The sequence below is a fragment of the Pipistrellus hanaki genome (assembly GCF_964339955.1).
Source record: "Pipistrellus hanaki genome assembly, chromosome: 16".
NCBI lineage: Eukaryota > Metazoa > Chordata > Mammalia > Chiroptera > Vespertilionidae > Pipistrellus > Pipistrellus hanaki.
Genome location: NC_140518.1, coordinates 47,798,753 through 47,868,125, shown reverse-complemented (window position 1 = coordinate 47,868,125; position 69,373 = coordinate 47,798,753). Strand labels below are relative to the sequence as shown.

The window sequence follows — 69,373 nt, the reverse complement described above, 5'->3', positions numbered from 1 at the left end:
CGTGGGCGCTCTGCGGAGGAGACAGGGTGCCAGGCACCAGGGCACACTCCCTGGCCTGGCCGGAGGCCATACTGCAGCTGGAGAGGATGGGCTGGTGAGTCCTCAGGGCCGGCAGTGGGCGGAGCGGCGGGGGGAGGGGGCGTGTGGGGGGTTCCAGGGGTGAGAGGAGAGGGTGGGCTCTGGACGCAGCGCTGGCTGAAGGGCCAGGCACACCCAGCCTCAGGCTCCATCGGCCCTGGTGGGCCGCGTGGAGGAGGCGACAGAGGGGCCATGCATGTCTCTCACATCCCTGTTTCTCTCTGTCTCGCCCTATTTCCCACTTTCTCTAAAAATCAATGAGAAATAGCCTTGGGTGAGGGTTAAAAAATGAAATGAAATGAAATGAAGTGAAATGAAATGAAATGAAATGAAGTGAAATGAAATGAAATGAAATGAAATGAAATGAAATGAAATGAAATAAAATAAAATAAAATAAAATAAAATAAAATAAAATAAAATAAAATAAAATAGAGTGACTCACTGTGGGCACGACGGGAGGGGCCAGTGAAGCCAGGACCCTGCAGGAGACTCCTGGCAGAGGCACAGCTCAGCTCCTGGCATCCAGGAGCCCTCCCTCCTCCGCATCCCAACGTGAGCCCCGCAGCGTCCGCCCGCCCGCCCACAGCGCTGCGGGCTCCTCGCAGTCACTGAGGCCCGGGTCCCAGTGAGGCCCTTCAGCTCCCCTCACGAAGACAGTCTGATTCCCTCCCCTGGCAGGCAGGCGGCCACTGTGCAGGGAGGGGCTGGGCTGCTGGGTCACAGGAGGTGAACCAGGTCCCCCTAAGCTTCCGGCCTGCTTTCACCGCCAGTGTCCCTCAAAGCTGCTCATTCAGGTGGATTAAGGGAACCTGAGGCTAAGATCCATGAGGACCTGATTCCCAGGGACTCTGACGCCATGCTCACTGACTCCATCCCTCCTCTCCACCCTCCTGGCCCCGTGAGGGCCTCATGGGGCTGCCAGGATGTGGCAGCAGCCTCTGCCGCCAACCCCCCCCCCCCCCCCCCAGCACAGCCAGGGGTCCTGTGACTGCTGAGCCAGGGCTGCTGCTCCTGCCTCTTTGCGCGGCAAGGAGAATCGGAATTCCAGGGTCTTCCCCTTCCATCCCGCCTCGCCTCGCTGTTCCTCTCTCTGAGGGCCACCCGCCTTTCATCTCCTGCACAGAACTTTCCTTTTGGAAACTGTCCCCTTTATTCCTTCACACATTCACTTCCCACTTCCCTGCTGGACGGCTTGCCTCTTTCACTGCTGCATCCCAGGGCGTGCACACAGTGGGTGCACAGTAGCAGGTGCTGGGAGAGAATGGTTCATCATGAAGGTCCTGAGGCTGCGCCCACCGACCCCAGGCCTGGAGCTGAGGGGCGGACTGACCACTGACGGGGCACGGCTGCTCCTGAGATGATGCCTTCCCTGAGGGGCAGAGAGCAGCTGCTGTTGTGCAAAGGCACAGAGGAGCCTTGTGCTGAGCCAATGCCCATGGGCACTCCTGCCTGCCTGCCCTCCCCTCCGCTGCGGGGGGGGGGGTGGCTGGCACAGCCCCCACACTCTGACAGCACAAGCTGGTGGGCCTTGACCACAGTGGGGTCCCCGGAGTCTAGTGAGGGGGGGGAGGGGTGGCAGGGGCTTGAGGGGAGAAGCTCCACCAGGAAGTACCAGGCGAGTCCTCGTGTAAAGGGGGGTTCGGGGGGGCGGCTAATGGGGTATGAATGGCCTCACAGCTGCAGCCTGGTGACCCCTGGTTCCCAGGGGCTCTGAGCAGGGCTGATGGAGCTGTGCAGCCCTCCTCCCCGCCCAGGCCCTCAGGACTGTGAGTGGGTAAGTGACCCGGAGGAAAGGGAAGCACAGGCCGCCCCTCCTCCACCCTGACAGCTCAGGGACCCACCTTAGCATAGGAAGCCCTCATTTCAGGTGGGGAAACTGAGGCCTCGGGTGCCAACCTGCTCTAGGTGCCCCTCCCTTCCAGCTCTTGAGGTAGGGCTCACCTCTCGGCCACATATGCTCAGGCACAGCTCCCAACCCCCAGAGGAGGGAGGCACAGTGCCTGGAGCCCACTGACTGCTGGGTCAGCAGTAGGGGAAGGGAGAAAGGGGATGACAGGGCCTTGAAGTCCCACTATGTTTAAAGTTTGAGTTGGATAGATCAGCAGTGGGAGGCAGAGAGGGAATTTTTGCTAAGCAAGTTGGAGTCAGATGCTAGAAGAATCTTGCAGATATATGAATTTAGAGACTGCTGCAATACATGATGAAGAAAGAAAATGGACATGTGGACAGATGGAGAAGTGAACAACAGATGAGTGTATGTATGGGGAAAATGAACAATTGGATAGAATGAGCAGGTTAATTGAGATGAATGAACAGATGGTGGATGAATAATTGATGGATGGATAAGTGAGTGAATGGATGTTTGGCTATATAGGTGGGTGGATAAATGGATGGACTGGTGGGTGGGTGGGTGGGTGGGTGGGTGGGTGGATGGATAGATGGATGGATGGATGGATGGATGGGTGAGTGGATGGTTGAATGGATGGATGGATGGATGGATGGATGGATGGATGGATGGATGGATAGGTGAGTGGATGGATGGATGAGTGGATGGATGGATGGATGGATGGATGGATGGATGGATGGATGGATGGATAGGTGAGTGGATGGATGGATGGATGGATGGATGGATGGATGGATGGGTGGATGGATGGATGGATAGATGGATGGATGGATGGATAGGTGAGTGGATGGATGGATGGATGGATGGATGGATGGATGGATGAGTAAATGGATGGATGGATGGATGGATGAGTGGATGGATGGATGAGTGGATGGATGGATGGATGGATGGATGGATGGATGGATGGATAGGTGAGTGGATGGATGGATGGATGGATGGATGGATGGATGGATAGATGGATGGATGGATGGATAGGTGAGTGGATGGATGGATGGATGGATGGATGGATGGGTGGATGGATGGATGGATAGATGGATGGATGGATGGATGGATGAGTGGATGGATGGATGGATAGATGGATGGATGGATGGATGGATGGATGGATGGATGGATGGATGGATAGGTGAGTGGATGGATGGATGGATGGATGGATGGATGGATGGATGGATGGATGGATAGATGGATGGATGGATGGATGGATAGGTGAGTGGATGGATGGATGGATGGATGGATGGATGGATGGATGGATAGGTGAGTGGATGGATGGATGGATGGATGGATGAGTGGATGAGTGGATGGATGGATGGATGGATGGATGGATGGATGGATGGATAGGTGAGTGGATGGATGGATGGATGGATGGATGGATGAGTGGATGGATGGATGGATGGATGAGTGGATGGATGGATGGATAGATGGATGGATGGATGGATAGGTGAGTGGATGGATGGATGGATGGATGGATGGATGGATGGATGAGTGGATGGATGGATGGATAGATGGATGGATGGATGGATAGGTGAGTGGATGGATGGATGGATGGATGGATGGATGGATGGATTGATGAGTGGATGGATGGATGGATGGATGGATGGATGGATAGGTGAGTGGATGGATGGATGGATGGATGGATGGGTGAGTGAATGGTTGAATGGATGGATAGATGGATGTTTGGATGAACTAAAATGCTTTCATCACCCCAAAAGAAAATCCATTAAGCAGTCATACTCCACTCCCCTCCTCCCAGCCCCCGGTCTACTTTTTGTCTTTGTGAATTTGCTTATTCTGGATATTCAATATCAATGGAATCATACAATATGTGATCTTTTTCTTTTAAATTCTCACTTGAGGATATATTTATTGATTTGAGGAGGGGGAGAGAGAGAGCGAGAGAGAGAGCGAGATCAATGTGAGAGAGAAACATTGATCGGTTGCCTCCCATTCATGCCCAGACTGGGTATCGAACCCGCCACCTAAGTATGTGCTTTGACTGGAAATCTAACCTGCAACTTTTTGGTGTACGGGACAATGCTCCAACCAGCTGAGCCATCCATCCTAGGCTAATATGTGATCTTTTATTGCTTAGCATAATGTCTTCAAGACACAGCTATGCAGTGACATGCTTCATTCGTGTTTGTGGCTGAACAATACACCACATTTTGTTGATCCGTGCATCTAGTGGGGTCATTAGGGCTATTGTCAACTTGTGGCAATTGTGAATATTGATGCATGAATATGTGAGTTGATCTGAAGTTGCAGGTTATCACGAAGCTGATGTGTGAGTGGGTGGCTGTGCACTTGTATTTGTTTGGGTGCCTCTTCTCATTTCTCTTGAGGTTATACCAGGAGGGGAATTGCGGAGCCTGCAGTGACTCCTGGTGCAATCATCAGCTCTGCTCCCCAGCTGCCATGCGGAGAGGAGGTAGATGGGTGATGTGGCCCCCGCGGTCTGAGGCAGCCCTGCTCGCACCCAGCGGAGCGTGCTGGGGACAGCGGAGATGGGCAGTGGTGCGGTTTGGATGCAGCTGGAAAGCTGCGGGTTCCTGAGGGGCTGAGTGCGAGGTGAGGGGAGCGAGGCGTGGCTACTTCCTCGGGAACACCGCCAGGAGCAGCGCACCTCTGGGCTTGGCATTTGCTGCTTCTTCCCCGGCAACATCTTCCTCAGACAGATTCCTGTTTCATCCTCCGCCATGTTGAGTCTGTTTGGCTGCTGCTTCTCCGGGGCCTTCCCGGACGGCTGGGTTTGTAGCCAGCTCTCCCACCATGGCACAGGCTCTTCTCCCTGCCTGACTTTCCCAAGGCACCGATTGCCACCTGCTGTTCACCAGCCCCCCAACTTGAAGGTCATCTCCACAGGGTCAGGGCCATTGTTCTGTCACAACTGGAGCCCTAGCCCCTGGCGCAGGGCCTCACTGATACACAGGAGGTGCCCAATACGCGTCATAGAACAGGGAAGACAGACAGAAAATGGATTGGGGGCCCAAGGTGAACAGGGACCCGACAATCATTCCCTCATCATATTCATTCCCACCATTTCTATCAACACCTACTGTGTGCCAGGCGCTGCTCCAGGCCCTGGGGAGGTGAGCAAGTCAGATGGCACCCCTGTGCTCCTTGAGGCAACATTTCATGAGGGAAGATGCCAGTGTGTCCCTGGAGAATGAGACGACTCAGCCAGGAAGGAAGGAGCAGGACCTGAGGCCCAGGCCTGGCACACTCTACCCCCCAGCACTGGCACTGACCTCCTGGTCTGGCCCTGGCAACTTCCCTACCCTTCCTGGACATGGCGGTGGAGACCAGGAGCCCCAGTGGCAGGCATGGTTGGTCACCGAGCAGGCCTTGCAGGGCGTGAGGGCACAGCGCTGCATGGGCTCTTGGGGGCCAGGGGCCACTTCCCAGAGGCAGCTGGGAGAGCATGCCCCTGGGAGAGGCAGTGGCAGCGGGACCAGCTCCAGCCTGAGCCGGCCGTGACTCAGCGTGGATCCGGCAGTCACTGGCACTGTGTCCCTCACACCTCTCTGTCAATGAGCATGAGGCCCCTGCCTGCCTCCAGGAAGTCTGAGGGATGGAGGTCCTGTCCTCCTCAGGGGGGGGCCTAGTCAGGCCACTCCATCTTCCTGCTGATCCGCGGGAACAGACCTGTGGCTTCCGGCCTATCCCTCGGCGGCAGAACAGGCACCCCCTCGCCAGGGGAGAGGGGCTGGGTGGCAGGGAGAGGAGCCCAAGCCCCGGCCCAAAATAGCCCGGCCTGGCAGGGTGATGGAGGCGCTGCCAGGCCGTGGCGGAGCCAGTGACTGATGCTCTGCATGGCCATGAATAAAACATGGACCTCCACTCTGTTCTGGCTTCATTATTTGCTGAGTCGTCTGTTAGGGTCGCCCCTGATCAGTTCCTCCCCGTCCTCCGTCCTCCTTCACATGCCCAGAGGACACTGAGGCTCCAACAGAATGGCCCTTCTTTGTCCCTCCGCCCAGGCCAGTGGCCCTCACTGCCCCCTGAGGCGCCCTGACCCCACCCCTCCCCGCCTCTGCCCGCGCTGCCTCCTGGCCCAGAGCGCCTTTCCTTCTCCTGCTCACCTGGGGGCCTCACCCCTCCCAGGCCCCACCGAAGTCCATCTTCAGGAAGCTCTGCCTGCCCTCGGCCTCCCCTGGGACAGCGGGGCCCCTGTCCAGCCCGAGCCGGTCAGCGCTGTCCTACTGTGTGAGGCACTGTCCAGCCCAGGGTCCCTGCCACCAGCCCCACCGCCACCCACCCCTACCAGCTCCAAAAAGTGCACCAGGTGTCCCCTACCCGGAGGTGCCATGTTCCCCATCAGATTGTCAGCCGATTCCCACAGTCCCAGCACAGCCAGGCCCTGCACCTCGCCGCTGGCAGGCGGCACACGGAGGGCGGAGGGCGCGAGTCAGGCCTGTCAGGGAGGCAGTGACCCCGCAGCGGAGGGAGGAGGGGCGGGGGGGAGAGGGGGGCGGGGGGAGGGCGGCACTTCCAGGACAAATGGGCTTTTAAAAAGCAAGTGACCGAGCTGCGCTCACACGCGCTCGTTGCTGTGGTTCAAAATAACCATAAGAACGCATTTGGTGCCAATGCCTGCGGGCGCCGCCTCGGGGGCGAGGCTGAAGGACACGGGGTCTGTCACACATTCACAGAAAAAGGAAGCCTGCCAATGTCCCCCAACACATTTGATAAAAGGGAAGAAGGGGAGCCTGTGCCCGAGCCCCCGGAAACGAGGGCGGGGGCTGGCCGTGGGCCGGCGGCTCTGGCTCTCCGTCAGTGCCGAGCCGGAGGCAGGCTCGGTGGCCACGAAGGGCCAGACGCCGCCCACAGGACGGCCGCAGGAGGTGCGCGCGGGCCCTGGCCCAGGGCCCAGGCTGCAGGGGTCAGCAGCGCTGTGTGCTGTCCTGAGCCGTCTCCCCTGCCTGCTCCTCCAGGACAAGGTCCCGTCTGATCGGCACTGGCCCCGCCTGGGCTTGGCACCCAAAGGAAGCACTGAGTCCTGGCTATGCCTCTGCCCGCCCCCCACTCCTCCCCCGCCCCGGTGACAACTGGAGCCGTCCTCTCTGAGCTCAGACAGGGCCCCACCTCCCCACACACAACCACTGGCTCCGAGCACCAGGCTCTCAGCTCACACCCACAGCCAGAGGCTGATGAGACAGAAGGGGGGACTCACAAGAGCCTTGAAAGGCTTGCACCCCCACCTGCCCTGCACCCCTTCTGCCACAGACAGGGCCTCAGGGAGCCACTGGCCAGGCACTCACCGCTGTGCGATCCTGGGCAGAAGGGAGCTCACACTTCGGCCTTCAGACCCATGCAGCCCTGAGTTCCAAGCTTCTGGGGAGAAGGAGGAGAGGGGAGAGAGGAGCGAGGCCTGCAGGGTCTGGAGACGGTGCTCAGCCGCGTGGTGAGGGGGGGGGGGGCGGTGGCTCCGCCCCTCAGCGGCCTTTCTCAGAGTGGGGAGCAGGCCCCCACTCACTCATAGCTGGGACCTCTCAGGCTCACCCACAGGCCCTGAGATGCAGAACCGAGGCCACACAGGCCCGTTGAACCCCGCCCCCCAAAAACACCTGGCCCTAAGGCAGCTGGTTCAGGGAATAAGTCAGGCCTGAGGGACAGGAGGGCTCAGAGTCTCTCAGAACAAGAGTGAAGAGGAGTCCTAGGCCTGGGGCTAGAGGGACCGAGGGGCAGGCGGGAGAGATGGAGCAAGCCCTGGCGGCGGGCCGGGCCTCACAGCGGGCCGGCCAGCCCCAGTGCGGACACAGGGGCATGCTGGGCCTCAGGCAGGCGGCCCGCCTCCGGGCACGATGCAGCCGTCACACGGTCTTCATGGCAGCCTGAGCATGGGCACGCCACGCCACCCGCTCCCGGCTCCCAGGGTGGAGCCCCAGCAGCAGTCTCCTCGGAGCCCAACCCGCACCCACTACCTGTCCCCTCCAAGAGCCAGGTGTCCCCGGACCTGGGTTCCCTGCTCTCTGAGGGAGTCACCCTTCAAATGGCAAGATGGCCCCGGGCCTCTCCTCTGTCAGGCAGGGTGCGGGGGCTGAGAGGCCACCAGATGGGAGATGCCAACAGACAGGAAAGAAAACCCAACCCAACACCACCGAGTTCTCACCGCACATTGCACAGCCACCCGCCCGCCCCCCCCCCCCCCCCCCCGCTCCCGGGCCCCGCACCCATCCCCGCACCCACCGCCCGGCCCCGCCCTGGAGCCGGCGGGGGGCCTGGGGCCTCGCCCAGCTGCTGGCGGCTGGGCACGCAGAGGCTGTGTGTGTTGCACCAGAGGACTGGACGGCCTCCTGCGTGTGAGCACCTGCCTGGCCAGGCGGCCGCGAACAAGGACACCTGCGGTGCCCGCGCCAGGAAGTGCCTGGAGGATCACCCCCGCGGAGGAGAGTGCTGGGCGCCCAGCCTGAGTGCCTGGCACCGCGGTCGGGGTTGGGGATGGGGATGCGGAGGGCTCCTGGAGGAGGTCATGTCTTCCCGATCCGAAGCTGAGCGGCCTGGGAGAGGGGCGCCGGACGGGGAGGAGCCAGGCGCTCCTGCTGCGGAGGCAGGCCGGGCGGGAGGACTGAGGTGAGTCCAGGAGGATGCAGCCCTGAGCTGGCACAGAGGCAGCCTCTTCCCAGCAGGCGGGTGGGGAGGAGAGGGGGCCAGGCCTCCGTCACCATCTCACTGTGGGGCCTGCTCTTGCTCACCTCTGGGCCCAGCTGCCCCGGGGGCGGGGGGCGGGTGGGGGGCATGAGGACATGCCCCTGCCCAGCACGGCTCTCCAGTTGCTCTGGCCTCACAGGGGCTGAGCAGGGGGCTTTGCCATGGATCAGGGGCCAGACAATGGAGGGCAAATGCCCAGCCAGCCCAGGACCCGGCTAGCTCCCCCTCCTGGCCCGCACCAGCCCTGCTTCTCCGGAGCAGTCAGTTAACCCAAAGGGACGGAGGCAGGCAGGGCCCAGCCGTGCCCCTGCCCCTCCCCCCGCCCCCCAGCTTCCAGAGAACCGCTGGAGCGGGGAGTGACGAGGCCGGCTCCCTGATCGGCAGCAGCAGGAGCCCCTCACGCGCCCCCGCTGGAGAAGAGCAGCCCCCTCGCCCCCTGGGCTCCGGGCAGAGGGGGGCACAGCCAGACTTCCCTCAGGCCTGACCCCCCGCCACGGGCGACGGGGCACAGTGACTAAAGGCCATGTGGCCCCAGATCTCTCTCCGCCCAAATTGTCCGACGTTTTAGCCGAGAGCATCAAAAACCGAATTCTCCCATTTCTACCTGAATAGACGAGTCAGCGTTTCTTTCCCCCCATTTTCCAGACAAGGAAGCGGAGGCACCAGAGAAGTGGAGTGACATTGGGAGCAGGCAGCCCCCGGGGCTCTCCCGACAGCCCGGGGCGGAGGCCGAGGCGGCGGCTGGGACCTGGAGAGAAGGACGCCGCTGAGGGCCGAGGGGGCACCCGCCCCGCCTGGCCTCTGCACCGGCTGCTCCCCGGCCTCCGCGCGCCTCGTGGCCCCCCCCTAGTCAGGTGTCTGCGCAAAGGCCTTCCTCCATGAGCCCCTTCTTCCCTCCCCTCCCTCATTCCTTCTCCTCGCCGCACGCACCTCCACTGGGGCCTCAGGCCTGTGCTTTGCTCTGAGGACACGTGCCCTGAGGTCAGGCCCGGGGCTTCTGGTACAGGGAGACCTGTCTGCTCTGACCCCTTCACTACCCGCAATGCCCGAGGGCAGAGCAGCCCACTGTCCGTCAGGGACGCTGGGTGAACAGTGGGATCCGCCACACGGGGGGTGCTCCTCAGCCATAAAGAAGGGGTCGAGCACAGCTGCCCATGGCCGCACCTCGAGGCATGATGCTCAGAGGAGGCAGAGGAGGAGGCACCGAGCCCAGCGGCGGGGAGGGCTGCCGCCGTGAGCACGCTCTGCAGGGAGCACAGGTGCTCATGCCTGCACACACACCCACACGCTGCATGCGCACTTTCACATGGACACTCTGTGTGATGTAAATGTCACCTCTGTCACGGGATCCTCCAGGCACACGGGAACAGAGGGGGAGTGGGCCGGCCTGAGCCCTGGCCCGAAGGACCGGCAGCTCCACTCCAGCTCCATCCTCCCACCCCGTGGCTTCCGCTGGTGCCCGCGCTCCACGGGAGAGGCAGGTGGCAACGGCAGCTTCTCTGGGGCCACGCGAGGCCTGAATGAGCCCCGTAGAGCAGTGCTCAGCTCTACAGTGTGTTTCTCGCGGTGTTCAGCTCCGACCGCAGCCCTCTCTCCGGGGCGGGGGGGGGGGGGGGGGCGGGCAGAAAGGGGGGAGAGCAAGTCCTGAGTGAGCGAGTCGATGCCACATTGGCTCCAGGAGGAAGAGAGGACACAGACGCACACACACACACGCTCGCACAGACACACGCGCACATACACACACCTGCATACACCACACTCGCGCACTCACACGCACACACATGCACACTCGCTCGTGCACACGCACAGCAGTAGCTGTGCCAGGGGCGGGTTCAGCCTTGCCAGCCACACTTTATAAATTTTGCATCATCTTGGCTATGAATAGCTTCCTCCACAGCAAGACAGATAGTTCAGAGGGAAGAGGGGCCTGAAGTGGAGCAGAGTCCGGAGTCAAGGGCACAGGAAGGTGGGAAGGGCCTCCCGCCACATCCATGGGGCCAAGCGAGTTTCCAGCCCAGGGCAGCTGTGCTGGGTCCTCACAGAGCCCTCGTGACCCCTGAAGGCCTCTGCCGTCAGGCCCGGGAGCCTGCAGTGGCAGGGGAGCCACCTGGAGAGCGGGGCTGTGGGGCCATTGCTTGGGTGGGCACCCCGAGGCCGGGAAGCTCCCCCTCCACCAGGTGCAGCAGCTGGCAGAGCTGGTCAGAGTGGGGAGGGGCCAGGCCGGGAGTCAGAGGGCTGGAGCACTGTCCCATAGGCCGTAAGGTTGTGGGTTTGATTCCTGATCTCTCTCTCTCCCCTTTCCTCTCTCTAAAAAAAAATAAATAAAAAAAATTAAAAAATTAAAAAAACAATAAAAGCATATCCTCAGGTGAGGATTTAAAACAGGGGGGTGAGTGGACCAATTAGAGAGGGGCTGGCTGGCCCAGGGGGTGGGGTCCGCAGGGCCGGGTGCCAGCGGGGTCTGCAGGGAGGTCGTGATGGACGAACGGTGTCAGGGACTTCCGGAGTCTGTGACCGGAGAGCCTGCTCAAGTCTCTGGCCCATCCCTCCTGGCTGGATGGACACACTCGCGTACACACGTGTACACACACACACACACGCACCTCTTTGTGCCTCAGTATCTCCAACAATAGACACATAATAAAATAATACTTCCCTCCACTCAGTCTCCCCGTCTGCAGAATGGGCTGCGCTCTGCGGGCGCGTGTGGCTGAGAGGCAGGGCATGTGTGCAGCATAGGATGAATCTGGCACGACATACGACCATGTGCGTGTCTATCCGCTGTAAACAGAGGACGTCACTGCGGGGCAGCCCCCTGCCCAGGGGCACCCGAGAGTGTCTGAGGCCTTGTCCGGTCCCCGAGGCCCCGGGCTGTGACGGAGGCTCAGAGCTGGTGACACCCACTGGGCGAGGCCCAGCAAGCCAGCGGCCCTCACGGAGGACTCTGCGCTCAGAGGGGGCCTCGGGCGGCCTGCGCGCAGAGGCGGCTGCAGAGGGAGCCGCACGCCAGGCCTCCCGCCCTTCCTCCCCGGGGCCGCTGGCTGCCTGCGGCTGCTCACCTCATCCCCACGCGGCCCGCGGGTGGGCTGTACCTCTCATTTCCTAGACGGGACGAGGCCGGGGGAAGGACCTGCATGGGACTCGGCCTTCGTGGTCATGGCAGCTGGGATTTAAAGCCTGTCTCCTGATCAAGTGCCAGGAGGCCAAGGCGGGCTTCGCCCCTCCCAGCCTCAGTTTACCCATCGGCGACAGGTCTGAGATGGAGAGCCCTCCGCAGCCCCCGGGGAGACGGGCCTCGACCCGCCCTGCCCGTGAGGCTCTGTGGAGGGCTCTCAGACAGGATCGCGTTGACGCTGCTGCTGTAAACCGGGTCCTCCAGAGCCCAGGCCGAGGCCAGGCTCGGGCCGCCATGCCAGGCGCGGTGGGCCCGAAGCCCCATCAGGCTCCTCTGTCCTGCCCTCCTCCGCCCAGGCCCTGCATCCGGGGCCTCTTCCCTCAGGCCTGTCAGGGGCCCCCAGGAAGCAGAGATTGGAGAGTGACTCCAGAGGGAGAGGCCTCAGCGGCTCCGGGAGCCCCCCCTCGGCTGTCCAGGCCAGCGTCCCAGCTTGCTGTCGGGGAGGGACACCTCCCTGGGCCACAGCTGCCTTGTCCCAACGACGACGGGGGGGGGGGGGGGGGGGGGGGCGGGGAGCCCCACATCGGACGTGGCTGGAGGCCTTGCCGCGGCCTGAACAGGAGGGGCCCCTGGGCCGGGCCCCTGGCATCGAGGCCAGTCCGCCTCCAGGGAAGGGAAGGGCTGCTGGGCCAGACTGCCCAGGGCCACACCTCCACGCACTGTGCGAGCGGGTCAGCTGCTCACTTTTCTGGGCCTCAGTTTCCTCATCTGAAGAATAGGGTCCATCAGACCTGCCCGGCAACACCAGCGTGAGGATGAGGGGTGAGCCGGGGCCCTCAGCAGAGGATGCCATCCCTGTCACTGTCCCTGCTGCTGCGCCACTGCCGCCATCACGCCGCCTGGGAGAGGCCACGCCGCCTGGGAGAGGCCACGCCGCCTGGGAGAGGCCACGCCGCCTGGGAGAGGCCACGCCGCCTGGGAGAGGTCAGCAGAGCCCGGGGCCGGGCGGGCCCAGAGGAAGCCCGGGCCGCGGTGCTCCTCACACTGAGCAGGTGCAGAACAGGGAGAGGGGCTTGGAGCCAGTGGCTCCCACAAAGCAGGGCAGGCTGGCAGGGCTCCTCTCTCCACGGCCACGGACCACGGACCGGCACAGCTCCTCTCTCCACGGCCACGGACCACTGACCAGCACAGTTCCTCTCTCCACGGCCACGGACCACTGACCAGCACAGCTCCTCTCTCCACGGACCACGGGCCGGCACAGCTCCTCTCTACGGACCACGGACCAGCACAGCTCCTCTCTCCACGGCCACGGACCACGGACCAGCACAGCTCCTCTCTCCACGGACCACGGACCGGCACAGCTCCTCTCTCCATGGACCACGGGCGGGCACAGCTCCTCTCTCCACGGACCACGGACCACAGGCCGGCACAGCTCCTCTCTCCACGGACCACGGGCCGGCACAGCTCCTCTCTCCACGGACCACGGACCGGCACAGCTCCTCTCTCCACGGCCACGGACCACGGACCAGCACAGCTCCTCTCTCCACGGCCACGGACCACTGACCAGCACAGCTCCTCTCTCCACGGCCACGGACCACAGACCAGCACAGCTCCTCTCTCCACGGCCACAGACCACTGACCAGCACAGCTCCTCTCTCCACGGCCACGGACCACGGACCGGCACAGCTCCTCTCGCCACGGACCACGGACCAGCACAGCTCCTCTCTCCACGGCCACGGACCAGCACAGCTCCTCTCTCCACGGACCACGGGCCGGCACAGCTCCTCTGCACGGCCACGTACCATGGGCCATCACAGCTCCTCTCTGCACGGACCACGGACCACGGGCTGGCACAGCTCCTCTCTCCACGGCCACGGACCAGCACAGCTCCTCTCTCCACGGACCACGGGCCGGCACAGCTCCTCTGCACGGCCACGTACCATGGGCCATCACAGCTCCTCTCTGCACGGACCACGGACCACGGGCTGGCACAGCTCCTCTCTCCACGGACCACGGGCCACAGGCCAGCACAGCTCCTCTCTCCACGGACCACGGGCCGGCACAGCTCCTCCCGTGTCTGAGGCTGGCGGTGCTCCCGCTCCAGCACAGCGGAGGCTGCAGCGCAGGGAGGTGGCGCCGCTGCTGTGACTGCACTTCCTCCCGCCTGGCACGCCCTTCCTTCTCCAGCCGGAGCAGCCAGCGCGTGTGCAGCCACCACGTCCTCGACAAGTTCATTTTGTTTGGCCTTGGCCTCCGTCCCCTGACTCCAGGCGGGACTCCTCTCTGTGGTGCTGTCTCCTCCAGGCCCGGCCCACAGCCGTCTGCTCTGCACCGTCCCTCTGGCACCGGGCCCGAGGCAGGACCTGCTCCCACCCCGCCTCCGGCCACGAAGGGCTGAGCCCAGCAGGGCTTGGCCGTGGGGGCCTGGCCTTGACCCAGGCTCAGACAGGCCAGGGGGAAGGAAAATGCAGGCGGCATCTGACCACACGCCCGAGGAGACGGATTTCCGAGGACCGTGTCCGTTCCCATCGGCTCCAACCCGTGCTGGGCCTGAGCGCGGGTGGAGCCCGGGGAGGGGGTTGTGAAAGAGAGGGCTAACAGGCCCCCTCACACCGCACCCACCCGCACAGTGTGTGTGTTCACGGCCTCGCCCTCTGCCCACGACCATTCCTGCAGCACACGGCCAGCGCTGGGATTCACTGGGCTGGGTCAGGGGTTTTCAAACTGGGTCCCAGAGCACCCTCGGATCTGCGGGCGCACAGGGTGGGATGCAGGCTCCTCTCTGCTTTGAGCCTGGCACCCAGCTTCCTACCTGCTTTGTATTTTGGGGCTCACAAGAAGTGCTCCCCCATCTCAATGGCTGTTACGTCTGCGGTGTGGGTGAGAGGAGGACGAGGCCAGCCATTGGGGAAGCAGCCAGTGCTGCTCCGAATCAGCTGCAACCTCCCTCTCTGACGTCCTGACAGAGCCTGTCTTCATGTCCTGAGGGCATGGGCCAGGGAAGAGCCTGCAACTGAGGTGCGTGCCCTTGACCGGAATCGGTCCCAGAACCCTTTGGTCCACGGGCCAACTCTCTAGCCACTGAGCTACACCAGCCAAGGCCAGCCATTTTAATGCCTCAAAGAATTGGGTGACACCAAAGCAGCTTCATAAATTGATCCATTTATCTAAATACTTTCTCTCACTCTTTTTTTAAAATCCTTTCAGTTTTATTTTAACTTACTGGGAAATGCCTATTTAAATTCTGAGATAGTCTTTAATAGTTTCTTTTCATTCGTTATGCCTAATTTTACTCCTAGATTTTTCTAGTTGTCCACACAAAAGATTAAAGTAGAAGCATCCAGTGCTACAGAAGGCTCCCTTTCGGGGGCCTTGCCCAGGGGGAGACATGGTTCTGTGTCAGTTCTGAGACCTGGAGAGTCTACACACACTTCTAGGGAGAGCCAGCCTCACATGCACATCTCCGGACGAGCCCACAGATTCTCCGTCACCGGGGCCCGGGCAGGGCCACCAGCGTGCCTGCTGCCCGGGCCTCAGTGCTTCCCAAGGCCCAGCTCCTCTCCGTGTGGCCCCATCCCAGGGCTTCCTGGCCTTCCCAGCTCCTCCCGGCTCCTCTGGGGCCGCCAGACACCTCCTGGCCCAGGGCCACACCCCAGAAGCAGGGCCCCAGCACTGTCACCACCCCCGTGGGTCCTCTGCCGGGGTCCTCTCTCTCGGAGCTAAAGAGAGCTCACTCTCGCCGAAACCAGTTTGGCTCAGTGGTAGAGCGTCAGCCTGCGGACTGGAAGGTCCCGGGTTCGATTCCGGTCAAGGGCATGTACCTTGGTTCATCCCCAGTAGGGGGTGTGCAAGAGGCAGCTGATCGATGATTCTCTCTCATCGATGTTTCTAACTCTCTGTCCCTCTCTTCCTCTCTGTAAAAAATCAATAAAATATATTAAGAAGAGAGAGAGAGCTCACTCTCTCGTGAACCAGCACAGATGTCGCTCACCTCGCTCTTGGTGAGCGCTCTAGTTAAAGAGCATCCGTTTACAGCAGCCGCCATTTCCCCTCCCCCGGTTATCTCAGCCCTCATCTCTGGAGGATTTTCTAAGAACAGCTCAGATAAAGCCACGGCCTGCAGTTTTGCAGTTTCTTTTATGCATTTAAAATTAAGAAGAAAATGTAAGGAAGATTGCACGGAGGTGGAAAAGCACGGCAGGGTTGGATTAAAGCTTAGTGGACAATATTGTGTGCTCTCTTCAGGGCAGCCCCGGCTTCTCTTGAAGGTGTGTTCGCACCAAGAACAATGGGCTGGGCTGGCTTCAAACCGATCTCTTCCGTTTGACCCAGTGACCCCACTTCTAGGAAAATATCCCAAGAAACCCAAAACACTAGTCAGAAAGAATGTATGAGTCCCTGTGTTCACAGCAGCACAATTCACCATAGCTAAGATCTGGAAACAGCCCAAGTGCCCATCAGCAGACGAGTGGATAAAGCTATGGTACATCTACACCGTGGAACACTGTGCAGCTGTGAAAAAGAAGGATCTCATCCTTTGAGACAGCATGGAGGGACCTAGAGGGTATCATGCTAAGTGAAATAAGCTAGTTGGAGAAAGACAAGTATCACATGACCTCACTCATATGTGAAATCTAATGAACAAAATAAACTGATGATCAAAAATAGAACTAGCCAAAACCGGTTTGGCTCAGTGGATAGAGCATCCACCTGCGAACTGAAAAGTCTCGAGTTCGATTCCGGTCAAGGGCATGTACCTTGGCTGCGGGCACATCCTCAGTGGGGGGTGTGCGGGAGGCAGCTGGTCGATGTTTCTCTCTCATCGATGTTTCTAACTCTCTATCCCTCTCAATTCCTCTCTGTGTAAAATCAATAAAATATATATATTTTTAAAATAGACCTAGTCCTGGCCGGCCTGGCTCAGTGGATAGGCGTTGACTTGTGGACCAAAGGGTCCGAGTTTGATTCCGGTCAGGGGCATGTACATTGGTTGCAGGCTCCTCCCCAGCCCAGGCCCTAGTCAGGGCGCACGCAGGAGGCAACCAATCGCTGTGTTTCTCTCACATCAGTGTTTCTGCCTGTCTGCCACTCTTCCTCTCTCTTTCACTCTCCCTAAGCATCAATGGAAATGTCCTTGGCATAGAAGCTTGAGCAGACTGCTGAACCTCAGGGGAAGGCAGGGAGGGTGGGTCAGAAGAATTAACCAATGAACTTAAGTGCATATATGCGTCACCATGGACATAGTCAAGGGGTGGTGAGGGCCTGGGAATGGGGGGGATATGAGGAAGGGGGGCTGGAAGAGGTTAATGGGAGCAAAAGGAGGACCTATGTAATACTTTCAACAATGAAGATTGAAAGAAAAACCAAACCCAAAAAACTATCATTTGTGATTTATTTTCCCCTGATTACTTTTAGTACAGACATTATTATTATTATTATTATCTGTTGAAATTGCATAGTTAACAAATAGAGGAATGGTGGCGTGAGAGATCCCCAATGGTCTCTCCCCTTGAAGTTTCAACAATTCAACAGCTATGACACAACAAAGAATTCCCTGCTCAATGCACAAGCATGAATGAGTGATCACTACACCAAACATGTAAAGGTGGGCAAGTGAGAGCAAAAGGTGGAGACGAGAAGGAAGAAGGGTCGAGACAAGCCACGGACCCAGCCCTGCAGCCAGGAGCTCAGAGCAGGCTCAGTGCAGAGAGGTTCGGGGCGTTCCTGCAGGAGCCACGAGTATGAGCTGCAGTGAGCCCGGAGCCCTGGGAAGGACACAGCAGGGGGTGCTGCCTTGGTTGTCAGGTGGTCTACACTCCAGGCAGAGAAACAAAGCCACGGGGCCCTCACCCCAGAGTCTCCCAGGCGCACTTCCCATCATCCATGGCATTGGGTGCAGAGCACATTCTCTGCAGATCTGAGAACTGGTACCCAGAATCACTTCTTCCCTGAGCAGAGGGTGCACTCTGACCAGCCCTGAGGTGGGGGAGGGGTGGGGGACCACCTCCATTACCTGGAGGCCAAAACAACGCAGAAGTTGGCTGGTTCCCCATTCCATCCTCTCCCCCCATCCCTCTACACATACACACACACACACACACACACACACACACACACACTCCTCAGCTACAGGGACAATAGCATCTGGCTGCCAGAGACAGCACTGAGATGTCTAAAAACAAAAACAAAACAAAAAAATTATGATGCAGCACCACCTACTGGAAAGAACTAGAAAGACTTCTTCCTATTAATCTGCTAGAGAAGTACCACTCATACATCAAATACCATGAATAATCAAGGTAGTGAGGCAGTTCAGAAACAAAATGAAAAATCACCAGAAAACAAACTTAAACAAATGGAAATATGTGAGATATATGACAGAATTCAAGATTGCTGTTCTGGCCAAGACTGATTTGGCTCAGTGGATAGAGCTTCGGCCTGCGGACTGAAGGGACCCAGGTTCGATTCCGGTCAAGGGCATGTACCATGGTTGCAGCCACATCCCCAGTGGGGGCTGTGCAGGAGGCAACTGATTGATGTTTCTCTCTCATCGATGTTTCTAACTCTCTATCCCTCTCTCTTCCTCTCTGTAAAAAAATCAATAAAATATATTTTTTAAAAGATTGCTGTTCTGAAAATACTCAATGAGTTCTAAGGAAATACAGACAATTTAATACACTCAGAAAACAAATTAACAAACAAAATGAGTACTTCAACAAAGAGAGAGAGTGAAACTTTATAAAAGAACCAAACAGACATTCTGGAGGTCAAGAGCTCAATAAAAGAGATCAAGAATGAACTTGCGCCGAAACCGGTTTGGCTCAATGGATAGAGCATCAGCTTGGGGACCGAAAGGTCCTGGGTTCGATTCCGATCAAGGGCATGTACCTTGGTTGTGGGCATATCCCCAGTGAGGGGTGTGCAAGAGGCAGCTGATTGATGACTCTCTCTCATCGATGTTTCTAACTCTATCTCCCTTCCTCTCTGTATAAAATCAATAAAATATATATTTTTTTTAAAAAAAGAATGAACTTGCAAGCATAGGAAATACAATGGACCAGATGGAGAAAATGATTAGTCATATGAAAGATACAAATCTAGAAATGACACAGAGTGAAAAAGAGACTTGAGCAAAAAACATATGAAAGAGTTCTATGAGAATTGACACCCCTCCCCCCAGAAATAGAAATATAAAAACTAAGCATCCAAGAAGAGAAGGAGAAGGGAATGGAGAGTTTATTCAAAGGAGTAGATGAGAACTTTGCAACCTCTAGAAAGAGCTAGATCCTTGAATCCTAAAGCAAACAGAACACTTAATTACCTCAATCCAAAGAGGTCCTCTCCAAGGCACATGGTATTAAAACTGTCACACAAAAAAAATAGCCGAAACCAGCTATTGGCTCAATGGATAGAGCGTTGGCCTGTGAACTGAAAGGTCCCGGGTTCAATTCCAGTCAAGGGCATGTACCTTGGTTATGGGTACATCCCCAGTAGGGGGTGTGCAAGGGGCAGCTGATCAATGATTCTCTCTCATCGATGTTTCTAACTCTCTATCCCTCTCTCTTCCTCTCTGTAAAAAAAATCAATAAAATATTTTTTTAAACTGTCAAAAAATAATGACAAAGACTTCTCAAGGCAGCCAGGGGAAAGAAGTAAAGGAAAGACCATTATGTTATCTCCAGACTTCTCAGCAGAAACTCTACAAACCAGAAGAAAGTGGAACCAATTATTCAAACTACTGAAAAAGGTGAATTACCAGCCAAGAATAATATATCCAGCAAACTTATCCTTTAAATATGAAAAAGAAATAAGGACATTCCTTTTTAAAAATTACTTTATTGATTAAGGTATCACATATTTGTCATGAGCAATAAGGACATTTCCAGACATACACAAGCTGAGGGAATTTATCATCAGAAAACCTCCATTGAAGGAAATACTCAAGAGGGCTATTCTACCTGAAACAAAGAAGGAAAGGTCACCAAACTACCAGTGACATTACCACCAAAATTACAGCATAAACAGGGATAATTTGTGACAACAAAAACATAATTGAAGAAGGGGTAAAGATCTGAACTTTCAAAGGAGGATGGAAATCAGATGCATTAAAAAGAAAAAGGACTAGTGAAATTAATGTGAAACCTTCTTTTTCACAAACCTAATGGTACACAGAGAGAGAGAGAACAAAGCACAAAACAAAACTGAGACAAAGAACTTAAAAAAAGTGGAAAAAATGATGGAATACCACCAAACAAGAAAACAGACAGAAACAAAGGAGCTACCATAAAATAAATAAAATAAATATGCTAAGTGTCTAGTCGTCCAGTTGGCCATTCAACCAATCAAAGCATAATATGCTAATGATATGCTTAGGCCACTCAACTGCTCGTTATGATGTTCACTGACCACCAGGGGGCAGACGCTGCTGGGGTCTGGCCTATAGGGATTGCGTTAGACTGGCCAGAAATGCCCTGGAGTCCTCCTGCAGTCCCAACCTGGCTGGCCAACCTCCCACATCCCTCCCCAGCACTGACTGTGCACAGGTGGGGTCCCTTGGCCTTGGCCTGTGCCATCTTGCAATCCATGACCCCTCAGAGGATGTCAGAGAGCTGATTTCGGCCCAGTCCCACAGGCCAGGCTCAGTGGTGTACAAATTCATTCACTGAGCCTTTAGTTCATCAATAATTACCTTAAATGTAAATGAACTAAATCTTTAAAAATAAAAGTGCAATATTCAAATCCACCAAATGGCCAACAGGGGGAGCCAGGGCGGAGCTGCAAAGGCCTACTCTTGCACAAATTTCATGCATCAGGCCTCTAGTTTATCAATAAAAAGGCAGAGTAGCAGATTGGATTTTAAAAAATGTGTGCTGCCTTCAGCTGAAAAGACATTTAGACTCAAATGAAAGGGGTGGGAAACGATCCTCCGAGGAAATCACATCCACAGAAACACAGGTGCAACCACACTCACATCTGACAGAACAAAATTCAACATAACAAAGGACACAAGGGACAAAGATGGACACTTCATTTTTTACTTTGTAATCCTCAGCTGAGACTATTTTCCATTGGTTTTTAGAGAGAGTGGAAGAGAGAGGGACAGAGAGAATATCAATGTGAAAAAAGACACATCCATTGGTTGCCTGCTGCATATGCCCCAACTAGGGCGTGGGCCAGAGAGGAGCCTGCAACCAAGGTATGTGTCCTTAACCAAAATTGAACCTGGGACCCTTTGGCCTGCAGGTCAACGCTCTATCCACTGAGCCAAACCGGCTAGAGCGAGAGGGACACTTTTTTTTTTTTAATAAATCTTTATTGTTCAGATTATTACAGGTGTTCCTCTTTTTTCCCCCCAATAGCTCCCCTCCACCCAATTCCCCACCTCACCCCACCCCATGCCCTTACCCCCTGCCACTGTCTTCATCCATAGGTGTAAGACTTTTGTCCAATCTCTTCCCACACCTCCTCAGACTCCCCTCCCCCTGAGAATTGTCAGTCCACTCCCTTTCTATGCCTCTGATTCCATTATATTCACCAGTCCACTCTGTTCTTCAGACTTTTTATTCACTTGATTTTTAGATTCACCTGTTGGTAGGTATGTATTTGATTCTTTTTGTTGTTCATAATTTTTATATTTACCTTTTTCTTCTTCTTCCTCTTCTTAAAGAATAGTCTTTAGCATTTCATGTAATCCTGATTTGGTGATGATGAACTCCTTTAGCTTTTCTTGTCTATGAAGCTCTTTATCTGACCCTCAATTCTGAATGATAGTTTTGCTGGGTAGAGCAATCTTGGTTGTAGGTTTTTGCTGTTAATCACTTTGAATATTTCTTGCCACACCCTTCTGGCCTGCATAGTTTCTGTTGAGAAATCAGCTGACATTCATATGGGTACTCCCTTGTAGGTAACTAACTGCCTTTCTCTTGCTGCTTGTAAGATTCTCTCTTTGTCTTTTGCCCTTGGCATTTTAATTATGATGTGTCTTGGTGTGTTCCTCTTTGGATTTCTCTTGTTTGGGGTTCTGTATACTTCCTGAACTTGTAAGTCTATTTCTTTCACCAGGTGGGGAAAGTTTTCTGTCATTATTTTTTCTAATGTGTTTTCAATATTTTGCTCTCTCTCTTCTCGGCACCCCAAAAATTCGGATGTTGGTACACTTAAAGTTGTCCCAGAGGCTCCTCACACTATCTTCATAATTTTTTTCCTTTTTTCTTTTTGTTTTTCTAGTTGGGTGTTTTTTTGTTTCCTCATATTTCAGATCTTTGGTTTGATTATTGGGGTACATTGATCTACAATTGAGTTTCTGTAAATTCTTTAATTTGGACAGTGTATTCTTAATTTCTGACTGGTCCTTTTCTATTTTTTTGGCACTCTCATTAAGGTCCTTGAAGGTCTCATCAAGTTTCTCAACAGTTTTTAGAAGATTCTTGAGTAACCTTATAAATGTGGTCCTGAACTTCATGTCATCCTGTAGTTTGCTTTCCTCCATTTCTTTCATTTGTGACATGCCTCTGTGTCTCCGCATTTTGGCTGCTTCCCTGTGTTGATGGAGCAGCTTTGTGTGGTAGGTGACCCACAGGGACCAGTCGCTCAGCCTTCCCAATCACCCGAGGTGGACAGTCTTGGTACACCCCTTTGTGGGCTGAGTGCAAAGTCTTGGTGTAGTTAGGCCTTGATTGCTTTGGTACCTGGGAGGCATTGTCCTCCAGGCCAATTGGCTGTGGGGACCCACTGTGTCTATAATGGAGGAACTGCTGCACTAAAGACACGCTTATGGTGCAGGCCTTGTTTCAGTGGGGCTTTGGTGCTCACTGAGTCTGCCTCCCAAATGTGTTACTTATGGATGTGAGGAGATGAAATCTGTGTCGCACAATGATCACTAGGTACACTGGCTTCTGGATCTCCAATGGGGTGCGGTTCAGCTACTGTCAGAGGCCACCCTGCAGGAGCTACAGCGAGAACCACAGTCCTCTCCTCCCTGCTTGGGATTTGTAGATTATGAACTGGCTTGCAAGTTAGTGAAGTTAGAAGTAACAGTGAAGACCATTCATATGCAAAAGCCACTTCTTGGAGCTTGGGTGTGTTTGTAGATTGTGCGGGCAGAGTCTCAGGGCATCACTAAGCTAGGGCATAGCAAACACCAATAGCTGGCAGTGAGCCATCTTTCGCCTCTGACCGAGTCCCCGCATCTCGCACTTCCTCCGCATAGCTCTGCAAGCCAGGCCCCCTCACTTTCCAACCCGATGGCAGACAGTCCAGCTTCTCCCCGTAGGAGACTGGGTCTCCCGAATCTCCCCTTTAGGTTGAAGAAAGCAACACCCATCACAAGCCAGGATCTGCTGCCAGCCCATATCTCACACAGAGAGGAGGACAGAGAGGAGGACAGGGCGGAGGACAGGGTGGGAGACAAAGAGGAGGATAGGGCAGAGGACAGAGAGGAGGACAGAGAGGAGGACAGGGCGGAGGACAGAGAGGAGGTCAGAGAGGAGGAGAGGGCGGAGGACAGGCTGGAGGACAGAGAAGAGGATAGGGCAGAGGACAGAGAGGAAGACAGGGCGGAGGACAGAGAGGAGGACAGAGGGGAGAACAGAGAGGAGTACAGGGCGGAGGACAGAGAGGAGGTCAGAGAGGAGGAAAGAGAGGAGGACAGAGAGGAGGACAGAGAGGAGGTCAGAGAGGAGGACAGGGCGGAGGACAGGGTGGAGGACAAAGAGGAGGATAGGGCAGCGGACAGAGAGAAGGACAGTGCGGAGGACAGAGAGGAGGTCAGAGAGGAGGACAGGACAGAGGACAGAGAGGAGGACAGAGAGGAGGACAGAAAGGAGGACAGGGCGGAGGACAGAGAGGAGGACAGAGAGGAGGACAGGGCGGAGGACAGTCAGAGGACAGAGAGAAGAACAGAAAGGAGGATAGGGCAGAAGACAAAGAGGAGGACAGTGAGGATGACAGAGAGGAGTACAGAGCGGAGGACAAAGAGGAGGTCAGAGAGGAGGACAGGGTGGAGGACAGGGCGGAGGACAGAGAGGACAGAGAGGAGGACAGAGAAAAGGACAGAGAGGAGGACAAGGTGGAGGACAGGGCGGAGGACAGAGAGGAGGACAGGGCGGAGGACAGAGAGGAGGACAGAGAGGAGGACAGAGAGGAGGACAAGGTGGAGGACAGGGTGGAGGACAGAGAGGAGGACAGAGAGGAGGACAGGGCGGAGCACAAGGTGGAGGACAGGGCGGAGGACAGGTCGGAGGACAGAAAGGAGGACAGGGCGGAGGACAGAGAGGCGGACAGAGAGGAGGACAGGGCCTAGGACAGAGAGGAGGACAGAGAGGAGGCCAGAGCGGAGCACAAAGTGGAGGACAGGGCGGAGGACAGAAAGGAGGACAGAGAGGAGGACAGAGAGGAGGACAGGGCGGAGGACAGAGAGGAGGACAGGGCGGAGGACAGAGAGGAGGACAGAGAGGTGGACAGGGCGGAGGACAGAGTAGAGGACAGAAAGGAGGACAGGGCGGAGGACAGGGCAGAGGATAGAGCGGAGGACAGGGTGGACAGGAAGAGTACAGAGAGGAGGATAGAGAGGAGGACAGAGAGGAGGACAGGGCGGAGGACAGGGTGGAGGACAGTCAGAGGACAGAAAGAAGAACAGAAAGAAGGATAGGGCAGAAGACAAAGAGGAGGACAGTGAGGATGACAGAGAGGAGTACAGAGCGGAGGACAAAGAGGAGGTCAGAGAGGAGGACAGGGTGGAGGACAGAGAGGACAGAGAGGAGGACAGAGAAAAGGACAGAGAGGAGGACAAGGTGGAGGACAGGGCGGAGGACAGAGAGGAGGACAGAGAGGAGGACAGAGAGGACAGAGAGGAGGACAGGGCAGAGGAGAGGGCGGAGGACAGAGAGGAGGACAGAGAGGAGGACAGAGAGGTGGACAGAGAGGAGGACAGGGGGGAGGACAGAGAGGAGGACAGACAGGAGGACCGAGAGGAGGACAGAGAGGAGGACACGGTGGAGGACAGGGTGGAGGACAGAGAGGAGGCCTGGACAGAGGACAGAGAGGAGGACAGAGAGGAGGACAGAGCGGAGGACAGGGCCGGAGGACAGACAGGAGGACAGAGAGGAGGATAGAGCGGAGTACAGGGCGGTGGACATACAGGAGGACAGGGTGGAGGACAGAGAGGAGGACAGGGTGGACAGAGAGGAGAACAGAGAGGAGGATAGAGAGGAGGACAGAGAGGAGGACAGAGAGGAGGACAGGGCATAGGACACGCCGGAGGACAGGGAGGAGGACAGAGAGGAGGATAGGGAGAAGGACAGGGCGGAGGACAGTCAGAGGACAGAGAGAAGAACAGAAAGGAGGATAGGGCAGAGGACAAAGAGGAGGACAGAGAGGATGACAGGGCTAAGGACAGAGAGTAAGTCAGAGAGGAGGACAGGGTGGAGGACAGGGTGGAGGACAGGGCGGAGGACAGAGAGGATAACAGAGAGGAGGACAGGGCTGAGACAGGGTGGAGGACTAAGAGGAGGACAGAGAGGAGGACAGAGAGGAGGACAGGGCGGAGGACAAAGAGGAGGACAGGGCGGAGACAGAGAGTAAGTCAGAGAGGACAGAGAGGAGGACAGATAGGAGGACAGGGCTGAGGACAGAGGGGAGGACAGAGAGGAGGACAGGGCGGAGGACAGGTCGGAGGACAGAGAGGAGGACAGGGCGGAGGACAGAGAGGATAACAGAGAGGAGGACAGGGCCGAGACAGGGTGGAGGACAGAGAGGAGGACAGGGCGGAGGACAGAGAGGGGGACATGGCGGAGGGCAGAGAGGAGGGCAGAGAGGAGGACAGGGTGGAGGACAGAGAGGATAACAGAGAGGAGGATCAACACACACACCACCCCCCACCCCCGCTCCGAGGCTGTCCCACTGGCTCTCTCCTCTTCCCCCCCAAAGGCCTGCTGGGACCTCCAGCTGTGCCCCTCCTGCTGCCTCTCCCACTGGGAGGGCGGGCTGTGCGCGTAGTGTTGCTTAAAAGAAGGAATTAAATGAAAATCATTGTAATCAGATTCTAGGAATTTGAAATTAAATTGATTTATTTAATCAGATGTTTCTCCCTAGGGGGCCACAGTTTGAGGAGGAGGCAGTGCCCAGCTGTGTTGGCCCACAGCCGCCTCCCGGGGCCTGGGCGGTGCCCCCGCTGGAGGCCGGCTGCTCCCCCGCGGAGAGGGCGTGGCCCGCGGGGAGGGCGTGGCCCGCGGGGAGGGCGTGGCCCGCGGGGAGGGCGTGGCCCGCGGGGAGGGCGTGGCCCGAGGGGAACTGGGGGGCAGGGCTCCTGGGGTTTGGGCGCCTCCAGCGCTGCCTCCAGATCTGGGGCCTCGGGTGGGGCTGGGCCTGGTGGAGCCTTTGCAGCTGATGCACTAAAGGCCTGGGAGGCTTGTCCCATCGGCCTCAGGAGCCCGGGGGGGCCAGTCTGGGACGAGACACCCCGCCCAGCCGCGCGGAGGGAAACTCGGGGGCTCAGGGCCGGCACAGCCCGAGTCCGAGCTGCCGCCCGTGGGGTGTACTCAGGGCACCTCCTTCCTGAGCCCGGGCCCGCGGGCACCCCTCCGGGCCACCCCCAGGCCGGGCTGGGGGCCTCTCTCCGCAGTGCGGGGACCCGGGGGCCGGGGGGAATGGGCGCTGCGGGGGTCTGGGGGGCCGGGGGCCCGGGGGGCGGTGTCCGGGGGTGGGGGGCTGGGGGGTCGGGGGCCCCGGGAGCGGTGTCCGGGGGCGGGGGGCTGGGGGGCCGGGGGCCCGGGGGGCGGTGTCCGGGGGCGGGGGGCTGGGGGGCCGGGGGCCCGGGGGACAGGGGCCTGGGTGCGGGGGGGCTGGGGGCCGGGGGGCCAGGGGGCGGGGGCCCGGGGGCATCGTGGCGCTGCTCCCGCCCGGTTCCCCTCGCCCCGCGGGGCGCGGCTCTGACCAGGGCCCACGGAGGGTGCGGGCGGACGGAACAGCTGTGTTTGGGAGGGAGGGGGGATGATACATAATTATTTTTTTTATTTTTTATTATGGTATCACATAATTGTCCTCATCCCTCGAATCCCATCCCAAACCCCTCCCTACATATGCCCCCCCCCCATTGTCCATGGCCACTGGCAGGCCCATATGCATGCACACAAGTCCTTTGGTTGATCTCTCCCCCTTACCCCCACCCTCCCCTACTTTCCCTCTGAGGTTTGAAAGTCTGTTCGCTGCTTCTCTTTCTCTGGGTCTGTTTTTGTTCATCAGTCTCTGTTGTTCGGGATGATACATAATTAATAAATCACAACACACGGATACACCCGGCCCACCCTGTTAGACCCTCCCGGAACTCTCCCTGCCTCACAGCGGCTTGCTTACCCACTGGCCCCTGGCCTCTGGGTCCCCGTCAATGGGAACGAACGCTCCCTCCTCACCCCCGCAATCCCTACCCCGGCCCGCGGAGGGCGGGACGCGGCGGCGGGAGGGGATTCTTGCTCCCAGAGGCCCAGCCGGGAGGAGGCCACACAGTCCCGCCGGGCCTCCCGCACCCCCAGGTACCGGACCGGCTTGAACAAGGGAGCCGGCGAGACCTCCATCCCAGCTCCCCGTGGAGTCAGAGCAGCGGGAGCCCCGGACGGCGGCCTCGGCCTCGGTGCTGGGCTGTGGATGTCCCAGGGCGGCTGCAGGCCATGCTGCCTCCGGGCGCCCCTGCTCTGAGCCAGGCCATCAGCCAGCTCCGCCCTGCCCCGGTGCCTTCCCGCCCGCCCCGGCCCTGGTTCTGGGCTCCACACGGGGCCGGAGGGCACCTCCCCTGCACTGGGCCCTTGGTGCCTGACTGAGCAAGGCGGATTCATCCAGCCCAGGAGAGCCCCAATTCCAGGGGGAGGGAGGATCGCTGGTCAGCAGACGAGAACCTAAAGGAACAGGCTGAGTGAGAAGCAGCATTTATTGGGATCAGTAAGAGCTGTTCAAGGTCTGATTCAGTCTGAATCCCAGCGGCCTTCTGGTGAGGGCAGAGGCGGGGTGAGGGGGGCTGCCCCACAGGGGAGGCGGCTGCAGTGCAGATCACACAGCACAGTGATGCTAAGTCTAAACCATGTTCTCACTTTCAGCCGGTAGTCATCAGCCCAGTAGTCAGAACTGCTTTCTTGTTATCTTTGCAGTTTTTAAAAATAATACACATTTACTGATTTCAGAGGGGAAGGGAGAGGGAGAGAAACATCAATGATGACAATCATTGATTGGCTGCCTCCTGCTCCCACGGGATGGAGCCCGCATCCTGGGCCTGGGCCTGACCAGAATCGAACCGTGACCTCCTGGTTCATAGGTCAATGCTCAGGCGGCTTCTTTGCAGTCTTTTGGGAAACAACGCAGTTAGGCCCAGCCCGCAGGTATTCTGTGGTTCTGAGGGCCTCTGGCCGCACCCCCTCCTTCCCCCCCCCATTTCCGCCCCCGCCCCCCCCCCCGCCTCCGCCCCCGCCCAGCTTACACACAGAGGGCGGGAACCGAGTGGGCGAGGGGTGAGCGGGCGAGGGGCCTCGTGAGGAGGTAGCAGGACATCTCAGGAGAGCATCCCAGCACCGGGTCAGGAGGGCACAGGCCCTGGGCAGGCCAGGCTGGTGGAGCCTGAGCACCCAGGCCGAGCTTGGCCAGTGGAGTGTGGTGGGTGGGATGGTAGCCGAGGCCCAGCTAGAATGAGCATTTTTGGGGACCCTCAGACTGGTGGGGGGTCTGAGAGAGGAGAGGCTGAGCTGACTTTTATTTATTTTTATATATTTTATTGATTTTTTTTTTTTACAGAGAGGAAGGGAGATAGTTAGAAACATCGATGAGAGAAACATTGACCAGCTGCCTCCTGCACATCCCCTACTCGGGATGTTCCTGCAACCAAGGCACATGCCCTTGACCAGAATCAAACCTGGGACCCTTGAGTCTGCAGGCCGATGATCTATCCACTGAGCCAACCCGGTTTCGGCTGAGCTGACTTTTAAACAGGCTGCCAGGCTGCCTCCCTAGGGGCAGCCACTGCTCTGAACCAGGCCTGTGGGGCGTTGTGACCATGAGGCTCCCAGCAGATCCCAGTTCTCCGTCCTGTCAGGCCCGAGGCCCCCCCCCCCCCCCCCCCAGCCCAGGCCTGGGCCAGGCAGCATCCAGCCCTGCAGTCTGAGGCGGCAGAGCCCTGTGCTGTGCCCTCACAGCCTCCACGGGAGGAGACCCGCCACGTGGGTGGGCGAGGGCGGGCAGCCGGGCGAGGCCATGGGGTGTCCGGGTCATTGGTTGCGGCCTGGGCAGGTGCTCTTCCCGCCTTGTAAGAGCTGAAGGGTCCAGTCAGTACTCACTGAGCCTGTTAACAACCAGCTCTTCACACCGAGGAGAGGGCCCTGCCCCTCCGGTGCCTGCTCATCCGGCCAGTGCCAGGCCAGGAGCTACTTGGGAAACGGTAAAGTGCCTTTTCATCTTGTAGAGGGTGTTGCAAACTGTAGGTTACTTAGTAAGTTGTTTTGTAAACAGCCTTGAGCTTTGCAAACCATGAGGCTGTTGGATACAGGATGGCACTCTGTAAACAGCAGTGACCTGCGGGCCTGGCCCGGGGTGGAGAGGGCTGTGCCAGGAGTGTCTGTGGGGAGCCAGACCCCCACCCGTCTCCCTGCATCAGCAGAGCTCCCAGCGGGGCCTGCGCACGGCGGGGGAAGGGGCTGCCAGGACACGCACAGGTGGCCAGGGCTGAGGTGCAAGAGCAAAGTCCCAGGCAGGCCCTGGCCCACCCAAAACCTCTACCCTCTGGCCCCCACCAGGACCCTGGGAGGGTGGCGGCGGGAGGGGGGAGGGGGACAAGTGTTGGCCCTTGGCCGCAGGGTGCTCAGAGGCCTTGCGGGCAGGGCTCTGGGGACACGGGGTCCAGGCTGGTGTCTGGTGTCTCCTGGCAGCTGCCGGAGCGATGGGCCGCACCCTGGGACTCGGTGGCCTGCCGGGGAGTGCGGGGTTGGGGACTCACTCCTCCTCCTGCTTTGCTGTGTTTTCATTCATTAACAAAGGCTGAGTGAGATCTGCTCAGACGAAGCCTGGCTGGACCAGAGGAGACAGGCCTGGGGGAAGGGGTCCCAGGGAGGGGTACAGTCTGAGAGGCTAAAAAGGGCCAATCCCACTGTAACCCTGATATTTGGGGCTAGGGATCTGAGTCCCGGCCAGCAAGCTATCAGTGCACATCCTGATAGCCTGTAGTGAAGTCCCTCTCTCCTTCCCAGACCCTGGTCCTGCAGAGCCTGTCGCTGTGGACAGTGCCTGCCCCGGAGGGGGGTTATTAACGCGGGCGCCAGGCCAGACCCTCAGCTATGGCCTGGAGACCCCAGCTCCTGGGGGCCTTCCTACAAGGCCCTCGAAAAGGACGGGAAGCAGAACCCATGACACCGGGAGATGCAGGGAGGGCCCCACGCGTGTTCCTTCGCTTGGATTTGGGAGGCTGTTCCTGAGTCCGCCGGCACATTGCACAGGGTCCTCCTCTTCAATGAAGCGTCCTTGGCTCTCAGTGGTCTGCTGCAGCATGTCAGACCCGCGGTGGAGCAGCCTTCATCGCGGGGGAGGCGGGGGAGGGCAGAGTGCCTCAGTGCTCAGGGTTGTGCCAGGGAAGGGTCGGTGCAGAGGGCGGTCCCAGGCAGAGCTCTTTGGCACCAGGCTGTGCTGAGGATGGGCGAGGGGCGGGGATGGGGGCTGAGGTAGAGGGGAGAGGACCCAGAGAAGATGCCCCGAGTTCCCCTGGAGGACAAGGAGGCGCATTCTCAACCCTGGGCCGTGGGTGCGATGATCCTCCTGGCTGTGACTGGAGGCGGCGGCGGAGGGGGCTGCGACCCCTTCCTGCCGGACGAGTCTGAGCCCTCTGCTGAACGGGAGGAGCCGGGCCCGCCGTGTCCCTCGAGGGGTGCGGACAGAGACAGCGAAGACACACGAGCACGGCCCCGCCTGAGCCACAGTGCTCACGGAGCAAGGACACTCCCAGACTCAAAGACCTCGGGCCACACTGGACCTTGGCAACGAGGCCTTCCTGAGCTCCCTCCCGAGGGCACGGCCTGGCTCCAAGCCTGCTTCTCAGCAGACGGGCTTGGTGGCTTCGGCACCTTATTCAGCCCTCAGGCCTGCTTCTCATCAACCGGGGACAACACAGTAGCCCAAGACACTGACACCCCACCCCCCTGAGGGCGCGGCAGCCGTGAGGGCCCCGCGGCCGGCACCGGGCACCGGGCAGAGCGCTGTCCCACGGCCGGGGGTCAGGCCTGTGCCTGCCACCCCACCCGGCACCCAGCACAGCCCGGGCCCCGGGCAGCCTCCCCGACCGCGGCCCGGCCCGGCCCGGCCAGGGGTCCTTCCGGGGCACAGGCCCCCGAAGCGTGGGCTCGCCACGGTGAGTCTCACTCCGCCTCTGGACCCTCTTTTTTTTTTTTTCTTTTTTTTTTTAATTAAAACAGCAAACAGGTAACTGCCCCAACCCATCAGGGACAGGACCCAGGACAGGCAGTCCTTTCTTTAAAAAAAGAAAAAAAGCATATTTGTATATGTGTGCGTAGACACACACACACACACACACACACACACACACACACACACACACTATTAAGCAAATCTACAGCCTGCCAGGCCAGCCTGAGGAGTGTCTGAGCAGGGACTGGAGGCCAACCTCCTGGACGCACCTGAGCAGAGGTGAGTCTCGGCTGCGGGCACCGGGCGGCTCCACACCAGCAACACCGCAACACCACAACACCAGCAGCACAAACCCAGCCCCGCCCACAAAGCAGAGGGAAGAAGAGGATAAATTAAACAAAAAGTGAACCGACGCCCCTCGATGGGAGAGGAGGGGCGGGCGCTGGGTCCTGGAGGCCCGGTGCAGGCCGGCGAGGGCTCCGGCAGCTGCGTCTCCTCAGGGCTCAGCAGGCTCACCCCGTCCGCACCGCCCACACCACCCAGCGCCAAGTCCTGAGTCAAAGTGTGCAAAGCCCATTCAGTCAAGAAGTAAAAAAATATACAACTGATGGTACCCAGGCAGGGCCAGGCAGTGCACAGGTGCCGGCTGCCTTCTCTGTGAGCGGCGGCAGCATATGGGGGCATCCAGGTCCCCCCATGTCCAGGGTCTCGGGGGCTGAAGACTTGGGGTCCTTGAAGCAGCAGGACAGAGAACTGGTAGGCCCCTGGGAGCCGCGGGGAGCCCCAACAGTGTGGTTCCTTGGCGCTTGGGACCAGGATGCCCACGGCCAGTGGCAGCAGCGCGGAGGTCTCTGGGCTGTGGGGTCCCCCTACGAGTCCTCTCCCAGGATCTTCTTCACAAAAGCAGCGATGTCTGTCTTCTTGGTTTTGTGTAAGGTGAAGAAAGGGTGCTCCTGGTGGGACCGGAGAAGGCGTGAGGAGAGGTGCTCCCGCCGCCCACCCCATCTGGCCGGTGTGCCCGGCCTGGCAAACGCCCTCATTCTCCTGGGGTTCCGCCCAGAGAGCCCTCCCGGTTACGATAGCAGTCGGCTGCCTCCTGGGCTCTCCACTAGGCATCCACCGGCCACAGCACATTCAGCGTGGAAAGCCCACTCCATTGTAGGTAAGTCCTTATTCATCCTTCCAGGCCAATTCCTATGCCACCCCTCCAAGAAGCCTTCCCCGATGCCTTCAGATAAAACAGCCCACCTGCCTCCCACCCCGCCGCCTGTGGCCCTGCCTGTGTGCCCTCTACAGGGCTGGGCCTGGGGCTGATGCCTGGAGGAAGGACTGCAGGGCCAGCCCGCCTGGGGCTGATGCCTGGAGGAAGGACTGCAGGGCCAGCCCGAGGAGCTGCCTGCCTGCGGGGACGCCGCCCTCCCCTAGAGCCGCCCTGCGCTGCCCCACACTCACCATCAGCTCCAGGTAGCTCATGCGCTCCGCGGGGTCCTTCCTCAAACTAGGAGAGAGCAGGGCAGGCTGGGGTCAGGCCGGCCTGGGGGAGGGGCCCAGCCCCTCAGGCCGCCACGCCCCTGAGCCTGGGCAGCGAGGGACACGTGCTCCGGGCGTGGGGCAGGAGCGGACTGCTCTGGGAGCTCCTGAGACAGGGGGCCCCCGGGCAGGCCTGACGGGCCACGTTCTCTGCCTCGGGCGCTGGTTCTCCTCTCTGTAGCTACCTAGGAAACCTCCAGGGAACCTCATGCTGCCGTGAGCGCCCCTATCCTTGGCGTCCTCTCAGGAGGGCATTCCCATCAGGACAGGGAGCCGAGGGAAAGGCGCCGAGGGGATGTGACTGCGGCCCCTCGGTCCTCAGCCTTGTTTATTTTCTTTTTTATCTATTTATTTATTTTTTAATATATTTTATTGATTTTGTAGAGAGAGGAAGGGAGAGAGAGAGAGAGTTAGAAACATCGATGAGAGAGAGTCATCGATCAGCTGCCTCTTGCACACCCCCTACTGGGGATGTGCCCGCAACCAAGGTACATGCCCTTGACCGGAATCGAACCCGGGTCCCTTCAGTCCCCAAGCCGACACTCTATCCACTGAGCTAAACCGGTCCCGGCGTATTTTTCTAACAAGAGAAGTACAGGCTGTGAGTTTTCCTCCGAGTCTCTACTCACAGCACTCAGACACTGGCATGCCATTTTCTCACTCTCACTTCTGAACAGCTTGTAATTTCCTTTTTCGGAACTCCTCCATGAGCCAGCGCACGTCGGGAGAATTCACTTGAACCTCCATGCAGCTCCCGTGGCTGCGGACACGTCTTACCCCCGGGGCAGACCACGGCCGGGCGCTGCCTCGCCTCGCACTGCCTCCTGCGGCTGCCGTGGCGCACGCTCAGCCTGGGAGCCCCAACACCAGCAATGCGCCTTCTTCCTGCCGTGCCCGCCCCTAGAGCGCTCCGCCTTCTCCGCCTCCCGGGTCTGTGCGGCCAGAGGCCTGGGCTCAGCGCTGCCCCAGTGCGCGTGGCGTGGCGGGGCTCTGTGCGGGGGAGGAGGTGCCGGCAGGGCGGCCGCTGCCCACCAGGCGCCGCACTCACCACTGGGCAGTGAAGTCCACGAACTCCGGAGAGAAGCGGCCCGCCGGGAGCTGAGGGGATGGCTCCTCCACCACCTGCTTCAGCTGCTGGAAGGGGGTGCCCCAGGACTCGTAGGGGAACCGCAGGATGGCCATCTCAATCTGCGGGGAAGTGGGGTGCTGTCACCCTCTGCATCGGCAGCAGGGCAGGTGGCCGGGCCGTGAGGCCGGTCAAAGGTGAAAGCCAGGTAGAGCCAGCAGCAAGGACGGCTCCTGGAGCAGGGCCCAGCCTGGGTGGGTGTGGCTCTGACCACCCTCGGGCACTCAAACAACCTGAACCGGATGATTTCACATGAAAACCCAGGTTCCGGCTAATCCAGGCAAGCCCACGGAGCTGCAGCCGGCACCTGCCCCTGAGGCAGCAGCTCGCTGTTCACAGGCCCCTCTCCCTCACTGCTCCCTGCTGTCCCCTAACACCACCCTGCTGTCGAGCTGAGCAGCTGCTGCCACAGAGGCGGCAGTGGAAGCCAGACACTCTTACCCACCTCCCCATGGCCGTGGAGGGGATGTGGGACCCAGGCCACACTCAACCCTGCTTCCCAGCAACGCAGCCCAGGACTCTCAGCTGTGGAGTCTGCAGCCCTCCTCCATCGTCCCCCACGGCCCCCACCCGCACCCCGCAAGGCCCATTCCCCGCCTCCTCCTCCAGAAGCCCCCTCCTCTCCCCATCATGGGCTCTCCCTGACCCCCTGGACGTGTGGCCGCCATAGTCTGTCCACCCTGCTGGGCGTGGGCCTAGGCTCCCTGCTCGTGGCATCGGGCCCGCTCTGCACCCAGGCCAGCCCTCCGCTCACGCCTCGCCTGCCTTAGCAGGAAGTCACCGTAGAACGCACTGGCCAGCTTATGACCAACTCGGCATTCAGTTCTCCCTGCTGAAGGGAAAACACCAATCAGCGTGAAACCGCACAGATGTCCCCGCGGCAGGCGTGACGCACGGCAGAGACCGCAACTCAAACACACGCTCATGCTGGCAGGCAGCACCGAACAGCTCGCCGACTGCTCTGCCAAGAGCCTTCCCATGAGGCTGACAGCCTTTTCCAGTGGAGACACACATGCCCCAGGGATGAGGCTGTGCACAGCGCAATGGGCGTGTGTGTGCGTGCGTGCGTGCGTGCGTGCGTGTGTGTTTTGCATTAAGAAAAATTGAAGGTGTCGCCTGTTCCTCCCTTTTGTCTGAAACAATGACTTGCATTCTCAGTCACTGTGAACAGACACAGGCTGTAAAATTATAATCCCACAACGAGGAGGATTATGGCAACTGCAGCATCACTGAAATCTAAGACACCTCCAATGACCCTGACCTCTCTAGCCTCCCCCGCCGCCGGCCCAGGCTCCCCCAGGCGCCCCCGGCCCAGGCTCCCCCGCCCCCGGCCCAGGCTCCCCCGCCCCCGGCCCAGGCTCCCCCAGGCGCCCCCGGCCCAGGCTCCCCCGCCCCCGGCCCAGGCTCCCCCAGGCGCCCCCGGCCCAGGCTCCCCCAGGCACCCCCGGCCCAGGCTCCCCCAGGCGCCCCCGGCCCAGGCTCCCCCAGGCGCCCCCGGCCCAGGCTCCCCCAGGCGCCCCCGGCCCAGGCTCCCCCAGGCGCCCCCGGCCCAGGCTCCCCCAGGCACCCCCGGCCCAGGCTCCCCCAGGCGCCCCCGGCCCAGGCTCCCCCAGGCGCCCCCGGCCCAGGCTCCCCCAGGCGCCCCCGGCCCAGGCTCCCCCGCCCCCGGCCCAGGCTCCCCCAGGCACCCCCGGCCCAGGCTCCCCCAGGCACCCCGGCCCAGGCTCCCCCAGGCACCCCCGGCCCAGGCTCTCCCAGGCACCCCGGCCCAGGCTCCCCCAGGCACCCCGGCCCAGGCTCCCCCAGGCACCCCAGCCCAGGCTCCCCCAGGCACCCCGGCCCAGGCTCCCCCGCCCCCGGCCCAGGCTCCCCCAGGCACCCCCGGCCCAGGCTCCCTCGCCCCCGGCCCAGGCTCCCCCAGGCACCCCCGGCCCAGGCTCCCCCAGGCACCCCCCCGGCCCAGGCTCCCCCAGGCACCCCCCCGGCCCAGGCTCCCCCGCCCCCGGCCCAGGCTCCCCCAGGCACCCCGGCCCAGGCTCCCCCAGGCACCCCGGCCCAGGCTCCCCCAGGCACCCCCGGCCCAGGCTCCCCCAGGCACCCCTGGCCCAGGATCCCACCAGAGACTTTGCTGCTCTGCTCCTGTGCCCAGGCACGCTCCAACCCGCTCCTCTCTCTCCACACCCCGGCCCCTCTATCTGCCTGTGGACGGTATCTGCCCCCAACACCAGGAGCTGAGGCCTGAGTCAGAGAGTGCTCCCCCCGGCACGCAGGCCAGCAGGCCACCGGGCTGACTCCTGCAGGCGAGGCCCCGAGCACTCGGTCTCAGCACAAGTCCCCCGGCGGCATGCTAGATTCCTCCGTCTCCGCTGCTCTGGGCCACAGGGCTCCCAAGAACAACGAGCTCACCGCGCCCACCCAGGAGGGGGCCAGGGCTCGACTGGACGGTTCTTACAAACGAGAGTCTCCTGGGCCAGTCCCTCGCCTGGACCTCAGGTGCAGCCTCCGGCTCAGCAAGGGCTGGGCACCCCCCAGCCCGGCCCCACAGCTCAGGATGGAGAGCCCGCCACCCCACCCCGCCCCCCATGGCCGCGCACAGGACCCACGGCCACGCGCTTCTTGCTGTGAAGACATCTCAGGGCCCTCTACGACTTTGCTTTTAAGATGGTTTGAGTGGCAGGCGCTCACTTAGTTTGGAATTGGCTGTGATTCCTCACAAGCGACACGAGTCTGGGGACAGCCCCTGGGCACCGCTGTCCAGTTTCTGTGCGGCGCCTCACCACCAGGGAGGGCCGCCTCCACGGTCCCTCCCGCCATCACACCGTCACTTGGGGCGCCTCAGTGAAGCCTGCACGTCTCCGGGGCCCCCGTGCTCCCTGCGAATGTGCCCCCGCCAGCCCGCAGCCCAGCCGGTACCATGGTGATGCCGAGGCTCCAGACGTCCGACTTCACGTTGTAGCCCTTCTGGTTCAGCTCCGGGTTGATCCTCTCGGGCTGCGAGAAGGACCAGGGAGGCATAAACACCCCTCCACAGGGGTGCCCGAGCCCCCGGCCCCAAACTCCCCCGCCTCCCGGCACAGGTGAGGAAACTGAGGCCAGGGAGGGCCAGGGTCTTGTGGTGGAAGCCTAACCCTTGCCTCAAAGGTGCCCCCGATGGGGACTGAGAAGAGTACCTTCAGGACGCTGGAGGGGGCCTACACAGACCCCCCAAGCTACCTCCATGGGGTGCATGAAACCTGTCCTCCAAACAGGTGCTACAGAGCAGGACTGCTATCCGGGGGAGGCCCTGGGCAAGGGGGTGGCGGGCCACCTCAGGGCCAGAGGACCCCCGAGGCCCAGGAGGGGCAGGGCTGCTCACCGCCATGTAGGGCTTGCAGCCGGCGTCCATGGTCTTGGCCACGGAATCCACCAAGTAGCCGCTGATGCCAAAGTCGCACATCTTCACGTGGCCCTCCTTGTTGATGAGGACGTTCGAAGGCTTCACGTCTGCAGGAACCGAAGGGCCACTCAGCCGGGCCCCGGCCGCCCGGGCAGACACCGCGGGACCAGGGAGCGCGGAGGGGCCGAGGCTGGGGAGGCGCTGCCACGCCCGGCATCAGCCGGACGGCCGGTGGAGGACGCGCTCCAGCCGCCGCCCCGAGTGAAAGGAGGCCGGGCCTCGCTGCACCCGGCGGCTAACACCACGGGGCAGTCTGCAGCGAACACGGCCCGCCCCGGTCCAGAGGCTGCGCCGTGGGAAATCTCCAGCAAACGTACCCTCCCCCCAGGTGCTGCCGACGGGCCCTGGGTGGACTGGAAACGCACAAAGGACTGGGGAAGGCCAGAGCCGCCAAGGGGCTCAGCCTGGTGAACTCTGCACAAACCAGCCCAGCCTGGAAGAGCCATGAGAGGAGAAACCACAGCACCCAGCCTGGGGAGCTCGGAACGTGAGGCCAAGGGAAAGAGGCCAGACAGAGGCACGGGCGTGGCACGGGCGTGGGGGCAACTGATAGGAAGTTCAAAAACAAGACAATCCAATCTACGTGTGTGTGTGTGTGGGGGGGGGGGGGCAGGCGAGGAGCTTGGGGGATGTGGGGTGCAGGGACCGCCAGAAAGGGCCAAGGGAACTTTCCAGGACGGGGGCGGGGGAGCATCCTGTCTCTTCCCAGGGTGGCGGATACATGGTATAAACTCTGAACAGACTCATGCAACAGCACTAGAGCTTCACGTGTCACAATATGCAAACAACACTTCCAGACAAAGCCAGTCCGCGCCGGCCGCTGGCCACAGCCCACCTAGTCCTTGCTCGAAGCCCCAGCAAACCTGGGGGTAGGGGAGGCAGGTCACCGAAGGGCCGGTATTGGCTCTGGGTGGGTCCCAGGAAAATGGCTGGGCACGTGAGCGGCCTCGCTGGGAAGAGCCTCACCACTAATCCAGCAGCACATCCCACCTCTCCCTCCCGGGGCTCCGCTTGGAAACGAGAGGCCCCCTCGCAGGACGGGCCGAGACCACGCACAGGGGGTGGGGGGGCCCTCCCTGGGGGCCGCAGCGGCACTGACCTCGGTGAATGACGGACAGCTTGCTGTGCAGGTGCTCCAGGGCCCTCACTACCTGTGCGCAGGACAGAGAACAGAGCTGATGCGTGCACCAGCCAGGACAGCGCAGTAACCCCGCCCGCCTGTCACCCTTACTCACACCCCAGCCCTCATCAGCCCAGGCTCCCGCCACACCCGACCTTTGCCCTGGACACCTGGCGTCCCTGGGACAGGCACCTGGCCTCCTGCTTGTCTCCCTCCCGGGCAAGTGGGCAGCGACTCAGCTCACAATCCCAGGAAATGATGTGCTGGAAGCCACTGCGGAGTCCTGGGCTGTGACCCCCACGGCCACCCTGCCAGGCTCTTGGGTGAAACCCAGCCTGGCAGCCTCCTGGCTCCTTCCCCCACCCCCCCAGACCTGGTCCCCTCAGCACCGGCTGGGCGTGTGCTCAACAGGCCCAGATGCAGCCAGAGGAAACGGCACTGCCAGGCCCATTTCCTCGTCTGCTCTGCTGCCAGGACGCTCGAGCCCAGTGCTGCTACCTCCTCGAGCAGTGCTCACCCTCAAAAGGCGGGGGTGGGTAAGAGGGTGAAAGATGAAGCAAGAAAGAAAAGACTTGGCGACAGAGACAGCCCGTGGTGGCTGCCGGGGGGGGGGGGGGGGGGGGCGGGATACATGGTGATGAAGGAGACTTGACTTGAGGTGGTGAGCACAACACAACATACGGATGATGGGCTGTAGAACTGTGTGCCTGGGAGCTGTATAATTTTGGTTTTTTGTTTATTTGTTTGTTTGTTTTTTGTTTTTTTAAATATATTTTATTGATTTTGTACAGAGAGGAAGAGAGAGAGATAGAGAGTCAGAAACATCAATGAGAGAGAGTCATCAATCAGCTGCCTCTTGCACACCCCCTACTGGGGATATGCCTGCAACCAAGGTACATGCCTTTGACAGGAATCGAACCCGGGACCCCTCAGTCCCCAAGCCAACGCTCTATCCATTGAGCCAAACCGGTTTCGGCTAATTTTGTTAACTGTCACCCTAATAAGCTCAATACAAATAAATAAGTAAATACATAAATGGGGGGAGGGCAAACTTTTGGATGCGACCCTCTCTCCCCCGTTCCCCAGCTTAGCACCCCTTCCTGAGCTGCTGAGGAAGCTATGAGTGCTAAGTCCTCTCAAATGGTCCGGGAGAGGGCACTGCACACAGGGCCTTGAGGCCCTGGAGCTCCAGCTCTGTGTCTCTGGGAGCCGAGGCTGCAGGGTCTCCTCAGCAAAGGCTCTGGCCGAGTGGAGGTGCTGGAGTTGGAGTTGATGGAGGTGCTGCAGTTGCCCAGGTTCAGGGCCACACTGGGCGCAGCTCAGCCCAGAACACCACCACGATACTGGGCCTTGTGCCTGCCGGCCAGGCCGGGGCCCTGGCTATGGACCTGGAGCTCCCAGCGCCCCGCCCCCGCCCTGAAGCCACTTACAGACACAGCAATCTCCCCCAGGATGTCCTCGGGAATCACCAGGCCTTTCTCAAGCACCTTCCGGTAGAACTTGTCCAGGGACGTGTCCATGAGCTCCATGCAGATCCACACGTCTCCCTGGGCCAGGAGGCGAGGCCAGAGGTCAGCTCAGGCCCGGGCTGCCCTGGGCCAGGCCTCTGGCTGACCCACCAGCCTCTCCCCCCGCTCCTCCCATCCGCCTCCCTAAGCTTCCTGACCCGCACCTTCTCCGCCTTCCGGCGGCACAGCAGCCTCCCCGGGGCTCCCCTCTCTGATCCCTAAGTCCACGGTGATTTCCAGGAAGAAGTGACCAAACACTGGGTCCCTCCACCCAACAGTCACTTCTGGGATCTGGCCATGACCCAGCCCCACAAAGCCTCCGGGTTCAGCCCTGGTGGCCCTACCACACGGGGCACCCAGCTCTGACCCTGACAGACAGGCCCCTCCTCCCCCGCGATGCCTGCCGTCCCGCCTCCGCACCTTTCAGGACAACCTTCCTGAAGGAAGGTGGGGTGTGGCACTCCTCGGGGTTCCCACGGGCCCCCGGGCCCTGCCAGCTCTGACCCAGCACACGGGGAGGCTGAGTGGCCCGGCGATGGAGCCTGGCCTGGCGCACCACGGGTCTGGACACTCCGCCAGCCCAAGGCCACTCGGTGCTCAGACAGTGAGGCTGGGCCAGGAGCCCGGCTCCCCTGACCAGGCGGCAGCCGCCACTGCCAGCAAGAGCACCCACCCTAGGCTCCAGGTTCCGTCCACGGCCTCCCAGCTCCAAGGCCACACCCTGCTTCACCCAGTCCCGGCGCACACCCACCCCCACACCCCCCACTGTTGCCCCGCCCGGAGCCACCCTCCGGCCAGGATGCTGCTCAGGCGGTGGTCACACCACCTGGTGGCACACGCACTGAACGCCCTGGCCACACCATCTCATTCTGACCACCTTGTGAGGTGGGTGTGGTGACTGCTCTCATTTCATAGACAAGGAATCTGAGGAAGGAAGCAAAGACGGGCGTCTGGCTCCGAGGCCTGCACTCTCCAGAGCGCTGCTCTCTGTCCCACAGGGAGGAAGGACCCGCTCCCTCCTGCGCCCGGCACCCGGCACCCGGCACCCAGGGGCACTCAGCAAGTGGCTGCTGGGGCCCAGAATGACCACAGTGGCTTCGTTCAGGCTAGGGTAGGGGTGTCAAACTCAATCAGAGAAGGGGCCAAAATCTAAAATCCAGCCTAAATCGCGGGCCGAATGGTTTACTGAACAGTCATAAACTGACAATGTCATAAACTGACAGCGGAGTGCAGTGATGACAGCGCGGTGCGGGCCACATTGTAAGGCCTGGCGGGCTGGATTTGGCCCGCGGGCCTTGTGTTTGACACATGTGGGCTAGGGGGTGGGGGTGAGTGCGCCATGGAGGGAAGGCAGGGTGTCAGAGCTGCTGGCCCCAGCCTGGCACCCCGCCCCCACTCCTGCCAGGCCTACCTCTCGGAAGAGGGCCCCGTAGAAGGTAACGGTGTAGAAGCAGTCGACTGTGCGCATGTTCACATCCAAGTCCATAAGCAGGCGCTTCTGCTCCTGAGAGTTCACGGTGGCCCGGATCCGCTGCCATGAGGGCCGCAGGTCAGGGGCCGTGCGGCAGGAGGGCCCCCCGGCCTCAGCCCCCCCTCCTCAGCCACCTCCCAGGGGTCCTGTGGCCCAGTGCTCCCCGGCAGGGTGGGACCCCGCTGACCTTCACAGCCATGATGGTGCCGCTCTGGGCGTGCCGCACCTTCTCTACCACCCCGTAGGCTCCACGCCCCAGCTCCGCGATGGTCACCAGGTCATCGGCCTCCACCTCAAAGTTCTGGGGGAACGGGAGAGAGAGAAGGTTGGTGGTCAAAAGCCAGGAGTGGCCCTGCCTCCTTCCATGGACACAGCCGGGGGAGCGGCAGGTCAGACCCGGATCCAAGTCCTGCACCAGCCCCTCCTGCAGTGCGACTGACCGGGACAAGTCCTTCCCTCTGAGCACCCCCCCCACCCACAGAGCAGGCGCAGCACCAAGGCCCAGGACAGGCACAGGGGACTCCAGTGCTCCCCACCCCACTCGGAAGGCAGACTGAATTATTCAATTTGCTGAGTGCCTACTATGTGCAAGTCCGTTGTAGGCACTGGAGACAGAGAAAGCCAAGCCTTGCCCTCACAGGAAGCAGCGTGGCCGTGGCCATCTAGTCTCTCGAGCTCGCCCTCTGCGGGAGGCAGACCCAAAAGAGAGCAGCAAGTCGATGGACCGGACACCCAACAGTGCCGGTCAGGCGGGAGACAGCCTGAAGGAGCTGTCCCCAGGGAGAGGCCGCCATAGTGAGCACTGCCTGGAGCCCCCGTGCCTCGTGGTCCAGCGGGGTCCGAGCCAGGACCACAGTCCCTGCCGGCCGTCGGTGCCTGTGGGACTGAGGTTCCAGGCGGCACCCGAGAGTCAGGCAGGGCTCTGCAGGCCCCACACAGTCCCACGGGTGATGTGGGAACGGACTCTGAGGGAAGACGAGGCAGGCCACTGCCTTCCAAAGGGACCATCAAAGCAAGGCTGGGCGCGGGCTCTGCTGGAGCCCACAGCACCTCTCCTGGCCCTATGGGTCAGCTCGGGCCCCGCGGGGTCAGCTCGGCCCTATGGGGTCAGCTCGGGCCCTGCGGGGTCAGCTCGGCCCTACGGGGTCAGCTCGGCCCTACGGGGTCAGCTCGGGCCCCGCGGGGTCAGCTCGGGCCCCGCGGGTCAGCTCGGGCTCCGCGGGTCAGCTCGGGCCCCTTAGAGGAAAAAACGGAGCCCAGGCTGCAGCCAGCACCTACCCTGTCTCCAATGGTGATGAAGGTCCGGGAGTCCAGGTTCCTAGGGGGCCTTTAGGGAGAACACAGACCCCATGAGTCTCGGAGGCGGCACTCCTCAAGCCCCTCCCCCCACGTGCCAGGTGCCCCCTCTGAGGCGGGAGAGGAGCACAGCCCGGACCCAGATGCCATGAGCCCCAGGCCCCGACCCCACAGGGGGCTCCAGGGCTCTGCCGGCCACGACCCCTACTTGCCCCGTCCCCGCAGGAGGACCCAGGCTGACCCGGGAGACGCGGAGCAGACTCACGTGGGGCTGGGCGCAGGCGGCTTGGACACACAGGCGATCCGCAAGTCCTTCTTCCTCTTGGCCTTTCCTGGAGGGGAAGAGGGAAGCGAGGCCGCTGAGGCCGCGTCCGAGGGGCTGGGCCGTGGGAACCGCCTCCCGGTGCTGCCCGGACAGCACCATCGGGCAGTGCTGCCCGCGCCCAGCTCGCTACCGCCGCTCGGAGCCTCAGTCTCCGCATCTGTCACGTCAGGTGGCCGGGGGACGGCTGCACCAGGGCCCTTCCCTCCTGCCCCTCAGGTGTGCCTTTGCTGCCCTCAAAGGGACGCCCGGAAGCCCAGTCTCCTTATCGGGGTGCCACACAGGCCTGAGCCTGCCCCGCGCCTTTCTCACTCTCACCCCCCCACAGGCGGACACCCCTGCCTCTCCCAGCAGCCCAGTGTGGCGGGAACCCTCCGTGGGGCACTGCGGGCGGGGCTGGCAGGGCGGAGGGCACTTCCGCAGGAACCAAGGTGGAGACCCCAGGGAGCGGAGGTGAGGGGAGGCCGCGGGGGCCACGGCCCTGGCTCCCAGGCACCCAGAGCGGGATCGGGGCTCCGTCCGCCAGAGGAAAGGCACCTGCCCAGGTCACCGAGCGCCTGGGTGGCCAAGCTGGGACTGGACCATGACTTCCCGAAACCCCACCACGGAACCAGTGACTCTACGTGCCTGCCCCCACAGCCCCGCCCCCACCCCGCACAGCCCCTCCCCGCTCTGCCCCCACCTCCCCACAGCCCCGCCCCCACCCCCACAGCTCTGCCCCCACCCCCCACAGCCCCGCCCCCACCCCTGCACAGCCCCCTCTGACACGGGCCCAGGGAACGGCCGCAGTGTGTGGAGCACCAGGTTCCACCTCCCCAGCCTCACAGGCGGCCTCAGCACCTCCCAGGACCCCAGCACGGCCCATGCTCAGGCCCTGCAGCCAGGCCCCGCCCCCGGCCCCCGGCCCCCCGCCCCGGCCCCCCGCCCCGGCCCCCGGCCCCCGCCCCGGCCCCCGGCCCCGGCCCCCGGCCCCCCGCCCCGGCCCCCCGCCCCGGCCCCCCGCCCCGGCCCCCGGCCCCCGCCCCGGCCCCCGGCCCCGGCCCCCGGCCCCCGCCCCGGCCCCCCGCCCCGGCCCCCGGCCCCCCACCCCGGCCCCCGGCCCCCCGCCCCCGGCCCCCGGCCCCCGGCCCCCCGCCCCGGCCCCCCGCCCCGGCCCCCGGCCCCCGCCCCGGCCCCCGGCCCCCGCCCCGCCCCCCGCCCCACCCCCCGGCCCGGCCCAATCAGGGACGGGACCGGCTGTGGCTGCTGCTGGAAGAGCAGGCAGCACTGCCGTCCTCAGCGCTTCTGAGTCACCAGGACCGGACGGCCTGTGGGGACGGCCTGTCTGTTCTGCGGGCGGTGGGCCGAGCACAGCCGTCTCCGCAGAGGCTACCGCAGGGACCCCGATGCCAGGCCAAGAGCACGGGCTCCCTCTGCCCGAGCTCAGATCCCCCCTGGGCTCCTACAGGCCTCTGAGCCCTGCCCGTCCCCCGTGCCCGTGGGCAGCACCGGCCCCGGGCACCCAGCACCGGCCCGGGCACCCAGCACCGGCCCGGGCACCCATTCCCATGAGCAGCACCGGCCCCGGGCACCCGTTCCCGTGGGCAGCACCGGCCCCGGGCACCCGTTCCCGTGAGCAGCACCGGCCCCGGGCACCCGTTCCCGTGGGCAGCACCGGCCCCGGGCACCCGTTCCCGTGGGCAGCACCGGCCCCGGGCACCCGTTCCCGTGGGCAGCACCGGCCCCGGGCACCCAGCACCGGCCCCGGGCACCCGTTCCCGTGGGCAGCACCGGCCCGGGCACCCGTTCCCGTGGGCAGCACAGGCACCAGGCCCGACCCACACTGAGGGGCCGTCACCGTGTACAGGAGCCACAAGGACAGTGTCGGGCTGAGTGGTGTCCGTCGCGTATGGCCCCACCGCCCTGAGGGAGGTCTTAGCCCACTTTACTTGGGGAAACTGAGGCTCCAAGGCGCAGTCACTACGGTGAATCGGGTCTGTCTGGGAGGCGCTCCTGGAGGTGCTGAAGGGGGGAGGGCCCAGGCTGGAGGAGGGAGGGCCCGGGCTGGAGGGGGGAGGGCCCGACCTGGAGGGGGGAGGACCGGGCTAGAGGGGGGGAGGGCCTGGGCTGGAAGCGGGGGAGGGCCCGGCTGAAGGGGGGAGAACCGGGCTGAAGGGGGGAGGGCCCGGCTGAAGGGGGGAGAACAGGGCTGAAGGGGGGAGGGCCCGGCTGAAGGGGGGAGAACAGGGCTGAAGGGGGGGAGGGCCGGGCTGAAGGGGGGAGAACAGGGCTGAAGGGGGGAGAACAGGGCTGAAGGGGGGAGGGCCGGGCTGAAGGGGGGAGAACAGGGCTGAAGGGGGGAGGGCCGGGCTGAAGGGGGGAGAACAGGGCTGAAGGGGGGGAGGGCCGGGCTGAAGGGGGGAGAACAGGGCTGAAGGGGGGAGAACAGGGCTGAAGGGGGGAGGGCCGGGCTGAAGGGGGGAGAACAGGGCTGAAGGGGGGAGGGCCGGGCTGAAGGGGGGGGGGCCAGGCTGAAGGGGGGGGGCCAGGCTGACGGGGGCGGGAGGGCCCGGCTGACGCGTATGGAGGCCCAGCCAGGGCAGTGTGCGGAGCGTGGCCTTGGGGTGTGGCAGCCCGAGGCTGACAGTGCGGGTCCCCTTGCACCTCCGAGTCTGAGTGCAGGGAGGACCTCAGAGACACCAGCCCCAGCAAGGCGGGCCTCCAGTGCAGGCCTGGGCACTGGTCCTGCCGACGGGCACGGTCGCCGGGTTAGGCTCAGTAATGAGAACTAGTGAGGCTGGCTTCTTGGCACGAGGTCTTTGTAACGAGCAAGTAAGACGTTCTATGTCCAAGTTAACCACCGCGGGTCTGCTGGGCCTGCCGCCTGCCTCCCGCCGGTCCCGCCCTGGCCTCGCACCTTCCCCGCCCCAGCCTGCAGCCGCCCGCCAGGACCAGAGGTCCTGAGATGCGCGCCCCTCACCGAGCCTTGGTTTCCCGATGCATCCAGGAGCGCCCACACCGGCCAGGCCAGGGGCGTGGGGGGTGCCTGGAGGCACAAGGCACTGGCGAAGGGGAGTGAGCCTGGGGGCAGAGGTGCAGCGAGCACACGGACGGGGCGGAGGGGAGGGCAGGGGGGGCAGAGGTGCAGTGAGCACACGGACGGGCGGAGGGGAGGGCACGGGGGGGCAGAGGTGCAGTGAGCACACGGACGGACGGAGGGGAGGGCACGGGGGGGGCAGAGGTGCAGTGAGCACACGGACGGGCGGAGGGGAGGGCAGGGGGGGCAGAGGTGCAGTGAGCACACGGACGGGCGGAGGGGAGGGCAGGGGGGGCAGAGGTGCAGTGAGCACACGGACGGGCGGAGGGGAGGGCAGGGGGGGCAGAGGTGCAGTGAGCACACGGACGGGCGGAGGGGAGGGCACGGGGGGGGGCAGAGGTGCAGTGAGCACACGGACGGGTGGAGGGGAGGGCTCGGGTGGTCCCTCTGGCCCTCCTGCCATCGGGTCACCAGCTGCATCTGGAGGGACTCGGCCTCCCAGACGCCGGGCCACCCGGTGCGAGGCCACCGTGGCAGCCGTCGCCACCGCAAACAGTCACAGCCCCGCACACACGGCCAGCGCAGCCCTGGCGGCAGCCCCCGCACGTGAGGAGAGGCGCCTGGCCTCAGGCCCAGCCCCGCCGCCTGTCCGCCCCGCCGCGTCTCCTTCCACTCGCCGGGCCGGAACACGCCCGCCACCTCCTCTCCCACTCAGGGCCTGTGCACGCTCTGTTCCCTCTGCCTAGAGCAGGGGTCTTCAAACTATGGCCCGCGGGCCACATGTGGCCCGCAGAGGAGTCTGATCCTGCCCGCCAGGTTTTTTGGGCAGTGAGCGCAGCGGAGGTGTTACAGTAGGAATTAGTAGCTCATATAGTCCGGCCCTCCAGCTCTCTGAGGGACCGTGATCTGGCCCCCACTTTAAAAAGTTTGAGGACCCCTGGCCTAGAGTGTTCTCCTCGACCCTCACCCGCCCTGCTCAGAGCGGCTGTCCGTGGCTCCGCTAGCCGGGTGGCTCCCCGGCGCCCAGCTGGCCTCCCTGTGGCTTCCCGCCGGGCTCCTCCGCAGCCGCCAGCAGCCCGCAGCGCGCCCCACAGGAGGCCTCGCCTCCACTGGCGATGGGCACAGGCCAGCCCAGGGCTGAGCGTGGCCAGTGCCGTTATCAGTGCCACGCCTCAGCAGCGCCTGCCGCGTGGCAGATCAGATGGAACCATCTGGAAACCACAGAACCCAAGGTAGCGGCAGGCCCAGCCCAGAAGGCCGCTCTCTAATGCTCGCAGCAGCAGCCCCCGGAAGTGTCCCTGGGTCTAAAGGCGGCTCGGAGCGGAGATGGACGGACCACGTCTCTGGGGAGTCCGCCGGGTCTGCTGGCTTCAATGACCAACCACCACCGAGCGCCTGAGGGGCCCGGGCCAGGCCTCTGTGCCTCTCCCCGGTCCGTCCCGGGCAGCCCTCCTCACGAGCCCTGCCGGGTGCCCATGGCTCCCAGGCTGCTCCCAGCCCGTCTCCCCAGCTGGTCCTCTCTGAGGCTGTGAGGCCGGGCCGGCGTCGGCTCGGTGCATGGGGCTCGGTGCGTGGCTCGTGCTCCCGGGCTCTAACAAGCCAGAGCCCGCGCCCAGCATCCCACGTTCACCCCCACTCGCTGCCGCCATCACACCAGCTCCTGGTCCGGTGCTCAGAGCCCCCGGGCGTGCTGAGGGGGACACGGAGGCTGGAGCCCCTCCATGGCATCCCTCCCTCTGCAGTGCAGGGAGCCTCGGGGTCACCCCAGTCAGGCGGCAAGGACAGGCCTGTCACTCAGGCAGCGGCCAGGGGGTCCCCAGCGCTGCAGGCCCTTACCCCGAGACCTGGGAGGGTGGAAGGCTCTCTCCCTACTCACCTACATGCCAGGCCTGGCACCTGCCAGTCACCAGCTGCACCCCAGCAACAGGGGAGCAGCGGGCAAGACCGTGGGGAATGCTCAACCCCAGGCCCTGGCCTCCCCTCATCCTTCCACTTTCTCATGGGCAAAGCGCCTGATGAGGATTCTCTCTGCCCGCCTCATGGCACCCGACTGCTCTGCCTCAACGCCCAGGCTACGCTCCAATCACAGGCACGCATCAGTGTCTGAGGACATTCTGTGCCACACGTGGGGTGCTATTGCAGCCGGTGGGTAGAGGCCAAAGGTGCTCTTTCACAACACACAACGCACACCCAGGCCCCACCACCGAGAATAAATCCAGCCCAAAACAACCAGCCACACCCAGGCTGTGTGCTCAGTGGTTAGCGCATCTGCCTGAGCCCAGAAGGGTCGTGGGTTCGATTCCCAGTCAAGAGCACAGGTTGCAGGTTCGACCCCCGGCCCAGTCAGGGCACATCAGGAAGCAGCCGATCTATGTGTCTCTCTCACATTGATGTTTCTTTCTCTCTCCCTCTCACCTCTCTCCAGAGATCAATGGAAAAAAGACCCTCGGATGAGGATTAAAAGAAAACAAACAGCTGACCACAAAGAACGGGCTAACAAGCGAAGCAGGTTCTGTAACCTTCGCACAGAACCCCAAACACGCCGTGTGCTCTGAGAGCAGGAAGTGGGCCGAGGCATCTCGGGGCTCCTGGAGGCGAGGTCGGAGCCGAGGCTGGCGTGGGGAGAAGACAGCCGTGGGAAGCTCCAACCTCCTTTAATACATTCCTCATGCTGTGGTGACCAACCATAACATCATTTTCGTTGCTACTTCATAACTGTAACTTTGCTCCTGTTATGAATCGTAATGTAAGTATCTGTGTTTTCCGATGCCTTAAGGGCCCTCCTAGCGGTTCTCACCCTGTGGGTGGCGACATTAGAAAGGGTATTAAAGGGCCACGGCACTGAAACGTTGAGAACCACTGGTCTAGAGCAGAGCGGCCTGGGCACAGGGCGGGCAGGGAGGAGGCACGGGCCTGTGGAGCCCAGCGGAGCCGGAGGTGCCCCAAGGGGCTGGAGGCTCTGAGGGCTCACAGGTCACCACCAGAGGGAGCTCAGCACCATCCAAGGTTCCAGAAACCCCACTCCAAGGACCTAATCCCACGTCACAACTTTCATAGACAGAAAGAATAAAGAGCCACCAGCATTTGGTGAGACCTACTGTGCGCCAGACCTGTGCTGAGCATGGAATCCCATCCCATCCGATCCCTTCAGCAGCCCAGAGGCAGGGACCGGAGCTCTCCGTTCTGCCGATGAGGACCCTGAGGCCCAGGATTCCAACAGCCAGAGACTGGCAGGGTCTGTGGGCCCTCGGCAGACCGGCGGGCAGCACCCTCCGTGCGTGGGGGGAGCGGGAGCAGGAGCAGGGGGAGGAGAGCAGATGGGTGAAAGGGAGAGGCGCTGGTCTCCGCAGAGGGGTCCAGGAACAGCACAAAGCTGTCTGTTTGTGCCCTTGAGATTCCTAACCACATGCAGTCCAGCCACTGAAACATAACTTAGATAAAATATTAAGAAAACCAGAAAGCCTGTCTCCCCCTCGTCCTGGCTGCTGCAGGCCCACCCAGCGTGGGACGCGAGCCTGCCAGGGGCAGCCGGACCTCCTGGTGTCCCTCTCCGGCTCCAGCAGCAGGGCCTGCCCGGAACCGGACGGTGCCGCAGACCATGTCTACTGCAGACACTGGAGAGGCCAGGGTCACCCCCAAGGCCTGGAACACAGGTCCTGGCTCCTGAGGCCGTCAGACCCCGGCTCCCTGAACGGCAGCTGTGGCACGCACGTCACTCCGGCCGAGGCGGACAGGAAGTAAGTGAGGCAGGATGGGCTTTGGCATCAGGAGTCTGAGCCGTGGCATGACCTCGAACCCCTCCCTGAGCCTCCCTGGACATCATGGTGAGTGCAATAGCCTTGATCCCAGGAGAGAACGAGCTAAGTCAGGGCCTCTGAAGAGACTGATGTCCCTTCAGGTAAGTCCCTCCCCACTCCAGGCCAGTGTACTCGTAAAACTCTGGCCAGTGTAGCTCAGTGGTTAGAAGCGTCAGCCTGCACACCAAAGGGTCTCAGGTCCGATTGCTGGCCGAGGGCATGTACCTGGATTACAGGTTCAATCCCCAGCCCTGGTCAGGGCGTGTGTGGGAAGCAACCAATCGATGTGTCTTCCACAGCAATGTTTCTCTTTCTCTGTCCTCCCCGTCCTTCCCCTCTACTCTCTCTAAAAATCAATAAAAAGGATATCCTCAGGTGAGGGTTAACCAAAACTAAAAGATAACAACCTCAGTGACGCCGGGGAAGGCACTCTCACGCTGTGGAATGCGGCACCACAGGCTGGCCGCTGGCCTCGGCCGAAGGCCTCTGGGCATGGAGGGGAGCCTCAAACCGCAGGGCCCGGACAGGCGGGCGCCACACGGAGCGCCAAAGCCAGGTTCCAGAGGCTGTGACTGGAGAGGGGCGTTCCCGAGGGACCCCAGCCTTCCGCCCCGGGAGAGGCCACAGGTCCCCACGGCCGTGACAGCTAGCGGCCAGGCCCTGGCATAAGTGCCTTTCCGAACTAGCACATGCATTCTTGGTTGTATTACCGTCAGGAGCAACACAAAACCTTACCCACAGGCGACGGAGAGACACCCGGGAAGGGGTCCTGGTGGTAAAGCCCATCTGCAGCGGAGGTGCAGGTGCAGTGTCCCTGGCCGGCAGGTCTCCGCCTTCTCCCCTGCGGCAGCAGCCCGAGTGGGCGTTCCATGCCCCGCGGTCACGTGAGAACAGCGAGGCTGCTCGGGGGTCACAGGGGAGCCGGGACACGGGGGATGGAGAACCAGCACCCCCCCCAGAAGACCTTCCAGACTCACCTATCAAAGGCCCAACCACATCGCCACAGGCCCCGCCCCCGGCGACCTCGGACGGACAAGCTGAGGCCGTGGCCGGAGGGCATGGTGACCGGCCAGGACACAGACGGAGAGGCGGGAACACCCTCCGGCCACCCAGGACGTCCCGGCGCAGTCCTGTCCGGGACCAGCAGCACTGCTTCCTGTGCAGCCAGCGCCCGCTCCCCGCTGCGTCCCCAGTGCCAACCCCGCCCTGCGCCGGCCCGCAGCTCGCACTCCACCCCTGGCTAAGCCAACCCTCCGCAGCCGGGCCGGGACCCTCCGCAGCCGGGCCGGGACCCTCCGCAGCCGGGCCGGGACCCTCCGCAGCCCGGGCTGGGACCCTCCGCAGCCGGGGGCCGGGACCCTCCGCAGCCCGGGGGCCGGGCCCCTCCGCATCCCGGGGCCGGGCCCCTCCGCAGCCGGGCCGGGACCCTCTGTAGTCTGGGCCGGGACCCTCCGTAGTCTGGGCTGGGACCCACAGGGACGCGGTGACAGTCAGGCTTCCGGCATGACGGGCGGCCGCTGCCCACTGTGAGTCACAAAAGCAGAAGATCAGGGGCAAACACTCACGTTTGTAACTCTGAGCCACTGAGCCATCATGCCGAGCAGTTTCAGTCCCGGTGTCCTGCCTGTGAGGCAGGGAGGACTGAGGCCACCAGGCTCCTGAGGAAGAGCCAGACCAAGCCCACTGGCTGGTGGACTAGCCCCCCCACCACCACCACCACCTAGCAGGGCGGCCCCCGGAGTCCTGCAGAGGGCGCTGAGGCGCCACACATCGGCGAGCGCTCCGTGTGACATGATGGCGGCGAGCACCTGTGATCTGGCTCCGGCGTGTTTTGTCCGTTTGGCTCAAACAATCTCATGAAATTTTATGGAGGTTCGGCTGCTCCTCACACTGACATTTGCTTGGCAGAGGAGACGGGGTGAAGCAGCCCGCCTGGGCCCACCCTGCAGCCCAGGACCTGGTGGGTACAGGCAAGGGCGCTGGGCACCGCCGCTCCCGGCTCCCAGCTCCTGCTCCGCACCAGGTGAACAGCGTGGCTGAGCCTTTGTCAGAAGCCCACTGCCTTGCTCGAAGCAGCAGGCCGTGGCTTTATCTGAGCTGTTCTTAGAAAATCCTCCAGAGATGAGGGCTGAGATAACCGGGGGAGGGGAAATGGCGGCTGCTTTAAATGGAGGCTCTTTAACTAGAGCGCTCACCAAGAGCGAGGTGAGCGACATCTGTGCTGGTTCACGAGAGAGTGAGCTCTCTCTCTTTTTTTTAATATGTTTTATTGATTTTTTACAGAGAGGAAGAGAGGGATAGAGAGTTATAATAGAAACATCGATGAGAGAGAATCATCGATCAGCTGCCTCTTGCACACTCCCTACTGGGGATGAACCAAGGTACATGCCCTTGACCGGAATCGAACCCGGGACCTTCCAGTCCACAGGCCGACGCTCTACCACTGAGCCAAACTGGTTTCGGCGAGAGTGAGCTCTCTTTAGCTCCGAGAGAGAGGACCCCGGCAGAGGACCCACGGGGGTGGTGACAGTGCTGGGGCCCTGCTTCTGGGGTGTGGCCCGGGCCAGGAGGTGTCGGGCGGCCCCAGAGGAGCCGGGAGGAGCCGGGAAGGCCAGGAAGCCCTGGGATGGGGCCACACGGAGAGAAGCTGGGCCTTGGGAAGCACCGAGGCCCGGGCAGCGGGCACGCTGGTGGCCCTGCCCGGGCCCCGGTGACGGAGAATCTGTGGGCTCGTCCGGAGATGTGCATGTGAGACTGGCTCTCCCTAGAGGTGTGTGTAGACTCTCCAGGTCTCAGAACTGACACAGAACCATGTCTCCCCCTGGGCAAGGCCCCCGAAAGGGAGCCTCCAGTAGCACTGAGGCGGCTGAGCAGAGGGACCTTGATGCTTCTATGTTGCATGCACAACTAGAAAAAGTCAGCCATACATCAGACAGAATGAATGAAAAGAAACTATAGACTGTCTCACCTAAACAGACCTCTTTTAACTTAAAGTGAAACTATAAAAAAGAATTTACCAAAAGAGAGGGAGATAGCTAAAGCATTTAAATAAATGAATCAACCTGTGTCTTTTAGGTGTCAACCCAATGCTTAGAGGTATTAACAATGGCTGTTCTTACTTCATTTGGAACTGAACTGGCCAAGGACAGATACAAATTGAGAGCTTCTCTGCTCTGTCTGTGTGTGCCTACACACGTGTGCGGGAACATGAAGCACTTTGTGCATCCAGATGACACTGCAGAATGAAGGTAAAGGCAGGGCGTGAAGACTGGGTACTCTGACTCTCAGGAAAGATCCATGAACTCAAATGCTTTTTAGGTTCATGCGATCTGAGATTAATCCTTAGGAAATAAAGCTAGCTTCAGTCTGCTGGTTCAAGTAAAAGACACATGTCTCTCTTGGCCTGAATTTTACCAAAATGAGTCCATGTTAACAACTGACTTTGGTGTCTATGAAATATGCTTCTCAAGGTCAAGTGATAAAACAACAACCCAGGCGCCGCTGGCTGCCGGCTGCCGGCTCCCTCCTCCGATGTCTGCATTCCCCTCGCACTCTGCGGGACGCTCCTCTGAGGACACCCGCACACTGCCAGGTGTGACAGAGGCCCTTCCAGAAAATGCCACGTGGGTAGCTGCCGTGGGTAGCTGCCTCGGCTCAGCGCGCACAGGACAGAAAGACGGACACAGGGCCCGCCGGCGGCTGACTCCGGCACCTCCGCCCGTGGACGCTGGGCCCTCGCCTCCGCCAGCCCCACGTCAGGTCCTGGCAGATGAGGCGCCACGGACTTCGCAGGTGGACAGCCCAGCACACCGCCGAGGCGGACGCCTGGGGCTGGGCACTGACCCCACCCGCGCCGGGCCTCCCGCCTGTGTGCCAACCAGATGAGTCCTCTGGGCTTTTCTATAGAGTCCAGCCACTCATGATGGCTGGGCACGTGTCAGTGTGCACCATACGCCACACCCAGGAGGAGCAGACGGAAGGCAGGGCCGGGACAGGATCCTCACGGAGAGAAAGGGCGGCCTGTGGAGCTCTTGCTCTGGGTTTGTTGCTGGGCTTTGCGATGAGGCCCTGAGGCCCGAGATGCCTTCACTCAACTCGCACCCCACGCTCAGTGTTGCCCCACCCCCTGGTCAACAAGGCGGGGCCGGTACCGCCACTTCCTGGTGCTGCCCAGCGCTTCCTCTGGGGCCGCCTGACCCCCGGGCCGTGGCCTGGCTCTCGGACCACCATTCCCAGCACCCCCCGCTCCCCGGCCAAGAGAGCTCTGTGAGGGTCGAGGCTCCGCGCTCACCCCGCATTCCCTCCGCTGGCACCATGCCTGGCACCAGGGATGTTCTGCCAAATGCGTGGCCAGCCTCGGCGGCTCCTGTCCTCCGGAGCCCCCTGCCCCTCCCAGCCATGCTCCGGGAGAGGCAGGCCTATGCACCCAGTGCTCTCTGCTCCCGGGGCCCTTCCCAGGAAGACCAGGCGGCAGCGGGAGCCCCAGCACCAGCCTGGGGACCAGTGCGAAAGAGCCTGGTCCGCTCTGGCTGGCACTGCAGGCCCCTGCACCCTGACCATCCACAGGTCACAGGCTTCCAAGTCCATCATCAAAAGGCCCGGGCATGTGGATTCGCCCACCAACAAGCGCCTGCAATAACAAAATCACAGCAGACGCCTTCCTGTGACCGGCAATGTGGGTCCTTATTGCCACCCCGCAAGGGAGGTCCCTCCCCCGTTACAGAGAGGAGACTGGGGGTCACAGAGGCCAGTGAGGAAGGCAGGAAGCAATGGGACAACCAAAATTGGAAGCAGAGGCTCATTCTTGCCCCCTAAGCTCGGCTCTGCCCGATGTCCAGGCTCTTCGCAGGGAGAGGACGGTCTGGCTGTGCCCCGTGCTTGACACTCAGCAAGAGGAAAGTGGTGTCTGCAGCCACCTGTGTGGCTGCCAGCAGGACAGGAGGCGGGTCCCCGTTCCCATCTGCAGGGTGGGCCACCCCCGGGGACTGAAGCCCCTGGCAGAGGGCAGTGAGTGGGCTGGACACTGCGTGTCCCGCGCCCGCAGTGCGGGGCTGAGCTGGCTCTGGCTGCAGCGGCGTCCACCTCTCCACACCTGTCTGCCGGCTCAGGCCGCCCGCACGCCTGGCTCCTCGGCTCCGGGTCCCAGCACTGCGCCTGGCCTGAGAGCCCGGCGATGGCAGCAAAGGGCACACCACCTCCCACTCCGTGAGCGAGAGGAAGCAGGCGCTGGCCTCACCGGAGATGCCGGCGGGGCTGGCACGGGGCCAGGAGGGGTGGGTCCCTGCCCAGCCTGAGGTCCGAGAAGGGAGCCACCCCCTGGCCCCGCTCAGAGCCAGCAGCTGGCCTGCGAGCCTGGCTCAGTCTCCTTTTTATCCACCAGACGGCAGCAGCCAGCAGGATGGCATGCCCGGCAGGTGAGTCAGTGCCCAGTGCCCGCTGACTCACCCACCGGAAGCCTCTGTGGCCCTGGCTCTGTCCCCACAGGCAGCTGGGAACTTTGCTCCCTCAGGCCGTGGGCCAGGCGGAGAGTTTCCTGTGCGTCACACCAGGGCGGAGGAAGTCCCCGTGCCACCTCCGTCTTCCCAACGCTGGAAGGGGCACTGCGGGGGCAAAGGCCCGGCACACAGGCAGGGCAGACACGCACCGGCAGCAGGCGGGCACGGGCACAGAGGTCAACCACCGAGGCCTGGCGGGGCCTCACGGCCCGGGGCGGGGGGCAGGACAGGGTGGTGTGGGCCACCAAGGACACAGTAGCTGAGGCAGCGAATCAGGACCACGCAGACAGACCTGCTCCTGCCCTGGCCCGGTGCCAGGGCCTCTGGCTTCGGCCTCTCCTGTGGGGAGCACACAGGGGCCTGTGGGTGAGGAGGCCGGCCTCTCCCCGGGGAGCACACAGGGGCCTGTGGGTGAGGGGGCCGGCCTCTCCGTGGGGAGCACACAGGGGCCTGTGGGTGAGGGGGCCGGCCTCTCCCCGGGGAGCACACAGGGGCCTGTGGGTGAGGGGGCCGGCCTCTCCGTGGGGAGCACACAGGGGCCTGTGGGTGAGGAGGCCGGCCTCTCCGTGGGGAGCACACAGGGGCCTGTGGGTGAGGGGGCCGGCCTCTCCCCGGGGGAGCACGCAGGAGGAGGAGGCAGGGCGCCCCAGACAGGCTCAGAGGAGACTGGCTCAGAGGCAGTTCCCGCGGGCCAAGGGCGGCCACACGGGTACGGCTCAGCCCCTGTGAGGAGCCGGGGGCACACGGGGGCCCTGTGCCGGGAGAGGAGCCCCCGCCCCGCTGGCCTCGGTGCTGCGTCTGCCCAGTGGGCGGGGGGTGCCCAGAGAGGCACCGCCCAGGCTCAGCCCCGCGGGTGGGCATGGCCTGCGGGGGCACCGCGGGGCCCGGGATGAGGGGTGAGCGGAGTCACCCAGCTCAGCTCAGCACCCAGCACAGGAGGAGGGGGCCTGCGGGGCCTCTGGAGAAGGCAGAGCCCACGCTCCACCTGTCACCGCTGGACCTCAGCCCGGCCGGAGCCAGTCTCCTGGCCTGTCCCGGGGCCATGAGGGCGAACGAGAGCCTGGCGCCTGGGCGAGCTCGGGGAAGGGGCCGTGGGGATGTCGGTGAGGGGCATGCAGCGTCCCTCCACATCCTTCCACAGACCCCAAAAGGGCTGGCAAGGCCCTGGCCTGGGGTCTTCCCTCTCCCCACCAACATCCTCTGTGACCTGAGCTCCCACGCTGAACCCTCCGCACACCTCGGCAGGGCCGAGGCCGCACAGCCAGGGAGCCGCGGCCTCCTCACGCTCTCCCCTAGCAGCCTGCACGCAGACGCCCATCCACCATGCGTTCCCTGCGGGCACTCCGCTCCCAACCGCTTCCCTCGCCACAAAGCACTGTCCGGAGGGAGGCAGGACTGTCCTGAGCCGTCCTGGCCAGGCCAGACCGCCCGCGCTGGGGAAGTGGCTCGTGCCCAGCTCTCCGGTGGCTTCCGGCTTCCCGGATCCCAATCCCACACGGTCTGCAGCGCAAGGCCCTCCCCCGCCACCACCCGAGTGCCTCCGGAGTTACTCACGGAGGTTGGGCAATGGTCAGGGCTCTGACTCCGTTTATGTAAGAGGCAATTACCCTGCTCCCGGCCACACAGCCCCTCCCCGGACTCCGCACACCCTCCCCGGCCCGGCCCCTCCCGGGGAAGCGGTGAGAACCCCACGCAGAGGCCCACCAGTGCCAGTGGCTCCGTCTCCCCACCTGCAACTCTGCAGCTCAACCCAAGCAGGGGCAAGGCTGGCCCCACAGGCTGAGCCCTTCTAGAAAAGGGAAAAAGGTCACAATGGTATGAGGACAGCACTAAGTACCTACTGTGGCCAGACAGCACGCTGGGGCCTCCCACCCCCTCTTGCTTAAACGTGTTAGTATTGCCCATGTCACAGGATACTCAGAGTACAGGGAAGGGAGGTGTGGCCGCGCCTGTTTTACAGAGAAGGAAACTGAGGCCTAGTGACACTCGGCTGCTGGAGGGAGGCAGCCCACTGTTACAGCTACGTCCAGTTTGGAAATCTCCCACACAACCCGGCCGTGAGACACCCACATGCCAAAAACAGATTTTCCTCTTCCCGCAAAAAAATCCCCTTTCCCCCCCCAGCCCCCCCACACACATGACAAATCCTGGAGCCGGCAGTCGCCACCTCCCAAAACTTTCCAGGAAGCCGCTCCGCGGAGCAGAGAAGAGCAAGCCCACTGCCCAGCCAGACGCCGGGGCTGGCCTGCGGCGGCCAGCTCGGTCCGGGACGGGGTGGGGGAGCTCCCGGCAGGGGAGCCGCGCCGCCAGGAGGAGGGGGCTGTGGTCAGGGAGGAGGGAGCCGGAGTCTCCCAGGACGCAAGACGCCGCGGGCAGAGCGGGCCCACCGGCGGCGCGGGCAGAGGCCGGCTCCGGCCGGAGGGCGGCGGGCAGCACTGGGGGGGCAGGGGGGGCAGGACGGCGAGGTCCCCAGCAGGAGCCCCGCTGGGCCCGGGGCACCGGGGCTCGGCCGGACAGCCCGGCCCCGGCGCGGCCGCTCCGCCTGAAGGAGGACGGGGTGGCGTGGGGGGGGGGGGGGGGCGATCCAGCGGAGCCTGGCCGGGGTGCAGAGCCCGGGCCTGAACCGGGGTGCCGGGAGGCCGGGCCGGTGGGCCGGGCGCCTACCTTTGGCGGGGGGCGCGCCGGCGGGCGGGCTCGGCGCGGGCGACTCCATGGCGCGGCCGGCGGGGCTAGAACCGAGGGCGCGGCGCTCCCCGCGGGCGCATGGCGGCGGGCGGCGGGCGGCGGGCGGCGGGCGGCGGGCGGCGGGCGGCGGCGGCGCGGGCGGACTGAGGGCGCCGGGCCGGTGGGGAGACCGAGCGGGACCCGCCCTCCGCGCCGGCTCTTCCGCCCCAGCCGGCCAATCAGCCGCCGCCGCCGTCACGGCCCGCCCCCATACCCCGCCCCCGTCACCCCGCCGCCGTCACCCCGCCGCCGTCACGCCGTCACCCCGCCCCCGTCACGCCGTCACCCCGCCTCCGTCACCCCGTCCCCCCCCCCGCCCCCGCCCCCCCGTGGCCAGGCCAGGCCGCCGCCAGTCCCTCTGTCCCCAGGCCGCGTCCCCACCGCGTGGGCCACACGCTGCGGGAAAGCCCGGCCTAGGGGCCGTCCGGGAGGGGGGCAGTGCTGGGGGGGGGTGCTGGGGGGGGGGGTGCTGGGGAGAGGGTGCTGGGGAGAGGGTGCTGGGGGGAGGGTGCTGGGGGGAGGGTGCTGGGGAGAGGGTGCTGGGGAGAGGGTGCTGGGGGGAGGGTGCTGGAGGGAGGGTGCTGGGGGGAGGGGGAGGGTGCTGGGGGGAGGGTGCTGGGGGGGAGGGGGAGGGTGCTGGGGGGAAGGGGGAGGGTGCTGGGGGGAAGGGGGAGGGTGCTGGGGGGAGGGTGCTGGGGGGAGGGGGAGGGTGCTGGGGGGAGGGTGCTGGGGGGAAGGGGGAGGGTGCTGGGGGGAGGGTGCTGGGGGGAAGGGGGAGGGTGCTGGGGGGAGGGTGCTGGGGGGAGGGTGCTGGGGGGAGGGGGAGGGTGCTGGGGGGAGGGTGCTGGGGGGAGGGGGAGGGTGCTGGGGGGAGGGGGAGGGTGCTGGGGGGAGGGTGCTGGGGGGAAGGGGGAGGGTGCTGGGGGGAGGGTGCTGGGGGGAGGGTGCTGGGGGGAAGGGGGAGGGTGCTGGGGGGAGGGTGCTGGGGGGAGGGTGCTGGGGGGAGGGTGCTGGGGGGAGGGTGCTGGGGGGAGGGGGAAGGTGCTGGGGGGAGGGTGCTGGGGGGGGGGTGCTGGGGGGAAGGGAGGGCGCTGTGGAGGAAGGGGGCTAAAGCGCGCCCCAGAGTGCAGTCCCCACCAGGCTATAGAGGGATCTGTTTTCTGGCTGCGCACGGGGAAGCTGAGCCTGGGTGAGGTGGAGGTCAGCGCCCTTCACTCCCCTGGGCGAGCCTTGGGAGGTGGCCTGGGCCTTGGGTGCTCTGCTCTTGGGGCTTCAGTCCGCTCATCTGTAATGGCCACATGGCCAGGCCTCGCCGCTGATCAGCCTGGTGCTGGGACGGGCGAGGCCGAGAGCCACAGGCTGGTGAGGCAGGAAGCCCCGGGGAAGGGCGCGAGGCCAGCCCTCTGCCTGGCCGGCCGAGCGTGCGGCCGCCGGGGGCCTCACGTGCCGGAAGCAGCACCAGCGCCTGCTGGAAGCGCGGGGCAGGGTGCTGACCTCTGCTTGCCCCTTTGTAAAACGGGTGATCCCTGCATGGCCCCACCCACCCACACATGATGGGGCAGCCAGATGAGGAGGGGAGACCTGTAATCACCCTCCTCTTCCTGTGCCCCTCGCTTCCCCTTCCCAGCAGGGGCGGAAACCAGGCTGTGGGCAGACAGGTGTGGGCTCCACCCTCCCCTGCACTCCCAGCGGTCCTGAGCGGCTCCGTGCTGTCCATGGGGCAGAGGCCTCTCTGAAACGGGCTCCTGAGCTCGGGCTTGGGAACTGCTGGCTCACCGCCTGGCCCTCCCTAAACGCCCAGAAAACGTTTGCAAACACACTGGGGCACCCCCTGCGGCGCCATGCTGCCTTCCCCTCCTGGGAGTCCGGAGGGCCCACAGCATTCTGTCCCCGGGGCTATGGACCTTGGCCCATCACTTCCCTTCAGGACTGCTGCTATCCTCTGAAGGTGGACAGGCGCAACTCCCGGGCCAGGGCTGCCAGCGCGGCCCAGGGGCCTCCTGGCTCAGGTCCCTACCGGCCACCGGACTTCCCCTCCTGCCATATTCCCCTGCCCCTCTGCTCCTGGGCTTTCCTGCTGCCCCTTGAACATACCAATCCCTGTCCTGTGGCAGGGCTGCCCTGCCAGCTGCTCCCCCTGCTGGCACACCCCCCTCCCCTCTCAGCATCACTCCTGGGCTGGCTCCCTCTCGTCCTGCAGACCTTCTCCAGGAGGCCTCCTGTGCCCACATCGCTGTCACTCTGCACTGCACTCATGCACCAGCGTCCCCGACACTGGGCCCTCCTGGCAGGCGTCTGCCAGCTCGATCTCTCTGCACTCCTAGCGCACAGCCCAGGCCGAGCACAGAGAAGGCGTCTAATAAATATTAGAGCACTAAACAAAGGAAGGACGGGAGCATGACACAGATGTGGATGAAATGCCTCTAGGCCCGTGCTGACCTCCGAGGCACCCCATGACTCAGGCCTCCAGCGCAGACGTTGACAAGGTTAGTCAGGGAGCCGGACAGACAGCCCAAGAATTACAAAACTCATGAGGGTGTTATAAATAGATGCATGAGCAGGAGTCCCAGGAAGGTGCCAGACTCCACCTGGGTGAGGTCAGGGAAGGCTCCTCAGAGGAGGTGACTGAAGGCCAGACCTTGAAGGATCTGTAGGAGCCTCTCAGGCAGAGAAGCAAGAGTCTCCCTAGAATGGGTTGTAGGTGTGAAAGGGGCCGCCCGGGAGGGCCGTGGGAGCGCCGCGGGAGAGCTGTTCCCGGCCCCTGCAGCAGCATCTGCGGGCCGCCCTCTGCCGGAGCAGTACGGTGAGGCTCTTCAGGAACAGGAGGGGCACTTGACAGGGTCACAACAGCTGCCTCTTACCCTGACTCTGAGGAGAAAAGTCCCAAACACCCCTCTCTGCAGACTCAAGGGAGCTGAGGCATGAGAGGAAAGGGACTGATGCGGGTGTGAGCTGAGGTGGGCAGGGCCCGGGGTGACCGGGCTGGAGAGAGGGTGGTCTGAACCAGGACCGGGGAAACGCATTCATTCAACAGCTATCGATTGAGCACTTACGTGTGCCTCGTACGCGGGCACAGCACTGAGCCAGACAGACAACGCCCAGCCCTCCGGAGGTGACGGACTAGTGGGTGCACCCAGGAAATGCCCATGTGCAAGCACCGCAGTCAGAGGATGGCCATTGTGGCGGAAGGAGGGAAAGGAGCAGCACGGAGACAGGGACAGAGGTGGGCGGGGCTGGAACGTAAGGAGAGAGCTCTCCAAGCCTCCCTGGGAGGCCGCCTGAGCCGAACCTGAGGAAGGCGCCCCAGGATGTCTGGGGAGCACACGCCAGGCAGAGGGAACCGCACGGCACCGCCGAGACAGACGGCGTGGAAGGGTGACTGTGGCTGCGGAGTGGGAGAAGCAGGGGCCCTGCTCTCACCTCTGTGTGCTCTTGCTCATTCACACACCCTGGTGAGGTCCCAATCCCACCAGAGACCCCTCTGCGTCCACACACCCCAAATGCACATGCACGTACTCAGGAACAAGTGAAACAGCCATGTACAGGCGTGGGGCGTGGCCACACCTGCTCAGGAACATTCGCAGACACAGCTGTTCCCGCCCACCTTCCTGACACCGAGGTCTCCACGGCCTGCTGGCTCACAGCGCCCCCTGGTGGCCGCGGTGGTGCGGTGCTGGCCACACTGTGGGAGCTCTGGGCAGCGTCAGGGACTCCCAGCTCCTCCTCCTCAGTGCTTCCTGGCCCCTCTCTCCACAGGCGGCTGGAGAGAGCCTTCTAAGTGCAGGGCTGGCCAAACTCCACACCTGCCAAGGCGCCCTAAGGAGGTAACTGCCCAGACATCTCCCCAGCCCAGCCACTCCCAAAGCAAGCTCTGCTCCAGGGACCTTTCCTTGCAAAGGCTGTTCCCACAGCTGGGAATGTCCTCCTTGCATTCTCCACCTGACTTATTCCTACCCCCTTCATGAAGGACCAGCTCCGCCTGGTCGGTGTGGCTCAGCTGGTTGGCGTGTCATCACATATACCAAAAGTTCAGTTCCAGGGTAGGACACATACCTAGGTTGCAAGTTCAATCCCTGACCCAGTCTCTCCCTCTCTCTCCCTCTCTCCCTCTCTCCCTCCCTTCTTTCCTCCCTCCCTCCCTCTCATCCCCTCACTCTAAAAGTCAATGAATACGTCCTTGAGTAATGATTTTTTTTTTTTTAAGGCCAGCTTGAACCCAGGAAGGGAGACTCTGGGCGGGGATGCTCCCAGGCTCTGCCCGGCCCCTCACCAGGTGCCCCACCTGCTCTGGCACACTGTGCTGCCACGGCGGGGGGGGGCTGGTCCCTGTGGCCCAGCAGCAGGAGCTGGAGGCCATTCTCTGGGCAGGAGGGAGCCTTGAAGAGAGGGAGGGAGGGGAAGCCTCGGACCCAGGGCCGGCTCTGCAGTTACAGCACACAGAGGAGGAGGTTGTGCGAACTGAGGGGGCTCCTGCAAGTCAGACGACTCCACCGCGAAGCAGCAAGTGCCACCCTGCCTCTGCTGCGTGCTGACCGCGAGCAGGTCCTTGCGGGCGCACTCCGGGCGGCACTGGGCACCGGCCTGGCTCTGACCATGGAGTGCCCGCACGCGGCGGGTGCTCTGGAGCAGCTGTGCGATGAGAGGAGGTGCGGGGGCCACGGTGATGGCAGAGCTACTGTTGAACTGTCAGATGGAGAGTTTTCCTTCCTTTTCCCACACAAGCTCATCTTCTGCTGAGCAAAGCACGGCCGCTTTCTGGAGAGATGCCAAGCTGTGGGTCTTGACAGAGCCCTGGGGTCCGCTCTGCCCACAGCCTGCAGAGCCTGGCTCGGACACTGCCTGCCCGGGGTGGGTGCGGGCATTTGACACCTGTTGCACTCGAGCCTGAGACTCAACATGCCCTGAGGAGGCGGGTGTGGGATTCCTTCACCTCAGAGACAAAACCGAGGCCCGAGGCTCAGGCCCACCCCCAAGAGGGATGGGGCCGGGAGGGATGGGGCCGCTCTGAGCCGAGCCTCAAGCAGCCACCACACTGCAGGGTTTGACGAGAAGACTCACGCTTGTTCCCTAGGGTTCAGGACCTCCGAGGTGTGGGGGAGGAGTGCCAAAAACTCGGAAACAGCTTTGTTTTGCCCAAGATCGCCGAGGACCCGCCAGAGGAGAGCGGAACTGCCTGGGACCGGGATGCCGGCCAGGTGAGCTGCTCAGGCTGCTCTCGGGCCTGAGGGGAGTCCTGGCTCTCCACGAAGGAGCTAAGTGACCTTGACCAGTGTTTCTCTTCCCTTTCTTTTCTTAAAAAAAAATATATATTTTATTGATTTCAGAGAGGAAGGGAGAGAGAGAAGCATCACTGATGAGAGAATCGTTGATCAGCTGCCTCCTGCACGCCCCACACGGGGGATAGAGCCCGAAGCCGGCAGGTGCTGTGGGCAGGAATTGAACTGTGACCTCCTGGTTTACAGGTCAACCTTCAACCACTGAGCCACACCACCGGGCTCCGTTCCTTGCCGCTGTCTCCAAGCCCGGCTTCAGCCCTCCCATGAGGGTCTCACTCTCACTGGCAGTGTCTTCCATTTTCAGGAAACCCTGACCATTACCAGCTTCTTCACTGAGTTCTGCTGAAGTTCGTCTCTTAGAAATCCCAAGCTTAGATTCAACCCAGCCCTTCGACATAAACTCTTGAGCATGTATTTTTGCTTGATGCTGTGTTAAGTGCTAAAGGTACAAGGTCCCTGCCTTCATGGAGCAAGTCTTCTGGGAGAGATTGAGAAAAAGGCAAATACGCCAGTGAAAGTAAACATATGGAGTCATTTCAGATAGAGATCAGGGCTAGGAGCAGACGGCAAGCACGGCGATGTGGCAGAGGCACTGGAATGGCTCCATCAGGCAGGGGCTCCGGAGGCCTCCCCAGAGGCAGTGTCCCCTGAGCTCGGACGTGGTGACAGAGAAGCCCTGTGGACCTGGGGTGGGGCCTGACTGGAACACCCTGACGCAGGTCCTCAGGGAGGAGCGCAGGGGCTCTGGCCGCCGCCACCTGAGCAGGACACGGCTCTTCCCTCCCACGTCCCCACTGAAGTGACAGTAACTTTTCAAAACGGAAGGCAGTCTCTCAGGGCAGAGAGCAGGAAAGTCGGTGGCAGGGACAGGAGGCGTCTACCACTAACAGAAAAGTGTTAGCGACGCAGCAGAGAAGGGGAAGGTGAGCTCGTGTGCAGGGAGGGCTCATCTGTGGCCCAACCCCAAACCAGTGCCCAGCGGAGCGCGGCCTGAGCCCAGGACCCGCAGAGGAAGCACTGCCTCCTCTCCCAGAGCCAAAGCCAGCGGCTCCTGGCTGAGGCCCCAGCCCCAGCCCCAGCTGCTGCAGGAAAAACAAGACGAGGATTAACTCCCCGAAGCACACACTACCGAACAGGGAGCTCCAGTGCCGCCCAGCCCCGCCGAGTGTTCACACAATCACCACATTGTCAGCCCAAGCACTGACGTCCCCAAGAGCGTGGTGAGAGTGGCCCTGGGGCAGAGAAGGGGCTCCGGCCTGCGGCACCCCTTGGTACAGGACACTGTCCGACCGGGAGGAGAAGGAGCATGCGGAGTGTCGGACGTGAGGAGTGGCAGGAAGCCCGCAGGCGGGGCGGGAGCGGGGAGGCGGCACGGTTGCGCGCAGCCGGCCCGGGTCCCGTGGCCCAGGCCTGGCACGGCCCGGCACACAGCGGCGGCTCCGTCCCGGTGCCCCCGCTGCCTCACAGGCCTTAGGGCTGGAGCCCTGTATGCTCTGCGCGGTGTGACTGCGATTAGAAGGAAAGGCGAGCTCTCGGGAGGGGCAGAGGCCCGTGTGTCCGCGCCCGCGCACGCAGGCGGGAGGCGGAGGAAGGGCATGAGGCTGGGAGGCCAGACACGGAGCCGGTCAGAGAGCCCGAGTCACTCGGGGCTCCGGTGGCAGCCACACGAGCCAGCCCCGTCTGAGCCGCCCCGCCCAGCCTGCGGTCCCGCCCGGTGCCCAGCAGGGAGGCGGGAGCGGGAAGGGCCGGGCGCTCGCCCTCGCCTCTCTGCGGGGTCTGCGGGAGCGGCCCCCAGCCCATGCGGGAAGGTCGCGCCCGATGGGACAGCACCGGGACCAACGCTTCTTAGCAGAAACAAGATCCACTTCCAAATGTTTCTATTTTCCTGTCACAGCCTACATTCAGTGTTGTTTGTATTGGTGTTCGGTGTACAGTGCGGGGGTTAGACAATCACACACTTTACAGGGTGTCCCCCAGTGTTCCCAGTCCCCGCCTGGCACACACTGACTCTGCTCCGAGGCGGTGTCTCCCATCCCGTGACTGTTCTGTAACTGCCAATGTCCCCATCTCAGCCTTCCCCTTCTCCCGCCCCCCCCCCCAACTGCAGTCTGTTCTCTGCCTGCGAGTGTCTCTGTTTTGTTTGTTTATTCTGCTCTTTATAGTCCGCATACGAGTGAAGCCTGTGGCGTTTCTCTTTCTCTGAGTCCCTTCACGCAGCAAGACAGCAGGCTCCCCGGGGGCGGAGCTGTCCGCCTGCAGCCACCAGAGGGTCCCCTCTCCTGCATTGTCCGCTGACAGCACTGGGCTGCTTCCAGATGAGCGTAAGGGTGCACATATTCAGCATGTATTTTTCAAATCGGTGTTTTGAGTTTCTGTTTATCTTTTCTCAGAAGTGGGAGCCCGGGCCGCATGGCAGATTGTGTTTAATTGTTTGAGGACGTTCCGTACTGGCCCCACCGCGGCCGCCGGCCGCCTTCCCCCCGCAGTGCCCGGTCCCCTTCCCCCCGCAGTGCCCGGTCCCCTTCCTCCAGCAGTGCCCGGTCCCCGCCAGCTCCCATCTCCCTCCCCGCCTCCCCCTGCAGAGAGAGGCTGTGTCTCCTCAAAGGTACTGCGGGCCACAGCCCTCCAGCTGTGCTCCCAGCCCTCGTGCGGGAGGCTGCCTTGGGCCGCAAACACTCCGGTGGAGAGAAGTGCGGGTCCGGGGGGGGGGGGGGGGGGGGGGGCCTGCAGGCTGCAGGGACGCTAACCTCCCGCACCCGCAGCTGATGGGGCGCACGGACGGCCCCCGTGCTGCACGGCCCAACGGCAGCCGCGGGCCACCGGAGCTGGAGCCGGGGCTGCCGCAGGCGCCCGCTGCACCCAGAAGGTGAATGGGGGGGGGGGGGGGCACCTCCGGGGGAGCCAGGCAGCATCGAGTCCCAGAGTACCCTCTGCAAAGGCCCCGAGGAGCAGCGGGAGGGCCGGCGCCTGGGGTGAGCCCGGGTCACCCCTCCGGTCAGCAGCTCTACCCGGCACCCCTGCCCGAGAGACCCCGAAGCTGTGCCGTCCGGCTCCCGAGGCCCTGTTTGTGCGGTGCCGGGCCCTGTCTGTGTAGTGCCGGGCCCTGTCTGTGCGGCCCCGGGGCCCTGTCTGTGTGATGCTGAGGCCGTGGCTGGGCCTGGGCCGTATGGGGACCGGCAGCACCAACCACCCACACGCCTCGCCCACCGGGCGGGCACATCTCCTGCTGCAGTCCCTGCTGCAGGCCGGGCCAGCGCCGCCGGGATGCCGGGAGCCGCGCGAGCCGCGCGTGGTCGGCCGCAGAGCAGAACTGGAGGGCATGCTCCTCGGTCAGCAGTAGGCTTTCTGGGCGCTGATGCTACACCAAATGCTTTTTCCGTCAATCATTGCTGCAAGGCCCGTGTGTTGTGTTTAATATATATTAAATATATATGTTAATGTTAACAAAGCCCATTAATATAGTTAATGTAATATTTTAATATAAACAAATTCCATGATTATTTTTAAAAAATGTTTTATTGATTTTTTACAGAGAGGAAGGGAGAGGGATAGAGAGTTAGAAACATCGATGAGAGAGAATCATCCATCAGCTGCCTCTTGCACACCCCCTACCAGGGATGTGCCCACAACCAAGGCACATGCCCTTGACCGGAATCGAACCCGGGACCTTTCAGTCCGCAGGCCTATGCTCTGTCCACTGAGCCAAACCGGTTTCGGCTCCATGGTTATTTTTAATTGACTTCTTTTTGGAGAGAGGGAGGAAGGGAGAGGGAGAAGGGGCATCAGTTCTCTGTCCCACTTATTCATGCGCCCCCTGTGCTGACAGGGACCCAGCCCACAGCCTCGGCCTCAGGACCACTGAGCACCGCCAGGCTATCTTTAGCTGCCTGTGCGCTCCAGCCCAGGCCCCTCTCCCCGCCTCCCTCCCCCAGGCTGAGCCCTCTCACCGGGCTGAGCCCGCAGGGCCCCAGGCTCCCGCTCCCGGGGTGGGTGTGGAGGAAGTGCAGTCACAGCCAGGGCGCTCTGGGTCTAACCCGGCCCGGCCTCACTGCCAGACGGGCCTGACCTTGGGACTTGACCCTGGGCCCCGCTCCCCCCGCCCCACAGGCCGGGGCAGTCTGCGCTGGCAAAGGGCCGCTCCCAGCTGGGAAGGCGCAGAGTGCCCGGGGCACGCAGGATTGCAAGGTGGATTCTTTAGAGGCCCCTGGGGGCATGTGGAGTTGAAGGGCGTGAGGGACACCTCATCTTTCCAGGCTCAGTGCTCGGCCACCCCTCCCCACATCCCCCTCGAAACCCCGGCGGCAGCTGGAACCACTGTCACCGTCTCTGGCTCCAAAACCCTGTGCGGCCTCAGCACTCCAAGGGGGGCCCAGTCCCCGCCGAAGGGCCTGGGTGGGACCAGCGCCCCCACAGGCTCCTCAGAGCCTGGCCCACGTCGGTCCTCGTCTGCCTCCGTGACACCGGCCGAGCCGCCGCCGCCCTCTGTGCGGGGGGTTTGAGGGACTCACTCCGTGAGGAGCCGGCGGCCCGGTCTGACTCAGGCCCGGCGGTGAGGCCCACGCGTGGCCGAGGCCGAGGAGCTCTGGGCTAGAGCTGGAGGCCCGGCTCCAGGAAAACAGGCTTCAGCCGGCCTGCCCCCGGCGTCAGTGACCGGAGCACAGGGAAGGCGGTGGGAGTCCCCGCGACACCATGGGCAGCAGAGCGGGCGCCTCCGGAGGAGAGGGACGTTCCAGTTCCAGCTCCCGGGTGCAGCGTGAACAGTCCCACCGCGTCTCCGCCCCTGTGACCGAGCACCCAACCCGTCCTCCCACCAGACGGCACTCCCACGGTGCACCTCGCGCCTGCGGCAGGCTCCCGGCTTCTGCGGCGACAGTGCCGAGGCCCCCAAACAGCCTCTCCCACCAGCCTCTGAGGGAGGGCCTCCCTGCGCGCCCTACCCCGAGGCAGCCCCAGCAGCCGCCAGCCGTTCCCTCTGGACCCGGAGGCGGCGTGGCCCCGAAGCAGATCTGCGTGTGGGCCGGTGCAGAGGGAGCCAGTTCAGGTGAAGGGAGGGTGAAGCTGGCTGCCGTGATGGTCGGTGAGGGCGTGCCCGTCCGTGCCCGGGGCCCGGACTGCCGGTCACACGGGCCGGGCAGCATCCGGAAGGGCGGGGACTCTGAGCTGGGCTCACAGTCGAATGCCCAGTCCGAGAGCACAGCATGCCTGGGTTTAAATCCCGCTCTGCCACTCATTATGGACTGAGTCATTTGACCTCTCTCAGGCTCCGTTTAGAGCGTGAGATACTTTACCCAGAGCTCCATGCTGGGCACCTACCCGGTGCCCACTAAACTGTCCCCGAGAGCCCCCAGCTGTCCGCAGTGCAGCCGGGCAATGTGCACGAACCGGGCGAATTCTGCTGCCGGAGGGTGTGCGCAAAGGACGACGTCCGTGCCGGAAGCTGGTGCCACCCGGGCTGTGGGCTTGGACTGGCCACAGCGGCTCCTCAAACCGCCGTCTCCCCTGACAGGCGGGAGTCTGCCCTGCGCGTGTGGTGCCGCTCGAACAGGGGCGTGCCTGTGCGCACCAGCCTGAGAGCCTGCCGGGAGGGGTGCTGGGGTGGGGCGGGCGGACCCCACAGCCTCCTCTGGGCCGAGCAGAGCAGCTGGCGGGCTGTGATAAGTGACAGTTACAAACAACCAACAGCACAGAGACCCGGGCTCCATGGGGCTCTGTCTCCTCAGAGAACTCCGCAGGCCTGGGGCCTCCTGGCAGAGCCAGTGGGAGCCCTGGTAGAGGGACCTTTCCAGCCACATGACAGGACAGTCACAAGGTCATGCAGGAGTCACAGGCCATGATGAGGAGCCACTCACTGAGTGCCATCTAACCCTCAAAACAGCTGGGGAGAAAACGTTTGCAAAACACATCTCTGTGAAGGTTGTATGCCTGGAAAAGAAAGAACCATAGGAAAACCAAGAACCCAACTCGGGCAATGTGCACAGACCTTAGATACCTGCCAGAGAGGCCCGGGATGGCAAAGGAGCGCACCTCACATGTCATCAAGCGCACAGTGACCGGGCAGAGTTTATTGCATGTAAATCACACCTTCCCGAAGCCAGAGGAGGACAGAGAAGCCTGTTTGTTAGGAAAAGA

General features: G+C 62.4%; 1 protein-coding gene across 1 annotated transcript; it reads right to left on the bottom strand.

Moving 5' to 3' along the window:
* Positions 1–31,138: 31,138 nt before the first annotated feature.
* MAP2K3 (mitogen-activated protein kinase kinase 3) lies at positions 31,139–58,058 on the bottom strand. The gene is made up of 12 exons (XM_084861580.1): positions 57,909–58,058; positions 42,880–42,946; positions 42,597–42,645; positions 41,506–41,619; positions 41,259–41,378; positions 39,770–39,886; positions 38,319–38,370; positions 37,139–37,266; positions 36,697–36,774; positions 33,706–33,845; positions 32,580–32,625; positions 31,139–32,080 (listed from the first exon to the last, which is right to left on the bottom strand). The coding sequence occupies exons 1-12, from the start codon at positions 57,955–57,957 to the stop codon at positions 31,997–31,999; spliced, it is 1,044 nt and encodes a 347-aa protein (XP_084717706.1). The 5' UTR covers positions 57,958–58,058; the 3' UTR covers positions 31,139–31,996.
* Between the last annotated feature and the right edge of the window lie 11,315 nt (positions 58,059–69,373).

Bases quoted from the DNA above. Each gene is read 5' to 3' on its own strand.
- MAP2K3 (XM_084861580.1), bottom strand. From the start codon at position 57,957: ATGGAGTCGCCCGCGCCGAGCCCGCCCGCCGGCGCGCCCCCCGCCAAA. The intron at 42,646-42,879 runs GTGAGTCTGCTC...TTCTCCCTAAAG, and splicing joins CCGCCTGCGCCCAGCCCCAC to GCCCCCTAGGAACCTGGACT. The intron at 32,081-32,579 runs GTGAGTGTGGGG...CGGTCCCACCAG, and splicing joins TGAGCTACCTGGAGCTGATG to GAGCACCCTTTCTTCACCTT.